The sequence below is a fragment of the Musca domestica genome, unplaced genomic scaffold (assembly GCF_030504385.1).
Source record: "Musca domestica strain aabys unplaced genomic scaffold, Musca_domestica.polishedcontigs.V.1.1 22, whole genome shotgun sequence".
Lineage (NCBI taxonomy): Eukaryota > Metazoa > Arthropoda > Insecta > Diptera > Muscidae > Musca > Musca domestica.
The window spans coordinates 11,970,686-12,032,673 of record NW_026712262.1 but is presented as its reverse complement, the minus strand read 5'-3'; the positions used below and the strand labels follow the sequence as shown (position 1 = coordinate 12,032,673).

Here is a 61,988-nt window from a genome sequence, read left to right as displayed (position 1 = left end):
CCTCCCTATATTCGGTATTTTGATGATTTTAGCTAAATTTTTTACAGATTTGTTTTGTTTTTCAAGTTTCGAATTTGAATATTTTTTATATGTTACTCGATATTGACATCACTTTTTATTTTATCTGCCAGATTGCCCTTTTTTAACTAACACTCAATTCCATATTCTTTTGTTATTATTCATAGTTTACTCTTTACATCACAATCTTTCTTAATGAAATAAACTGAATTACATTAAACTGAGTATACAATATTGGTGTCAAAAGTGGACAGGCACGATGACCAGGAGCAGTTCAATGCAGTTTTTTCTTCCTTGGCAAATGCAATTCGTACGGCTGCGACGGAGGCTGTTCAAAAATCGCGGCCACGATGAAATATGAAGAATCAAACAACATTGATAAATCATTTCGACGAGAGGAGAATCATTTATGCGGAAAGTTTCAGATTCGACAGATACACCAAGATGTAGGGGAATAGTTGGCAAATTTTTTTACTGGATAATGCTGATTGAGCAGATGATATTTGGAGTGAAATCCCGCAATATTTGTGACGGGATTATTGCTAAGCAACCAGAAAGTTTTGCGGAGGCATATGAGTGTGCCACGGCAAAGCAGTTAAACTCAATTAATCAACGGGGTAGTAAATACAGGTGAGAATATTACTACAAAACCAACATGCAAGTGGGATTTACACCTGTCAAGATGAAAAATGGTGTGTAGCAGAAGTCGGCAGTGGATCGACAACGTACGGGCAAGGTAGGCCACATAAGTAAGTGTGCAAGTCAAATATAAAGCAGATAGAGTAGTCGTTGTTGTCAGAATGAGGGCGAGGAGGCACATACGTCTCAGATTGCAACAGTCAGAACAAAAGGGCCATTCGATCGGAAAATGGTCACAATGAAGATAGACGGCCAGAAGGGGATATGGAACTAGAAACTGGTTTGCTCCTGACAGTATTATTAGCTTGGATAATTTAAAGGACATAAAGCAGTCACCAGTGTTAAAGAAAGCGGACCGGCGATTTTCAAGTTTTACGGGACACAAGATTACGTGCATAGAAGTACCGTGCCTAATGTGTCTTTGGGCAGAACCAGTCGGAGGCTGAACTTATACGCAGTTATGGCCAGACACATAATGTGGCCGTGAGCGGATCGCACATTTTGCTCGAGAAGTAAATTTTGCCAAATTGTTCCAAGACCCAATAGAAGCATCAACGGGGACGGAGTTATCAGCAGCGACAGGAGAGAAGAAAGCATCTATAGCAGTAAAAAACACGTACTTTCTGAACATCAACGGCAACGACTACAGCTGCTATTAGCCAAACATAAAGATATATTCAGTGATATAGCGGGTAAGTTCAAAGGTCCTCCTATTAAAGTGCAATTGATGCAAGATGCTACGCGAAAATTTTCCGGCCGATTTCGGAAGCATAGTTGGTTGCTACCGGACGCGTCCACAGATTGCGGATAGTGGAACGCCCAATAGATATATTGGGCAGCTGCGAATAAATAATCAGTCGCGGACAACTCAGCGGTACCGGGGGGAGAGTCTCGGAACAAATATCCGAGTGCCCATGATTATTCCTTCTGGCTTTGGAGATGACTCACCACTTTCGGATGAGGAACTTGACATCACGGTCATTTCCTCGTCTCAAAGTGGTAAGTCATTTCAAAAAGCCACCAAGAACACTTCCAGCGAGACTTGCGCTGTAATGTCTGGTCTACAAGTTTTTTTTTATTTTTATATTGTTTCTTCGGTTTGCCGTTATTTGATTTATTTATTATTCAGTTTTTACTATGATCTACACTTTTTCATATCATCCATCTTGGAAAGGAGGATATTCAGGATCAGCATAAAATTCTAAGTCGATTTAACGATGTCCTTCTCAATGAAATCACGATACAGCTCACATTATTTGATTTGATCTGCCCTCTGATGCAGAATCACATACGCCATCGTCAGAATTACATTTAATGCATGTATTTGATAAATCCACATGTCCGAACAATTTTACAGAAATTCTCGAAAATGTCGATATCCCGAAAATGTTGATTGTCCGTAAAAATAGAACTAATGAGTTTATAGCAGAATGAATGATGCAGAATCTCATAGGCCATCGAACGACACTTAATGCATTTATTTGATAATTCCACGCGTCTGAACAATTTTACAAAAATTCTTGAAAATGTCGATATCCCTAAAAATTTGACTATCCATAAGAAAATGAAACCAATAAGTTTATAGCAGAATGAATGATGCAGAATCGCTTACACGATCGCCAGAACGACATTTTATGCATTTATTTTAAAACTTTATATTCGGACCAATTTTTCAGGAATCCTTGAAAATGTCGACATCCACACGTCTGAACAATTTTACAGAAATTCTTGAAATGAAAATATCGATTTAAGAAAATAGATCACAATAGAACCAATAAGTTTATAGCAGAAAGAATGATGCAGAATCGCCTACACCATCGTCAGCAACAATATTTAATGCATTTATTTGATCACTCCACATGTCTGAGCAATTTTACAGAAATTCTTGATAGTGACGATTATCCCAAAAATATTACATATTATCTGATGAGTTGTGATATATATATATATATATATATATATATATATATCTATATATATATATATATATATATATATATTATATATATATATATATATATATATTATATATATATATATATATATATATATATATATATATATATATATATATATATGTATATATATATATATAACATTTATAACATTTCCACAAATCTCGATTCTCGATTCGATTATAGTATATAAGCATAAGTATTGCTTACTACTCACTTTTGGACTTCTGATTCATCTCTCCTATTCACCATGAAATGGAACGGCGCTTCTTAACAAGGGTAAGAAGTGATCCCCGCAAATACATTAATTTATTTTTCCTTTATTCTTTGATTAATAAAACAAGTATGCAAACAATTTGTTTTAAAGAATTAAACTGAACAGTAAAATTATACATTAATTACATTGCTTTTTGCCTCCTTTTTTAAAGTTTTAAGTATATTTGCACATTCCACTTGTAGAGCTAAAATTAGAATTTCAAAATTTTTATAATACCACGAAAAGTTGTATAAAACATGTAACTTTCTGTTTTTGTCCAAAAAAAATTTATAGAATTCACTCATCTTATCTGCTGAAATATCTTGAATTCCGGCAAGGTTGTGTGCTTGAATGAAATCTTGTTTTTCCTAAAATAAAAAAGAAAAATAGGTATTTGAATGCAAATATTTAACACAATATATCTAATTTACCAAAAACGATTACTTGTTAGTGCAGAAAAAAATACAATATTTAAAAAAGCAGAAAATAATATGGTTTATAAAATAGCTAATCGAATAACATTCATAAGACATATACTCAACATACTCAAAAATACTGTAAAAATGTATAAAAAGGTTTAGTAAAATCCAGCAAGACAAAATCTTTTTCATAAAATGTATTGTTCGATTCTCGATAATTTATAAAAATTGTTACTGCTTCTTGTTTACCCAAAAATCCAGTAAGTGAGAGCGAAAGCACTTGAAAGTACTAAATTGCAAACTGAGCTGATGAAGAAAGAGGAAAATAATACATGTAAAAGCAATTTGTGAACCATTATTTTCATAAGCTTCATAAGTTTTTATGTTAGTTGGTGGTTACTTTTAGTAATTTTTCGTCTTGAGACAGAAAAAATCGAATTATGTTGCAAACTATGATGCTACATAGTACATGTTACTGGAAAAGTAAACGAAAGGAGCAAATGTTGAATGAATATTACAGGGGGCACAAAAATTCGCTGGCGAACGATTAAAATACGATCTTCTCATTTAAGCTTATTTTGCGATTGTATTTTAACGCGATAAATTCTTTACCAGACGAACGTTTATCAAACGAATGTTCGCACACACATTACAAACGAGCGCGAGCACACAACAGCGAACGTTCATTAAGTTGGCATTGAAATCATTTTTGACAATCGATCTCAAATGACAATAAATGCGATCGCTCATTTTGCCGGTTGTGCGTTAGCGAAGTTAATAATTGTGTTTACTCTATAGTGATACATGTAACTACTGGAAAAAACTGTCATCTAAAGAAAGAGTTCGATCAGATGTTCGTAGAAAGAGCATTAAGTGCAATAATGTACCTTAAATGCAATGTCTGGTCTACAAGTTTTTTTAATTTTTTTATATTTGTTTCTTCGGTTTGCCGTTATTTGATTTATTTATTATTCAGTTTTTACTATGATCTACACTTTTTATATGGTTCATCTTGGAAAGGAGGATATTCATGATCCGCATAAAATTCTAAGTCGATTTAACGATGTCCTTCTCATTGAAATCACGATACAGCTCACATTATTTGATTTAGCCACATATTTCCACCAATTTGTCTAAAAATTGGTATTGTAGCTCGTTATAGCTATAGCCCCCATATGAAGGTACATCCCGACATTCGGTATTTTAATGGTTTTAGCCACACTTTCCATTGGATTTGTCTAAAAAGTGATATATGTAGGTTGTTGTGTGGGTTGTAGCTCCGATGGAGGAGCATTGTACATATAGCAGCACGTTTTCGTATAGCCCCGTATAACGGTACCCCCCAATATTCGTCATTTTGATGGTTTTAAACCGCATTTTTCTACGCGTTTGTCTAAAAATTATGTTATTAAAGGCTCGCTATAGATTACAATCGTTGTATAAAATTGTCTATATAGGCTCCCGTCTTAGCATGGCCCCCATATAACAGCTCCAACCATTCTCCTACCGATTTTACTGGAGTTTGTAGTTTAAAGTGGTACTCGTTTGAATCCAGGTACTTTTGCATAAAAGTGTTTTCTTTACACAATGGTGTATATTTTTCATAAAATGTAAATAGGCATGTAAAGTGTTCAGTGTTTATTTTTTCTTACTGCCCGGTGTGTTTCATTGGACTTGGGCGTTTGGAAAAGAAATGGTTATTGCATGTTAGCAGGGACCATAATTATGTCCCATCTAAAAAGCAATAGGATACAGGATGAATAAGCAGTAAAAACAGCAACATTGTAAACACCATCATAAAACGTTCTACCTGTTCACAAAAAAATGTAAATGTGTGCTCACCAGAGAGCTGCAATTAGTACGATTGAGCAGGCTTGACCACAGTTAGTGGAAATACAATCAAACTCAAACATTCGGTCAGATGTAACGTGCTTATTCGAGTTGCTCATGCGAAACAAAAAAGTTGTAGGAGAACATGAATTGATCGAAGCTTTGTGTTCGAAACGCGATTGAAAGAAAAAAATCACAGTTGTGATTGCTCACTTCAATTCATGTGTTCGATCAATTCATGTAGCTGAACTCATCATACGCTCTAGAACACTCATGTTTGATTGTAAGCGAAGTGATTCAAACTGAGCGTTCAATTCGATCCGATGCGATGCGAAAAAGATTATTTCATTCAGATTAAATCAAACGACTGAATCAACAAAAATCATGTAAGAAACCGAGTATGATTGCATTTTTTCATACTCGTTGCAGCCCTCTGATGCAGAATCACATACTCCATCGTCAGAATTGTATTTAATGCATTTATTTGATAAATCCACATATCTGAACATTTTTACAGAAATTCTCAAAAATGTCGATATCCCAAAAATGTTGATTGTCCATAAAAAATAGAACTAATGAGTTTATAGCAGAATGAATGATGCAGAATCGCATAGGCCATCGTTGAAAATGTCGATATCCTTAAAAATTTGACTGTCCATAAGAAAATAGAACTAATAAGTTTATAGCAGAATGAATGATGCAGAATCGCATACACCATCGTCAGAACAATATTTAATGCATTTATTGATCACTCCACACGTCTGAGCAATTTTACGGAAATTCTTGATAATGTCGATATCCAAAAAATATTACATATTAGAAATAGAACTAATGAGTTTATAGGAGAATGAATGATGCAGAATCTCATAGGCCATCGAACGACACTTAAAACACTTTGCGTTTTTAGTTGATAATTCCGCGTGTCTGAACAATTTTACAAATATTCTTGAAAATTTCGATATCCTTAAAAATTTGACTATCCATAAGAAAATGAAACCAATAAGTTTATAGCAGAATGAATGATGCAGAATCGCATACACCATCGTCAGAACGACATTTAATGCATTTATTTTAAAATTTTACATTCGGACCAATTTTTCAGAAATCCTTCAAAATGTCGACATCCTCACGTCTGAACAATTTTCAGAAATTCTTGAAAATATAGATGTAAGAAAATATATCATAATAGAACCATTAAGTTTATAGCAGAAAGAATGATGCAAAATTGTCTACACCATCGTCAGAACAATATTAAATGTCTGAGCAATATTAAAGAAATTCTTGAAAATGTCGATATACCAAAAATATTGATTGTCCATAAAAATCAGAACCAATAAGTCTATAGCAGAATGAATGATGCAGAATTGCATACGCCAACATCAGAATGACATTTAAAGCATTTATTTGATACTTTCAGATATAGAGAATAGAACCAATAAATTTATAGCAGAATGAATGATGAATAATCGCATACGCCATCGTCAGAAAGACATTTAATGTATTTATCTGATAATTTCACATATCTGACCAATTTTACAGAAACTCTTAAAAATTTCGATATCATAAAAATGTTGAGTGTCCATAAAAAATAGAACCAATAAGTTTACAGAAGAATGAATTGTGCAGAATCGCACAATTTTACAGAAATTCTTCAAAATGTCGACCATGTCGAACCAAATCCCCCAACAAACACCAATGACACTATTGCTTCTGAGGAAGCAACGACCAAGGACCGGCTACAGGACTAGATTTTTAACTCGGGAGGAGACGACTCAATACTTAATTACAGTGACGTCATGCATGACAGTATTCACAAACACAGTGAAGAATTGTCCGCTCTCCTGGAAAAGACAAAAACGCTGAGGCTCAGTCAGGAAAGTGTTCCTTCTGGCTTTGGAAATGACTCACCACTTTCGGATGAGGAAGCCACTAAGAACACTCCCAACGGCACTTGTGCAAAGACACAACTCCAGGAGGGATCATCGTCAGTCACCTCTGATGTTACAAGCCTCGATAGGCAAAGCGCCATCAACGTAGGTGCTGTCAGTACCCCGCGCAGAGAACGGAGAGAGATAGGATTCTGATTAAGATGAACCTCAAAGTAATTGCAAAGTTCGAAAAGAATCACCCGCATTTACCAAGCTGTTCTCTTAATCAGGTTCTTCTAGCTCTCTTACCATCAGCTATCAACAACTCCGGTAGATGTTCACGCGGAGGTGGTTAGTGCTGACACTGCTGAGTCAAACCCACCTGCCAAGAAGCGCAGAAACAGGAAGGTCAAGAAACCAGAGCTCGTGATAGCCGCAGCCTTGGCAGCTCCAAAGGAAGCTGACAACTCTTCACGCTCAGCGTTGAAGAGAGGTCGGTCTACGGAGGAAACACGCCCTGAGGCCATGAAGGCATCTACGGCCCCGGCTTCTCAGCCTACACCTACAACTTCCACTCCGTCCGTCAGCAAGTCGGCCGTGACCAAACCGCCCCTTCAAGCTTTAAGGTCCACAAGGCGGAGGTCAAGTCACAACCGGCAAGCCAAACAGGGCGGAAAAGGAAGTGTTCTCAAACCATATACCCGGTCAATTTTCGAGTAGCAATCATCGACAAGGCAGAACCGGAAGGTAAAATCAGCTGCAGCCGATGGCTGCTATTCGAAGATCGACTGAGGGAGCTTGTCTTTAGTGGAGAGGGTGACCTTAAAGGACATCCCCTCCCGTAAGGTATTGACAGCTTGGGTGCCACCACCATCTGTGGATCACGCATCCTGACAATACTGGGCGAGCAAAACCCTAACCTCAGAACAGACAACTGGCGTCTTGTTAGTTCAAGCACTGAAGGAGGGTGCCTGGTCATCAAAGTATCTATGGATACGGATGGCCAGGAGTACCTTCAAGCTCGTGGGGGAAAATTGCATTTCGGCGCCGACTGGATCCGTTTTCGGATAACGCCGTTGCATTAGGAGAAAGAAAACAGCAGCTACTTAGCATCATGCAGATTTATCTGCATCACTGCAAAGCAACTGCTGCCGAACTCCTCCTATCCCTCACGAAAGCTGAAGTAGACATAGCACTGGTTCAGGAACCCTGTATATACAATAATAGGGTAATTGGACTAGGGAGTGGCAGTACGTCTCTTACCCGGTCTCCAATGGTGATAAGATAAGGATGTGTATTGTTGCCAAAAGTAGTTTAAATCTTATCTCCTTAGCAACTACAGTGGAGGAGACGTTACGGTGGCGAGAATGGAATCTAAATCCGAGAGGGTTCTCATTTTCATTTCTCTCTACCTACCGTATGAGCGACCTGACCCACCTGGCCACGAAGTAGAGGAGCTCCTTAAAGATGTCTTAGAAACAATAAGTTTATAAAAGAATGAATGATGCAGAATCGCATACACTATCGTCAAAACGACATTTAGTGAATTTATTTGATGATTCCATATATCTGACCAACTTTACAGAAATGCTTGTAAATGTCGTATCCAAAAAATTTTGATTGTCCACAAAAATTAGAACCAATAACTTTTAGCAGAATGAATGATGCGGATTCGCTAACGCCATCAACAGAACGTCATTTATTGCATTTATTTGATATTTCCACAAGTCTGAATAATTTTACAGAAATTCTTGAAAATGTCGATATCCCAAAAATGTTGATTGTCCATAAAAAATAGAACCAACAAATTTATAGCAGAATGAATGATGCATACGCATAATGCATAGAATGCCTTTATTTGATAATTCCACAGTTCTGATCAATTTTACAGAAATTTTTAAAAAATCGATATTCCAAAAATTTCGACAGTTCATAAAAAATAAAACCATTAAGTTTATAGCAGAATGAATGATGCATAATCGCATACGTTGGTTGTTGTAGTAGCAGTAGTACATGTAAGTGTTTCGGCATTCATTTTGTAACTGCTAATAGCATCCGCGACTGCATCGGATAGGCTTCTTGATCTAAAGGTTCTCTCTTATAGCGTTTGACCTCCCTCTCTAGATCGTGTATGTCCTTAATGCCACGCCTGCGTGGGGAAGTTGTATCCACCATATGATGGTTGGGATGACTCTCATGGTAACAGCCAAGCAGGTACTGCAACGAAAGCATAAGGGAAGGACTTTCGCCTCCTCATGTAGAAGGCACCCTTTCGCAGTTCTCAGGGCAGCGTTCTGGCATGTCCGGATGTGCTTCCACTGCTTAGCACTAAAGTTCGCGGGCCACGCTGGAGCCGCAAAGCTGACCACAGGCCGACCTATCGCGTTATAAGAGGTCAACAAGGTTTCCTTGTCCGCACCCCAAGTGCTGCCGGCTAGCGCTTTGAGGATCTTGTTCCTGCTGATGGTTGGCAACTGGATAGCTTCCTCTAATGCTGGGGTGGAGTAAAGCCTCAAGAGTCTTAGCTACTGGCGACAAAAGCGAAATCGGCCTGTACGATTCGCCTTTACTGGCATCCTTACCTGGCTTCGGTAGCGGGACTACCCGGCCCATTTTCCAGGTTCGGGCACTATGTGGGCGACATATTGAGAACTTTCGTTAGGTACTCGACTCCCGGCGTATCCAGCTGTTTCAACATTACCATTGAAATTCCGTCTGGGCCCCGGATGACATTTGCAACATCAACCATCGTAAACTGTGGTGGTTCCTCCTCGATGGGAAGAGATCTGATACGACTTAGTACTCTTCGCTTCGCCCTGTCGCTCTCGGGGTGCTTGACATATTGTCCGTTGGAATACTCCGCGCACCTCTTCGGATCAGTCACCATTACTTCTTCGAAAGTGACAGAGGTCCTATCATCACTGTAGTCTCGCAAACATGTACATACTGGGTCGTAGAACCCGCTGCCGTGGGATTGCATTCGTTGGTGGACGTTGGCATCGGATCCAACGATGAGATTGCCCCTTTCTTTCCCAGCGCCGTGAACAGATTCTCTACTCCCTCCAGTCTTTCGTATTTTCTACTGAAAACTCTGAAGAGACTAATAGATATTGAGATCATATTTACCTTTGACCTCGATAAGCACAGCTCAACATACCTACATGAAAGGCAAATCTGTTGAAACAGCGCAGCATGAGCGAAAAATCTGAATGAATTTTGATTCACGTTGGAAGCCTTTCTTGACATAGAGGGGACATTCAAAAATCTCACGCAATTCATGGTTCCCTTACAAAACTTAGTATACCACCATCTACCCGGTCAATCTTCGAGTAGCAATCATCGACAAGGCTGAACCGGAAGGTAAAATCAGCTACAGCCGATGGCTGCTATTCGAAGATGGACTGAAGGAGCTTGTCTTTACTGTTTTACTATTACTATTTTCTATTGAAAATACTGAAGAGACTAATAGATGTTGAAATAATATCTACCTTTGACCTCGATAAGCACTGCTCAACATGCCTACACGAAAGGCAAATCTGTTAAAACAGCGCAGCATGACATCGTGAGTTTTGTGGAGTAGAATCTGAATGAATTTTGATTCACTTTGGCAGCCTTTCTTGACATAGAAGGGGCATTCAAAAATGTCACACTTGAGGCAATTCATGGTTCCCTTACAAAACTTGGTATACCACCACTCCTAATTGAGTGGATTGATGTTATGCTCAGTAGCAGAATCATCAACACAAGAATCGGGGTGTTCTCTATTAGAAAATCGGTTATTTGGGGTACCCCACAGGGAGGTGTTCAGCCACCGTTACTCTGGCTTCAGGTGATAAACGACATACTAAAAGATCTGGAACATGACAGAACAGAAGTCGTGACAGGGAGCTCGTTATAAACATTCTAGATGGGAACGAACGGTGTGAACCAATTCAAAACTGTGCTTGCACTTTTTACAAGGAAACCGGAAATCCCAGATTTTTCGTTACTTTTGCTGGATAGAGTTAGGTTAAGCTTTTCAATGGAAGTATCGGTAACGTCCTTGACAAAAAATTAAATTGAAAAAGGAATATTGAGGAGCGGGCGATGATAGGGCTTAATCGCACTTTATTCTTACAAAAAATCCATATGGAAGAGCTGGGGACTTATGCCGCATATAATCAAATTGCTATATGAATCAATCAATTAATTATGAAGAGGTAGCAATCTTTAGCCAAAAATACCTTTAGCAAAAGTATTTATAAAGTCCAAAGAGTAGAATCGTTACTAATTACAGGTGCGTTAAGGAGCACACCCCAATCTGCATTCGACATCCCAATCATCGACTCAACTTAAAACCCTTTTTGTAGAGGAACATGCTGTCAGCTAGGCCAATGGCGGATGCAGTCCCTGCAGAGTGCCCTGTCATTCTTAAGAATGTGGAGAACATAGAAGGTCGGAATATAACCAGTGATTATATATCACCTAGGCATAGTTTCGAATCACTGGATATCCATATACCCAAAAGGGACATCTGGAACCGTGACACCCCACCTTTTAACGGTATAGCCGTCTATTCCGATGTTTCAACCTATACAAGCAGGGCGATTATTTCAGCAACTTACTTTTTTATCATTGCCCTTTCTAATTTATAATTGAATTGCCAGTACGAGCCATTTTTTTCCATTCTCCTTACCCCTCTCTCCTATAAACAAAGAATTGACGCAAAAAATTTGCCTAACATAAATTTGGATATAATGTAATGTAAAAAAATAAGTCTTCAAATAAACTCTCGTCCCTTGGAAAAAATGACAAGCAAAAGTAAGATCCATCAACAAACGAGCACTCCTAAATATTAAGTAAATCAAATTTTATGTGGTCTATAGAGAGGAAATTTCCAAGAGACAAATATACAATCTTATACTGAGTCTCATTATATGGACGTATTAGCTCAATAGGTCAGAGGATGTCCTAGTCGTTACTCAGAATCCTCCGATTGGGTTTCCAGAAAAGCGAAACAAATATAAACCCTCTTGGGAAGAGTCAAAACTCTTGCTTTATTAAGTTTTATAATGTATATGTGTATGTACTATGTATGCATAAAAGGAAAAAGTATTTGTGTGATAATGATAAAGCAAAAAACATGAAAGGACGTACTAAATTACGAATCTAATGGAAATAGCGATCAATTGACATCGACAATAAATGCGAAAACTACATGTTGCTATTGTTAATGTGATAAGTCAGGAAGATGTCATTGCTGTTACAATGTTCGATTTTTTAACCTCCACCACAGTATGGAGGGTATATTAAGTATGCCATTCCGTTTGTAACACCCCGAAACATACATTTTTGATGATTTTAGCGACATTATTCACCGGAATTGTTTCAAATTTGGTGTGTGAAGTTCGTAATGGATACTACAGCCTATGACAGAAAATTGTCTGTGCCGGTCCACGTTTTGGTATGGCCGTCATATAATGGTACCCCAATATATTCGGTATTTTGATGATTTTAGCTACATTTTTTACAGATTTATCTTTTTTTTAAGTTTCGAATTTGAATATTATTATATATGTAAACTCGATATTGATATCACTTTTATTTTATCTGCCAGGTGGCAACCCTATTTTCACTAACATTCTCCATTACATATTCTTTAGTTATTAGTTCATAGTTTACTCTTGTAACTTGAACATCACAATCTTTCTTAATGAAATAAACTGAATTACATTAAAACTGAGTATACAATATTGGTGTCAAAAGTAGACAGGCACGATGAACCAGGAGCAGTTCAATGCAGTTTTTTCTTCCTTGGCAAATGCAATTCGTACGGCTGCGACGGAGGCTGTTCAAAAATCGCGGCCACGATGAAATATGAAGAAATCAAAACAACATTGATAAATCATTTCGACGAGAGGAGAATCATTTATGCGGAAAGTTTCAGATTTCGACAGATACACCAAGATGTAGGGGAATAGTTGGCAAATTTTTTTACTGGATAGGATGCTGATTGAGCAGATGATATTTGGAGTGAAATCTCGCAATATTTGTGACGGGATTATTGCTAAGCAACCAAAAAGTTTTGCGGAGGCATATGAGTGTGCCACGGCAAAGAAGTTAACTCAGTTATCAACGGGTGTAGTAAATACAGGTGAGAATATTACTACAAAACCAACATGCAAGTTGGGATTTACACCTGTCAAGACGAAAAATGGTGTGTAGCAGAAGTCGGCGGTGATCGACACGTACGGAAGGATTGTCAATTCACGAACGCAAAGTGTTTTTCATGCGGCAAGGTAGGCCACATAAGTAAAGTGTGCAAGTTAAATATAAAGCAGATAGAGTAGTCGTTGTTGTCAGATGAGGACTAGGAGGCACATACGTCTCAGATTGCAACAGTCAGAACATAAGGGCCATTCGATCGGAAAATGGTCACAATGAAGATAGACGGCCAGAAGGTGGATATGGAACTAGATACGGGTGCAACTTGCAGTATTATTAGCTTGGATAATTTAAAGAACATAAAGCAGTCACCAGTGTTAAAGAAAGCGGACCGTCGATACGTGCATAGACGTACCGTGCTGAATGTATCTTTAGGCAGAACCAGTCGTAGGCAGAATTTATACGCAGTTGATGGCCATTTTGACACATAATGTGGCCGTGTGTGGATCGCACATTTTGCTCGAGAAGTAAATTTTCCCAAATTGTTCCAAGACCCAATAGAAGCATCAAGGGGACGGAGTTATCAGCAGCGACAAGAGAGAAGATAGCATCTATAGCAGTAAAAAACCCATACTTTCTGAACGACTACAGCTGCTATCAGCTGCTCAATCCCACGGCGGCCGGTTCTATGTACCGGATTGACTCGGAGGCACATATCTCCGACCAGGGGCCGCCAACCCAGCAAATACATGTTCGTGTTCGTCCATTTTTCTGATGTGGGAGCAACATTAGCAACGGAGCAATGTTTGCTCCGTATTCTCTTGGTCCGAGCCGGGATCGAGACCAACCCCGGACCATGGTTCTGCTCCGTTTGTCGTAATCGCATCCACCACAGATCGGTTTCGGTGAGATGCAACGGATGCATGGAGTGGGTGCATTTCCGGAATTGTTCCGGCCTAAACCGGATACAGGAGTATAGCGATAGGGACTACATTGCTTCCTGCTGCGTCAATGTAGACCCCAGTGAGTCTTCATCTTCGGCGTCCTCATCGTCGTCGCAATATGAGGCTCCCCCGCAATCTCCCCAACAGCAACCTACGCAGCAGTTGACGCCACACATTGCTGTTCAGGTTCCGGATAATGCATCATTTCTCCAATTTAATTGTGATGGTCTCAGAGGTAAGATTAACGAAATTGTAAGCTTTATGAGTCGGAAGAACATCAAGGTCGCAGCGATCCAGGAGACGAAGCTGAGTACCACCTGCAGGCTTCAAAGTTGTGATGGATACAACGTACTGAGGAAGGATCGCTCCAGAGGTGGAGGTGGAGGATTAGCGTTCCTCTCTCTGTCCAGTACAGACCTATCTCGCCTGAGCTTGACTCTAGTGACCCGTACATGGAATGTATGGGGGTAGCGGTCAAGTGTGGAACCGCCGAGGTAGAGGTGCTCAACGTGTACATTCCGCCGTTAAATAGCTGTGCCCCGCGTTATATGCCTAATATCAGTTCACTACTGGTAGGCAATAACCGTCTGGTGCTAGGGGATTTCAATGCCCATCATGAATTATGGCATTCCGTCCTAGGTAATGACCAGAGAGGCATGGCGCTGGCTGAGCAAATCGATAGCTCCACGTTTTGCACAGTGAATGAGGACGCGCCCACCAGAATAAGGGGAGACTGCCACAGTTCAACGGACATATCCATCGTGTCCCCAGGTCTGACGAATGACGTAACTTGGCAATCAGTCATTTCACTAGGCTCAGACCACCTCCCCATTATTATCGCCATCAATAGACCACCCGACTTCATCGACTCTGAACGCCGCACTTTCCTTAACCACGGGAAAGCCAATTGGCAAGAATTCAGAGAGTATACCAATCGCCGCTTCAGAGAACTGCCCAACCCATCTGATGTTCAGGTAGCAGATAGGTGTTTCCGGGACATCATCAAAGCTGCAGCCGCTCGCTATATACCTGCTGGTCGAATACCTGAAATAAGACCAAATTTCCCAGCAGAGGCAGCGGGATTAGCAAACGAGCGAGATGAGCTTCGCCGTACTAACCCTAATAACCCCAGAGTCTGGAGGTAAACAGGTTAGTAGGTGAGCATAAGCGGAAAAAATGGTTAGAACATCTGAAGCATTGCAACATCGGTACCGGAACGAGTAAATTGTGGGCAACGGTTAAGTCGCTTTCGAACCCTGGAAAAAAGGACGATCGGACATCTGTCTCATTTAACGGCGTAAAAGTGACAGATCCGAAGAGGTGCGCGTGTTATTTTAACCGGCAGTTTGTAGAGCACCCCGAGAGTGACAGGGCGAAGAGAAGGATACTACGCCGTGTACGATCCCTTCCAGCCGAGGAGGTACCACCACAATTTACGTTGGCAGATGTTGCACAGGTCATCAGAAGCGCAAAGTCATCCAAAGCGCTTGGTCCTGACGGAATCTCAATGGTGATGTTGAAGCAACTGGATGAACCAGGAGTTGAGTATCTGACAAAGCTTCTCAATCTGTCGTTAGCCACCCTAGTAGTTCCCGATGCCTGGAAAATGGGCAGGGTGGTCCCGCTACTGAAGCCAGGCAAGGATGCCAGCAAAAGTGATTCATACAGGCCGATATCACTTTTGTCACCAGTAGCAAAGACGCTTGAGGCTTTACTCCTCCCCAGCATAAGAGAGTGTTTCTCAGTAGCCGATCATCAACATGGATTCCGGAAATTGCATAGCACAACAACAGCTTTACACGCCATTTCCACACATGCCAGTAGAGGTCTCAACCAGAGCAGGCCGTGCGATAGAACAGTTATGGTGGCACTTGATTTATCAAAAGCCTTTGATAAAGTCAATCATGCCACACTGTTCGAGTACATTGAACGCACCACCCTCCGGCCAAGTTTGAAACGTTGGATAGTAAACTACATGTGTGGACGCCAGTCGTACGTGGAATTCAGAAACAAGAAGTCGAGCATCCGTAGAGTTAAACAGGGAGTTCCCCAAGGTGGGGTGATATCTCCGGAACTGTTTAACCTCTACCTTTCTGAAATTCCACGCCCTCCAGACGGCATAGAGATTGTTACGTACGCAGATGATTGTACGCTCGTGGCGTCCGGACCCATTATTGATGACATTTGCGATCGGTTGAACGCTTACCTTGTTGATCTTACCGCCTTTTTCACTGCGAGGAATATGAAGATATCCGCCACTAAGTCGACGGCCACACTTTTCACCACATAGACTGCGGAGATGGGGCTATCCTTGAATGTGCAGGTCGATGGTGCTATTATTCCGACCACCAACTACCCCAAGGTACTAGGGGTCACATTCGATAGCCTCTTTAAGTCGTCCGCGCATACCACAGCTATCTGCGACAAGATTAGAAGTAGGAACAAGGTCCTCAAGTCTCTGGCCGGCAGTACTTGGGGAGCTGATAAGGAAACCTTGTTGACCTCTTACAACGCGATAGGCCGGTCTGTGGTAAACTATGCGGATCCGGTGTGGTCCGCTAACGTCAGTGCTACGCAGTGGAAAAATGTTCAGTCCTGCCAGAATGCCGCCCTTAGAACCGCAACAGGGTGCCTTCTCATGACACCTGTCGATCACCTACATGAGGAGGCGAAGGTCTTACCGGTGCGACAGCATAACAAAATGCTGTCAATGCAATACCTGCTTGGGTGTTATAGACAAAGCCATCCAAATCACCATCTTGTGGATAGGCAACCTCCGCCCAGGCACGTTAGGAAAGACCTTCATGATCTAGAGAGAGAGGTACAGAGGTATAAGAGAGAGCCTCTAGATCAACAGGCCTATCAAGCGGGACTGAATAGTATTCACTCTAATGCGGTCTCAGAAGCCATTGAAGGATATAGAGTGAATACTGTGCTAGGAGACCATCCCCCTCCCGTCGCAGCTGAAGAACGAGAGCTGCCCCGACAAACCCGAGTAGTCTTGGCTCAATTACGATCCGGATGGTGCAGCCGCCTAAATTCCTACTGGGCCCGGATCAACGGCGACGTGCAGAACATCTGCCCAGCATGTGGCACAGGCCCACATGACACGCTGCACTTATTTCGTTGCCCAGCCAAGCCTACTCACCTAACTCCAGTCTCGTTATGGACACAACCCATACAGGTTGCATCCTTTTTGAGACTGGACTTAGAGGCAGAACCCGATTGAACGGAGTCAGAAAATGGAAACCAAACGTACACAGATGTATGAGCTGCTACAACAACAACAACAGCTGCTATTAGCCAAACATAAAGATATATTCAGTGATATAGCGGGTAAGTTCAAAGGTCCTCCTATTAAAGTGCAATTGATGCAAGATGCTACGCGAAAATTTTCCGGCCGAGTATCGGAAGCATAGCTGGTTGCTACCGGACGCGTCCACAGGTTGCGGATAGTGGAACGCCCAATAGATATATTGGGCAGCTGCGAATAAATAAGCAGTCGCGGACAACTCAACGGTACCGGGGGGAGAGTCTCGGAACAAATATCCGAGTGCCCATGATCCCTGGTTCGACGAGGCGAACAACTGACGCCTCAAACTATCCAGTGATCGGTGTTGGTCTACCGAAGAATAAGACCCCCTAACGCTGGGGTGTTACGTAAACCGTGCCCATCAGTGTTCTTCGGCTTGCAGTCAGGGTACCGACTGTATTCGTACGGTTGCCTTACTGATACCTGGGCGCCTCAGTGGGTAACAGGCTTAGTTGCCCAGTCCTTGCCATTGTAGGGAGGCTATGCCATGGTGGACTTCGTTTCCTCCAAGTTCGACTTTTTAATATGGAGAAGAATAATTACTTAAATAAAAACAAACCCCCAACTACCACCACTGACACTATTGCTTCCAAGGAAGCAACGACCAAGGACCGGCCACAGGACACGATTTCCAACTCGGGAGGGGACGACTCTATACTGAATTACAGTGACGTCATCCATGACAATATTCAGCGACATAGCAAACAATTGTTTCTATACTCTATACTGAATTACAGTGACGTCATCCCCGACAATATTCAGCGACATAGCGAACAATTGTCCGCCCTCCTGGAAAAGACAAAAACGCTAAGGCTCAGTCAGGAAAGTATTCATTCTGGCTTTGGAGATGACTCACCACTTTTGGATGTGGAACTTGACATCACGGTAATTTCCTCGTCTGAAAGTGGTAAGTCATTTCAAAAAGCCACCAAGAACACTCCCAGCGAGACTTGCGCAGAGTCCCAAATCCAGGAGGGATCATCGTCGGTCACTTCCGATGTTACCAACCTCGATCGGCAAGACGCCATCAATGTAGGTACTGGCGGGGATCCTACCAGAAACCCTACCTCTCATGATGGCGCCGACCCAAAGGAGGCGAAAGCAAAGCGGGGCTATAAAAGGTCGGTAAACTATTGTAAAAAATTATCGGCCAAGACCCCGCGCAGATAACGGAGAGAGAGAAGATTCTGATTAAGATGAACCTCAAGGTAATTGCAAAGTTCGAAAAGAACCACCCGCATTTACCAAGCTGTTCTCTTAATCAGACTCCTCTTCGGGTAGCAATCATCGACAAGGCTGAACCGGAAGGTAAAATCAGCGACAGTCGATGGCTGCTATTCGAAGATCGACTGAGGGAGCTTGTCTTCACGGGAGAGGGTGACCCACGAAGTATGCAATTCGGCAGTGCAACCCTTTACAGAGGCGTGAAAGTCATGTGCTGTGAAAACCAGGAATCTAAGGATTACCTGGTCAATGCAATATCTGGCTTTCGCGACCTCTGGCAGGGATGTGATCTGGCGGCTGTATCCTTAAAGGACATCCCCTGTCGTAAGACCACCTCCTCATTATTATCGCCATCAATAGACCACCCGACTTCATCGACTCTGAACGCCGCACTTTCCTTAACCACGGGAAAGCCAATTGGCAAGAATTCAGAGAGTATACCAATCGCCGCTTCAGAGAACTGCCCAACCCATCTGATGTTCAGGTAGCAGATAGGTGTTTCCGGGACATCATCAAAGCTGCAGCCGCTCGCTATATACCTGCTGGTCGAATACCTGAAATAAGACCAAATTTCCCAGCAGAGGCAGCGGGATTAGCAAACGAGCGAGATGAGCTTCGCCGTACTAACCCTAATAACCCCAGAGTCTGGAGGTAAACAGGTTAGTAGGTGAGCATAAGCGGAAAAAGTGGTTAGAACATCTGAAGCATTGCAACATCGGTGCCGGAACGAGTAAATTGTGGGCAACGGTTAAGTCGCTTTCGAACCCTGGAAAAAAGGACGATCGGACATCTGTCTCATTTAACGGCGTAGAAGTGACAGATCCGAAGAGGTGCGCGTGTTATTTTAACCGGCAGTTTGTAGAGCACCCCGAGAGTGACAGGGCGAAGAGAAGGATACTACGCCGTGTACGATCCCTTCCAGCCGAGGAGGTACCACCACAATTTACGTTGGCAGATGTTGCACAGGTCATCAGAAGCGCAAAGTCATCCAAAGCGCTTGGTCCTGACGGAATCTCAATGGTGATGTTGAAGCAACTGGATGAACCAGGAGTTGAGTATCTGACAAAGCTTCTCAATCTGTCGTTAGCCACCCTAGTAGTTCCCGATGCCTGGAAAATGGGCAGGGTGGTCCCGCTACTGAAGCCAGGCAAGGATGCCAGCAAAAGTGATTCATACAGGCCGATATCACTTTTGTCACCAGTAGCAAAGACGCTTGAGGCTTTACTCCTCCCCAGCATAAGAGAGTGTTTCCCAGTAGCCGATCATCAACATGGATTCCGGAAATTGCATAGCACAACAACAGCTTTACACGCCATTTCCACACATGCCAGTAGAGGTCTCAACCAGAGCAGGCCGTGCGATAGAACAGTTATGGTGGCACTTGATTTATCAAAAGCCTTTGATAAAGTCAATCATGCCACACTGTTCGAGTACATTGAACGCACCACCCTCCGGCCAAGTTTGAAACGTTGGATAGTAAACTACATGTGTGGACGCCAGTCGTACGTGGAATTCAGAAACAAGAAGTCGAGCATCCGTAGAGTTAAACAGGGAGTTCCCCAAGGTGGGGTGATATCTCCGGAACTGTTTAACCTCTACCTTTCTGAAATTCCACGCCCTCCAGACGGCATAGAGATTGTTACGTACGCAGATGATTGTACGCTCGTGGCGTCCGGACCCATTATTGATGACATTTGCGATCGGTTGAACGCTTACCTTGTTGATCTTACCGCCTTTTTCACTGCGAGGAATATGAAGATATCCGCCACTAAGTCGACGGCCACACTTTTCACCACATGGACTGCGGAGATGGGGCTATCCTTGAATGTGCAGGTCGATGGTGCTATTATTCCGACCACCAACTACCCCAAGGTACTAGGGGTCACATTCGATAGCCTCTTTAAGTCGTCCGCGCATACCACAGCTATCTGCGACAAGATTAGAAGTAGGAACAAGGTCCTCAAGTCTCTGGCCGGCAGTACTTGGGGAGCTGATAAGGAAACCTTGTTGATCTCTTACAACGCGATAGGCCGGTCTGTGGTAAACTATGCGGATCCGGTGTGGTCCGCTAACGTCAGTGCTACGCAGTGGAAAAATGTTCAGTCCTGCCAGAATGCCGCCCTTAGAACCGCAACAGGGTGCCTTCTCATGACACCTGTCGATCACCTACATGAGGAGGCGAAGGTCTTACCGGTGCGACAGCATAACAAAATGCTGTCAATGCAATACCTGCTTGGGTGTTATAGACAAAGCCATCCAAATCACCATCTTGTGGATAGGCAACCTCCGCCCAGGCACGTTAGGAAAGACCTTCATGATCTAGAGAGAGAGGTACAGAGGTATAAGAGAGAGCCTCTAGATCAACAGGCCTATCAAGCGGGACTGAATAGTATTCACTCTAATGCGGTCTCAGAAGCCATTGAAGGATATAGAGTGAATACTGTGCTAGGAGACCATCCCCCTCCCGTCGCAGCTGAAGAACGAGAGCTGCCCCGACAAACCCGAGTAGTCTTGGCTCAATTACGATCCGGATGGTGCAGCCGCCTAAATTCCTACTGGACCCGGATCAACGGCGACGTGCAGAACATCTGCCCAGCATGTGGCACAGGCCCACATGACACGCTGCACTTATTTCGTTGCCCAGCCAAGCCTACTCACCTAACTCCAGTCTCGTTATGGACACAACCCATACAGGTTGCATCCTTTTTGAGACTGGACTTAGAGGCAGAACCCGATTGAACTGAGTCAGAAAATGGAAACCAAACGTACACAGATGTATGAGCTGCTACAACAACAACAACAGCTGCTATTAGCCAAACATAAAGATATATTCAGTGATATAGCGGGTAAGTTCAAAGGTCCTCCTATTAAAGTGCAATTGATGCAAGATGCTACGCGAAAATTTTCCGGCCGAGTATCGGAAGCATAGCTGGTTGCTACCGGACGCGTCCACAGGTTGCGGATAGTGGAACGCCCAATAGATATATTGGGCAGCTGCGAATAAATAAGCAGTCGCGGACAACTCAACGGTACCGGGGGGAGAGTCTCGGAACAAATATCCGAGTGCCCATGATCCCTGGTTCGACGAGGCGAACAACTGACGCCTCAAACTATCCAGTGATCGGTGTTGGTCTACCGAAGAATAAGACCCCCTAACGCTGGGGTGTTACGTAAACCGTGCCCATCAGTGTTCTTCGGCTTGCAGTCAGGGTACCGACTGTATTCGTACGGTTGCCTTACTGATACCTGGGCGCCTCAGTGGGTAACAGGCTTAGTTGCCCAGTCCTTGCCATTGTAGGGAGGCTATGCCATGGTGGACTTCGTTTCCTCCAAGTTCGACTTTTTAATATGGAGAAGAATAATTACTTAAATAAAAACAAACACCCAACTACCACCACTGACACTATTGCATCCAAGGAAGCAACGACCAAGGACCGGCCACAGGACACGATTTCCAACTCGGGAGGGGACGACTCTATACTGAATTACAGTGACGTCATCCATGACAATATTCAGCGACATAGCAAACAATTGTTTCTATACTCTATACTGAATTACAGTGACGTCATCCCTGACAATATTCAGCGACATAGCGAACAATTGTCCGCCCTCCTGGAAAAGACAAAAACGCTAAGGCTCAGTCAGGAAAGTATTCATTCTGGCTTTGGAGATGACTCACCACTTTTGGATGTGGAACTTGACATCACGGTAATTTCCTCGTCTGAAAGTGGTAAGTCATTTCAAAAAGCCACCAAGAACACTCCCAGCGAGACTTGCGCAGAGTCCCAAATCCAGGAGGGATCATCGTCGGTCACTTCCGATGTTACCAGCCTCGATCGGCAAGACGCCATCAATGTAGGTACTGGCGGGGATCCTACCAGAAACCCTACCTCTCATGATGGCGCCGACCCAAAGGAGGCGAAAGCAAAGCGGGGCTATAAAAGGTCGGTAAACTATTGTAAAAAATTATCGGCCAAGACCCCGCGCAGATAACGGAGAGAGAGAAGATTCTGATTAAGATGAACCTCAAGGTAATTGCAAAGTTCGAAAAGAACCACCCGCATTTACCAAGCTGTTCTCTTAATCAGACTCCTCTTCGGGTAGCAATCATCGACAAGGCTGAACCGGAAGGTAAAATCAGCGACAGTCGATGGCTGCTATTCGAAGATCGACTGAGGGAGCTTGTCTTCACGGGAGAGGGTGACCCACGAAGTATGCAATTCGGCAGTGCAACCCTTTACAGAGGCGTGAAAGTCATGTGCTGTGAAAACCAGGAATCTAAGGATTACCTGGTCACTGCAATATCTGGCTTTCGCGACCTCTGGCAGGGATGTGATCTGGCGGTTGTATCCTTAAAGGACATCCCCTGTCGTAAGGTATTGACAGCTTGGGTGCCACCACCATCCGTTGATCCGGCACGCATCCTGACAATACTGGGCAAGCAGAACCCCAACCTCAAAACAGACAACTGGCGTCTTGTCAGTTCAAACACTGATGAGGGGGCCTGGTCATCAAAGTATCTATGGATACGGATGGCCAGGAATACCTTCAAGCTCGTGGGGGAAAATTGCATTTCGGCGCTGGATGGATCCATTTCCGTCTAACGCCGTTGCATTAGGTGGAAGAAAACATCGGCTACTTAGCATCATGCAGAATAATCTGCATCACTGCAAAGCAGCTGCTGCCGAACTCCTCCTATCCCTCTCGAAAGCTGAAGTAGATATAGCTCTGGTTCAGGAACCCTATATATACAATAATAGGGTAACTGGACTAGTGAGTGGGCAGTACGTCTCTTATGCGGTATCCAATGGTGATAATGTAAGACGTGTATTGTTGCCAAAAAGAGTTTAAATCTTATCCTCCTTAGCAACTACAGTGGAGGAGACGTTACTTTAGCGAGACTTGAGTCTAAATCCGGGAGGGTTCACATTTTCATCTCTCTCTACCCACCGTACGAGCGACCTGACCCACCTGGCCACGAAGTAGAGGAGCTGCTCAAAGATCTGGCTGACAAACGCACACCACTTCCAATGGGGCAGCAATGATACCAACGTCAGAGGTGAGTCCATTTTTGATTTTATCTAAAAAAATATAATCTCAAAATATGTAATAGGGGCAACGATGCAACATTTCAAACCAAAGATTGGGCTGAGGTCATTGACATCACCCTAACTAACAAGGATGAATCTCTTATACAAGATTGGAAAGTTTCTCCTGAGTGCTCGTGTTCAGACCACCGGAAGATAGTTTTCAAAATCTTAGTAGATGGTATTCATCAAAAACCACTTAGAAATCTAAGAAAGGCACATTGGGACAAATTTACGGAACTGGCTATACCCAGGCTTTACTGTTTCGACAACATGGTCTTAACCTCTACCCTCTATATAGATTGCTATGAAAAAGTCTGTCCGCAAACCTACCCAGGGAAAAAATGTCAACCAGTTTGGTGGTCAAAACATTTAGCCAATTTAGTAGGCGACTGTATAATAGGGCCATTGGGGTATGCTTCACGGAGTCTATAGAAAGTGTCAACGATGCCTCCAGACTTCGTAAAGTCTTTTCGAAGGATCCTAAATCCTCTGGACTAGAGACTCTTAACCTGCTAGCCAACACACACTTCCCTGGCTGTATCGACACGGCAAGCAATCGGCAAACCGATCAAGTGCATCGTGATCATACGGCTAGAGACCAAAACCTGGCCGACAGAATAGTAAGCTTACCCAAAATTAAGTGGGACCAGACGGTATTATTCCCGCTATGATCCAGCGTGTCTCAGCGTCAATATCCCCAATACTGGGGGAGATTTTCAAAGCTTGTCTGCGTCTATCCTACATTCCGGAATCATGGAGAGAAGTCACAGTCACTTATATCCCCAAAGCGGGGAAACCGAGTCACTCACTTCCTAAGGACTATAGACCGATAAGTCTCTCATCCTTCTTATTGAAAACTTTGGAAAGGCTGATAGACATAGAGATCTATTCCCCATAGAGATCTATTACCCAAGACCGTCATTAGCACTGCTCAGCATGCCTATATGAAAGGTATAGAGAAGAACATGAATGGTTCCTTATTCACCTTGGCTGCCTTCCTCGATATTGAGGGAGCCTTCAACAACGTCACGCTAGAATCCATTCATGATTCACTATCAAAACTTAAGGTACCCCAACTCCTCATAGACTGGGTTGATACCATGCTTAGCAGCAGAATCATCACCTCTAGCATTGGGGGAAACATCCGTCAGGAAATCGGTCACTAGGGGCACTCCGCAAGGGGGTGTCCTATCACCATTACTTTGGCTTTTGGTCATTAACAATATAATTATAGATCTAGAGGTAACAGGGACGAAAGTAGTCGCATACGCTGATGACGTCGTCCTACTAATTCCGGGAAATTCCTGCAAACAATCTCGGACCTAATGCAAGGAGCTCTAGTCATCTTATCACGGTGGGCGCGTCGCAATGGACTAGGCGTGAAAGCTCGTCCTTTTCACTAAAAGACGTAAATATCCTTCATTTACACCACCGAGACTAGATGGAGTCAGTTTAAACCTCTCGCTAGAAGCTAAATATCTTGGCACTATCCTTGACCGCCGATTAAGTTGGAAGAGGCACTCTATTCCTGTAAGAATTCCATAGGCAAAACCTGGTGCCTCAAACCACACATCATTAAACGGATGTATAAGTCAATCGTTCGCCCCATTCTAACCTATGGATCTCTAGTATGGTGGCATTCTTTGAAGAAGCCAACACATTAACAAAGTTCAAAGGGTCGCATCCCTACTGATAACGGGTGTCTTCAGGAGCACGCCTCAAGCAGCACTGGATACTCTACTGGGCCTAAGCCCGCTAAATATATATGTGGAGGAACAAGCATTCAGGAGTGCTCTTCGACTCAGAGAACTAAGTGAATGGCGCAGTCAACCCTTTGGACATTCTGCGATTCTAAGGCGTGTAAGGAATGTGGGAAAGATAGCCTATGCAAGTGACTATATTTCACCACGATTAAGCTTCTACCCACCTGACAAACACATACCTGATAGAGACGCCTGGGCTCATAACAACCCACCTTTCCGCGGCATAGCTGTTTATACCGTCGGTTCAAAGATGGAGTGTGGTACGGGAGCTGGTGTCTTCTGTGATACCCTTAATGTCCGTGAATCCTATAAGCTTGGAAACAACTGTAGCGTATTTCAGGCGGAAATCGTTGTGGTCAAAATGGCCATTGACGTGCTGGTCACTAGGAGCATTGAGGTCAGCGGTCCGGTGACAATATATGTCGATAGTCAAGCGGCACTGAAGGCCTTGAGTTCCTTTACTATCAAGTCTAGGGCTGTTTTAAACTGCAGGGAAGCCTTGGAAAACACTGGGTTATCCATCAAGCTCTGTTGGGTTCCTGGCCATTATAACATCTCAGGTAACGAGACTGCAGACGAATTGGCCAGACTAGGATCCGAATCAACTACAATTGAAGTAGACAACTCACTTAAACCACCACTGTGCCATTTCCTACAGGTTATTCACAGACATTACTCTGAGAAAATCCAACAAAAATGGCTGGACGAAATGGGATGCACCATCCCCAAACGAATCTGGCCCACACTCTCGGAGAAGAGAACAAGGTCGCTGATGTCATTGTCAAAACCTGATTTAAAACTTGTGGTGGGTATCATCACAGGTCACTGTAAGGTGAGGGCTATGACCTCGAAATGGGATAGCGACGGCTTTGACTACTGTAGGATCTGTCAAGATGAAGAAGAAATCGAGACAGTCGAACACTTGCTCCGCCACTGCCCAGCACTCATTAATATGAGACACAGGTTAGTGGGAGAACTAGTGTCACATGACCTGTCGTCTTTTTCTAACACTAACCCTATAGTAATCCTTTAATTAGCCAGAAGATTCAAGTGGCTAAAGACGACACGGCAAACTCCTCAGCCGTAGATCACACTCTACAACTTTACCTTTTATCTTCACCTTTTCTACCAATCACCTTTTCCTCTTTTTCTTAACATTCTTTTCTAGGATGAACACAATGGACCTATAGGTCTCCGAGTGGAGCGGTTGCCATATGGTAACCGCGCGTCCTTTAACCTACCTATCCTAACCTACGCCAAAATTTGCAAGACCCCGAAAAATCCCATTCGCATTACGGGATGTGAATGCCAGGGAAATAGGCTAACATTGCGGCGGGATCTTACGAAAGAGTAGAGTATTCTACTACACATGTAGTGACGAAGGGGAATGGAGGTATACTTATTACGGGTAACTACAAACCAACCGTAAATCCGCAAATTGTAATAGACGAACACCCAATTCCGAAAGCGGAGGATATTTTCAATAGGATGAAGGGCTCAACGGTGTTTGCCCATTTGGATATTACTGACGCGTATTCACACTTGATAGTTGATGAGGAATTTGCCCATGTCCTGACGCTGAATACTCCAACACATGGACTGATACGTCCAACTCGAGCAGTTTATGGAGCCGCCAACATTCCGGCCATTTAGCAAAGAACGGTGGAAATGACTATACATGGCATTTCTAATATTCTTAATTTTTTCGACGAGATTCTGGTGTTTGCAACAGATGTTGATGATCTGTTGAAAGTTCTTGAGACTGCATTATGTAAGTTAAAGGAATTTGGATTTAAGTTAAACAAAAAGAAGTGCCTGTTTGTGACGTCATCGATTGAATTTCTAGGTCACAAAATCGACGCCAAAGGAATTCATAAACCCAACAAACACATTGAAGCGATTATACATGCGACAAAACCAAGAACGTTGGAGGAGTTACAATTATTTTTGGGAAAGGCGTCGTATTAATCGAATTTCATATTAAACCTGTCTACACTTGAGAGTCCACTTCGGGACGTTTTGAAAAAAGGAACTTTCTATTGGAATAAAAATACAGATGCGGCATACACCAAAATTAAGCAACTGTTGATAGCTCCGCAAGTGCTGATCCCGTACAATCCAGCATTGCCTATTCTAATTGCAACGGACGCCAGTAAAACGGGACAGAGAGCTGTTCTGTCGCATCATCTTTCTAATGGACAGGAACGTCCAATTGCTTATGCGAGCCGCACCATGAACGCGACGGAGTAACGATATTCACAAATCGATAAAGAGGCGCTGACCATAGTGTGGGCCGTCCTAAAGTTTTTCACGTACCTGTATGCCCGTCATTGGACTCTGATTACTGACCACAAACCGCTGGTACAAATCCTACAACCGAGTAAGACGCTGCATATTTTATGCATATCCCGTATGGCAAACTACGCCGATTTCCTTTATAATTTCAATTTTGAAGTGGTCCACAAAACCTCGAAAGAAAACAGCAATGCCGATTTTTTGTCTCGAGTAACTCCAGTAAACAGAGTGAACAAGCTCAGTTTTGATAAGGCCATATGTAATGACCTTGAAGAATTCGACAGTTTCGTGATTCGCCAAATTAATCAATTACCGGAAACTTCTGAACGAATTGCGCTGGAAACCAGAAAGGATCCACATCTTCGTAAGATTACAAAGTTATTGGAAAGTGGACAGTGTTTGTCAAAAGCTGGTTACAAAGCACCAGAAATGAACTACAAAGAGTCGTCAGGGTGTTTAATGTTTGAACACCAAATTGTGATCCCTCCTAGATTTCGGGACGATTTATTGAAAGATTTGCATGGCGCCCATATAGGGATGGTTAAGATGACGATTACATTGCTGTATGAAGTGTTTGCTACATACGGAGTACCATTAATAGTAGTTTCCGATAATGGAACGAATTTTTCTTCGGCTGAATTCAAGAATTTTATACAAAGAATTGGCGTTAAGTACCACAAATTTACTGTCCCCTACCACCCAGCAACTAACGGCCAACAGAGCGAAATGTCCGAACGGTGAAGAATGCATTAAAGGCTATGCGTACAACGAAAATGACATTGAAAGAGAATCTTAACGAATTCCTGAGACAGTACAGAAATGCACCTCATTCGACTACGGGTCAGTCCCCAGCACAGTTGTTCCTAGGACAACAGTTACGAACACGTTTAAATCTAGTGTTCCCACAAGAAACTAGTAGTAAAGTAACAGCCAAATAGTTCATGAAGAGCAGTTGTAAATACAAGGAATTGGAAAAGGATCAAAACCAAAGTGACCAAACGTTTGGGAGATGTCCACTATCGAATTCTGTTCCAGGGGAAGTATTATAGAAGTCATATTGATCAACTTCGTGGTACAGATCAAAATGATATTGACACATGGAGTCGTCGCACACCAGTCAACAGTAAGGAAAACTCTGTGAATCGTCCGAATAACTACGGAGCTGGTTCGAGCATCGTCACCGACGAACAACAAGAATCGGTAATCGAACAACTAACTCAGAGATTAAGCTAGAACATACCGAACAATTTTCAACTCCACCCGTCTCAACACATGGGTATGAGGACACCCAAACTTCTTCGACATCTACTCCAGTGCTAGGATTCCCGGAATCATCCGCATCGTCATTTGCTACAAATGTCTACGAACGGGGACAAGGATTGCGGCGATCAACAAGGGTTCGAAGAACCAGGGCCCTATTCTCTCCTTAGAGGGGAAAGATGTTGTATATGTAAACTCGATATTGACATCACTTTTATTTTATCTGCCAGATGGCAACCCTATTTTCACTAACAATCTCCATTCCATATTCTTTATTTATTAGTTCATAGTTTACTCTTGTAACTTGTACATCACAACCTTTCTTAATGAAATAAACTGAATTAAATTAAAACTCCAGACTTTGAGTATACAATGAATATTATAAAGCCTTATGACAAATGATGCCTTTGCAGGACCACGTCGTCGAATACATACGACTACATTCAGTATTTTTAAGATTTGAACGGAATTTTAAACGTTTTTTTTTTAATTGCCAAATACGTTCCAAATGATAGAGGGAATTCAAAGTTCGTCCCGGCCGAATTAACAGCTTTTTTACTTTTTTTTAGAATCACTTTTTAAGCTGTCGTATAGAATCCACCTTCTTTATTTTTCTCACGAACAGTTCACACTGAACGACAAATGGTATGGTGGTAATAGTCTCCATTTAAGCACAGCTTCAATGCAAATGAGTGTCGTAAATTCTTCGAATGTAAAATTCCTGTTTGTCATACTGTTCACGCCTGCCTCCCATAGGCTACCATGCGGGGTGCATAAGGAGGAATGTGAATTTTTTTACGTTCTTTTTTTTAAATAATTCTTTCTTTGGCCAAAGCCCATATTATTTGTTTATCATCTACAATTTCCGTAGTCGGCGTTGACGTAATTAAAAAAACAGAATGATTTGCACTATAGCTCTGAATGTTGTATTGAATGATGTAAACCGTTTGAAAATATCTTCCCCTCTAAAAAGAAGAGTGAAGGTTGATGTCATTTTCGTTTCAATAGTTGGTGAATCGAAAGTTCTTGGTTTTTGGTCATTCTTTTGTCAAAACCTTTAGTGTGTTACTTTTGTTTTCACTACCAGCAAGTGGTTGGTGTGCTCTCCAATGGTGACTCTACTCGTATGTAGACTATCGCACAGTATGTCTTCTCGGGGGCGCCCTTATCCACCCAGATATTTTAATCTCAGCAATGTTTGACAAATTTTGGAGGATTTTTTCCAGCATACTATACTACTGGGGCGAACTGCTTCATTCCAATCAACTTTTTCCTGCTAAAGATTTTACTATAAGTAGCTTCGCCTCTACTATGATTGGACCTAACAAGCCAAGTGGTATATAATCTCGCAATAACCGACAGAATTCCCTTTTATTGTCCACCATATTGTCATTCTTCGAATTTCCTGGTAAAGTTTACTAAAAGCCGTTGTAGTTAGGTACTTCTTCAGGAGGAAAACGGTACCTCTTAATATTCAGTATTTTGATGATTTTAGCGACATATAGACCGTAGTTGTTTACAATTTCGTGTTGGAAGATCTTAATGGGCACTACAATCTATGACCAAAAGTTTCTTATTCGTATAGCCACTATATAAAGATACCTCCCAATATCCAGTACTTTTATGGTATTAGAGACATAATAGACTGGAATTGTTTAATCTTTTGTATAGTTCGTAATGGGTACTACAACTTATGACAAAAAATTGTGTATGCATGTTCACGTTTTTATATAGTCAGAATATAACGATATCTCCATATATTTGGTGTTTTGATTATTTCAGCAACGTTATTCACCGAAATTGTTTCAAATTCGTATTTAAAGTTCGTAATGGATACTTCAACCGATGACAGAAAATTGTATACATATTTCACAGAGCAATGTCGATGTATGAAGATCGTTTTTGTTGTAATTCAGTCTTTACCGCTTCAAAAACTACATTGTCCAACGATGTAAAAAAGCAAAGTATTTTCGAGGAATTTGTCCAAAAATCTGAGTTTGGTTTCCTTCAAGGGGATAGCTTTGCCGGCACTTGAATTTTATTTATTATTTTGAAACAACTCTAGTTTAGTAATTTTTTTCAAGAGGTAGGTATCCTGTTTCGGGAAACTGTTTTTCTTTTTCTTGGGAACGGACCCAGGACCCCAAATTTTTGACCCGAATCCACTTACCCGATATCGACCATTTGATATATACAATATAGTTATCGTTTGAAAGCTTATGAAAACGCCTATCCAACAGAAGGTCACACAATTATTTAAAGTTATAGTCAAATCATAGATTTTTGGACCGGATTTTTTATAAAACCCCCAAAAAGTCGAAAAGAACCCATTATGGGGGTCAACAAAATTATTGATTGATTACAGCTAACACTCTCACCTTTCCAAATGCTATATTTGTTCTAATAACTTTTTCGGATACAAAAATATTAGTTGTATAACGAAAACTTGATTTTTATAAGATTTATTGTACAACAACTGTCACGAACTACGCGAACAAAAGTTTTTCTAAATATAACAGTTGTTGTATAGCAAAGCTGACACTCTTACCTTTCAAATATTCTGCAATTTGCGCTAATGTGCTAATAACTTTTTCGGATACAGAGATATAGTTGTATAACGAAAACTTGATTTTTATAAAATTTATTGTACAACAACTGTCACGAACAACGCGCACTAAAGTTTTTTTTAAATTTAAAAGTTGTCGTTAGTAGCCGGCCTTTGGCCGGGGTTTGAGATTTTCTCTTTTGAGTATGTCCTACACCGGCTAACGCGAACCAAAGTGAATCGACCATGCAAATCACACACACTTGACTGTGCAGAAACTATTGGCGCGTCAACTGTTAGCAATCGATCTTTAAAGCTCTCGTCGGCTATATATTCATAAGTCTATAATTTCAAAGAAATGGGAGGACATGAAAGTTTAACACACTTTCAAGAGTAATTCCCTCTGTTTGCATAGCAAATTGAATAAAATCCCAAACCAAAAAATAGATAAAAATAAAAAAACACGATTTTTTTTAGGAAAATGTTCCAATAGAAATATTGGCAATTTATTAAATAATATTGTTGCAAACAATATTTACCTTTTTTTTAAAAATACGACGCTAGATGCGGCGCATAAGCCAAAATCGTTACTCGTTAGAATTTGACAGCACATCTTTGTAATGAATATTACAAAGTTGCACAAAATAGTATGAATCGAATTCTAACTAGCAAAAAAACTTAAATTAATTAACGAAAATAATTTACTTTAAACAATGTCCACCAATGTGAACTGTATTCTTGTCCGTAACAAATGAATTGGTAAAAATATATGTCAAATAAAAAATTTTAAAAATATTTTTTTCAATATATCCATATTCCATTATTTTGTCTTAATTAATATTCAACATAAGACAAATTAACACAAAAAATACTATGTGAGGATATTGCAAAAACATATTACCACAAGAAACCCAGGAAAAAATTTCAATAATATTAAGATTGATATGACCATATAAGTTACGCTTATGCATTTTGAAGGAGAAAAAAAAAATAATAATTGCAATGCAGTAATCCTAACAATTCCCTAAAGTCGGGAAGAAGAACAATACAATTGTTGCCACTCACACGAGTAGCAAAGTCTCCACCCCCACAACCCATCGACCATTCGAAATCTCGTGTCAGAAAAAAAGGTCAAACCACCTTCCCCTAGGCTTCGAGACAAATAAATAGAAACTAATACACTCAAATTAAACGAAGAGTGACATCAATCCCACGGCAGCGGGTTCTATGATACCGGATTGACCCGAAACAACAAGATCCCAGTTTCGGCCAGCGGCTGCCAACCCAGTATGTATATGTATATGTTTGTGTTTGTTTTTTTTTCTGCATTGGGAGCAGCATATTCCGGAATGCTTGCTCCGGATTTTATTGGTCCGTGCCGGGAACGTCATCCACCACAGATCTGTTTCGATGCGATGTAATGGATGTAGAGAATGGGTGCACTTTAAGAACTGTTCCGGACTAAGGCGTTTGCGAGACTACAGCGAAAGGGATTATGTTACGACTTGTTGTAGTAACGTAGTCCCAGCGAGTCCACTTCTTCGTCAGAGACGTCGTCGGAGAATGGCACTCCACCGCAGTCTCCAGAAAAGCAACCAACACCGCAGCACCTAACGCCACATGTTGCTGTTCCAACTCCGGATTGTGCATCATTCTTGCAATTCAATTGCAGCGGACTCCAAGGCAAAATAGATGAGATAGTGTAATTCATGAGTCGGAGGAATATTAAGATCGCAGCGGTGCAGAAAACAAAGCTGAATGAAAATTGCAGCAGAAAATTGCAAATTGTTATGGTTACAACGTACTAAGGAAGGATCGCACCAGAAGAGGAGGCTGGGGATTAGCGTTCCTGTTATGCCATTCTGTTCAGTACAGACCTATCTCGCTTGAACTAGTCTCTAGTGACCCATGAAATGTATGGGGGCAGCAGTCAAGTGTGGAACTGCCAAGGTAGAGGTGCTTAATGTGTATATCCCGCCGATTAATAGCTGTGAACCGCGTTATTTGCCTGATATTAGCCCATTGTTGGTAGGCAATAACCGCCTGGTACTAGGGGATTTTAATGCCCACCATGAGTTGTGGCAATCCGTCCTAGGTAATAACCAGAGGGGATCAGCGTTGGCAGAGCAGATTGGCTGCTCCACATTCTGCACAGTTAACGAGGATGCCCCCACCCGAATAAGAGGATAGTGTCACAGTTCGCCAGAATTAACCATAGTGTCACCCGGTCTAATAAATGACGTGACTTGGCAACCCGTCATTTCTCTTGGATCAGATCATCTCCCGATAATCGTCTCCATAAGCAAGCAGGTCGCCCGATTTCATAACCACTGAACGCCGCACTTTCCTTAACCATGGGAAAGCTGTCTGGCCAGCAGAAAGGATTTTCCGAAACATCATCAAAGCTGCAGCAGCTCGCTACATACCTGCTGGTCGAATACCCGAGATGAGACCAAACTTCCCAGCAGAGGCAGCGGGACTAGCAAACGAGCGTGATGATCTACGTCGTACCAACCCTACTGATTCTAGAATCAGTGATTTGACAGTGGAAGTCAACCGGTTGGTACAGGAGCTTAAGAGGAAAAAGTGGCTATATCATCTGAAGTGTTGCAACATTGGAACCGATATAAGTAAGCTGTGGGTAAAGGTTAAGTCGCTCTCGAACCCTAGAAAAAAGGATGATAGGACCTCAGTCACTTTTAACGACGTAACGGTGACTGATCCGAAGAGGTGCGCGGAGTATTTTAACCGACAATTTGTCGAGCACCGCCGAGGAGGAACCACCACAGTTTACGATGGGTGATGTTGCAAATGTCATCCGTAACGCTAAGTCATCCAAAGCGTTGGGCCCGGACGGAATCTCAATGGTAATGTAGAAGCAGCTGGATACGCCGGGAGTCGAGTACTTAACGAAAGTTCTTAATTTGTCGCTAGCCGCCCACATAGTGCCCGAAACCTGGAATATGGGTGGGTGGTCCCCCTACCGAAGCCAGGTAGGGATGCCAGTAAAGGCGAATCGTACAGGCCGATTTCGCTTTTGTCGCCAGTAGCTAAGAGTCTTGAATCTTTACTCCTCCCCAGCATTCGAGGAAGCTATACAGTTGCCAACCACCAGCACGGATTCCGTCCACAACATAGTACCACAACAGCATTACACGCCATTTCCACACATATTAGTAGAGGACTGAACCAGAACAGGCTGTGTGACAGAACAGTGTTGGTAGCCCTTGACCTATCAAAGGCATTTGATACGGTAAATCATGCCATACTGTTTGAGGACGTGCAGAGAACTACCCTCCGGCCAAGTTTGAGTGAAACAGGGAGTTCCCTAACGTGGGGTGATATCTCCGGAACTGTTTAACATCTAGTGTCATCTAGTGAGTGTGTTAGTGTCTATCTGGCTTTCCTTTCCTTTTCACTGCACTCATCTCGAAAGAGAAACAAACACATAAATCATAAACATATGATCTTCGCCTTAACAAGGCAAAACTCAAAAATCATTAATATACACACGGAATCTATGATAGGGTTGGAAAGACTACAAACCCATGTAGATTTTCTTTACAAAATGGGGAATATCCGTAAATGCAAGCACTATACATTTGCTCTAAGATACGAATATTGTCGACAATAAAAACCTTCAATGTACAAGTTCCACAAACTATGCCGTAAAATAAGTCGGAATGGACCTAACTTACATGGAAACAACATATCGCGCCAATAAAACCAGAAAAAAAACCTAAATGAATTGGTTATTTGTTGTTACACGTTCTTTTATTATATTAGAATAGAAAGTTCTTTCGTATAAGATTGCTATCAAGATGGTGTAAAATATTATTTTTTTTCGAATATATGTAATTGCCTTCAATTTTTATACATATTTTAGATATTTTGTCGAATTTCGAAAAAATCGTCATAATTGAACAGAAACATGACAATTCAGCACAACTTTCCTTTCATCGAAATTCGAAAATTGCAACTCCAACGGACACCACATTCAAGAAATTACCTATTACGGCTTTTAAACAATTGTTATCCATATTTAACATGGAAATAGTTATGACTCCGAAGCCGAAGATCCAACGGAGGTCAAATTATATAAACCAATCAGTGTTCTATCTATGCTCTCAAAGTTGTTCGAAATAAAATTACTAATAATGTTAGCCCCTATATCTAGTAACATTATACCCGTCCACCAACTCGCATTTAGACAGTGCCACGCATAGCCACAAAAATTAGAATGACATTTGAAAGGAATTCATATTGTTATTTATAGACATTTCCTTTGACAGAGTTTGGCATCTTGGAATTCTATAAAAAAAAAATGTGAAACTCTACCAAAAGAAAGCACATAACCTATAACATAACCGATAACCTCTTTTGTAGCTATTTATCGAAATGTACATTTGTTATTAAATCGAAAGACTTTCTTTCAAGTTCGAAAAAAAATAATGGCTGGAGTTGAACAGGGTAGCATTTTATATCCAATTCTCTACGTAATATTTACTACAGATATGCTCGCAACAAATGAAAATCACATTTCAACACTTTCTGATGTTATGCCATTCATTAATATATACAAGGATCCTGTTCATAAATTTACGCAATTTTGCCCAACACTGTTGGTTGGGTATTTACCGGCGGCTGCATAGATTACATCAAAACAAAATGATGTAAATAATATATGCACCTACACACATACATTGATGCAGCCACCGGTAAATTCCAATGCTGAATTCCAATAACTAAGCATCGTCAACAGCCAAAACAGGTTTGATGTGACGATGCAAATTAGACAATAGTTAGTTCTCACCGAATTTTCTCAAGTCTCAAGTTTTCCCCCCGAGTGATAAGTGCAAGTGTGAGTGAAAAAAAGTCAAAATAATAATATTAATTCGAATAAAAAACAGAAACATCAAACAGTGAATTTACAACATAAACAAGAACATTTTACATACATAATTTCAAAGAACAAATATTGCTATTACAAATATACAAATACAACAAAGAACGAATAAAATTGTACAAAACACACATATTAAAAACAACAATATAAAAAAATTAAACTCTAGTGAAATGAAATTTAACTGCTAATTTACCTAATTAAAAACTTATGAACTACTGAATTAAAACTTAGGAATTATTAAATAAAAACTACTTAAAATAAACTATGTAAAACTAAATCTATATTTAAAAGCTACATTGCACTAAAACCACCATAAAGCTAAAGAAAAAGAATTTTAAATAAAATCACGAAATAAAAGAAAAACCAAAAATTGTTATAATTAAAAAAAGGTTAAAAGGCAAAAAAGGTAAGCCTAAGAACATTTGGTCGTCCAGAGCCGGATCAAAAAGTGAAAGTTTTTTAAATTATTAAAAACAAAGTAAGAACAATTTGTGAGTGGGCAGACAAACACAAGAACAGTGATTAAAAGAACAAAATAACAGCGGGTGTAAAAAATAAGTGCAAAGAAAAAAATTAAATTTTTAAAAAAGAAAATTGGAAAAAAATAAATAATTAACAAAAAATAGACTTTGCACAGCAACAAAAGTGAAGCTACACAGTGCTACAAAAAATTAAAGTTTTTAAAATTGTAGAAAAATTAATTTTTTCTTCAATTTAAAATAAATATACAATTTACAAAAAAATTTACAACAAAAAGTGACATTAATTTTTTTAAAGAATAAGAGACTATACACAATGATACACAAAAGACAATATACAGTGACACAAAGAGCAACAAGCCGAAATTTGTGGAAACAGCAGCAAAGGAGAAGCGGACGGACACACGCAGCACAACAACAACAACCAAGGTACAACAAACGAGACCCAAAACCCAACATCAAAGTGCGTACTCGTTGAAATTTCTTTTTTGACACAAAAGGGCATTTCGGGAGCAGGCAAATCTTCAATATTTGCATTGACCCGCATGTTCCCATAATTTGCAATAACACTTTGACCCATATTCAAAGCTGCTAGTTGCCCACTCAGAAACTGTGAAGGAAAATTTTCCATTTGGAGCCATTTTTTGGAAACAAAGCGTCAATATATTATCGCAATATTTTTTTTTGGAAAAATTTGGCGTCACCCGAATACAAAAACGAGTAAATAAAACCCGTTTAAAAAAATAGCGTCTGGTGGACAGACGAAAAATAACCTAAAATTTTTGATAAAAATTTGGAAATCAAGCAAGCGTCTGGTGGACAGACATAAATGTGATACAAAACATACAATTTTTTTGAAATTTTTGGAAAAAAAGTTGGCAAACAAGCAAGCGACTGGTGGACAGACATACATTTGAAACATAAACTACAAATTTATTTGAAATTTTGGAGAACAAATTTTATATCGGAGTCTGGTGGACAGATCGATCCCATATATTTACATTTTTTTATTTTTATTCTAATTTTAACCGTTTTTCCCATTTAGCACAATATCTATTGCTCTACGGAGCTTAAAAATCTTTCTGTGACCCAAAATTAATTTCTTACATTTTTCGCAGAAATATTTTGCTGGTATACCTTTTGGGAAAATTTTATTCATAGACATTTTTTGCACTTTCGTGAATTCTTTGCTAAAAATATTTGGATTTTGACCCAAATTATGTTCTTTTGAAATATTGTGCTGGGACATAAAATTTTCCGCTGAAATATTTGGACCTTGACCCAAATCAAATTTTTTGGAAATTTCTGCTCAAGTTTTTGGATTTTTGACCCAAATTATTTGTTTGAAATATTTTTGCTGAAATATTTGGATTTATACATACATAATTTTCTCTAACTCTCGCTGCGAATTTTATCGAAAAATTTGGCGAATTTAGAAAATTTGTTGAATCAGACAAATTTTCACAGCAATAATCAAAGTTATTGGCTTTTATAAAATAAAATCCTCCTGTCATAGGATATTAAGCGATTTTAAGTAAAAATTTTGAAACTTTTGTTCGACAACCCACACATTTTTTTTTTGGATTTTCTGAAACTTTTTGGAACATTAAACTTTTCTTTGACTATCAAACTAGACTCTCTTGATTTTTTGAAAGAAAAAAAATCGTTTATTGCAGCAATACATCTCTGGTAGTTTCTGTTTTTGCAATTCTCGTTTACGCGCTTGTTTTAAAAACTTTTGTATTATTCGTCGATTCGCAAAAATAAAATCCTCCTGTTAGTGGACTTTAAGAGATTTTATTTTCCTTTTTGCTCATTTTGGCTAAAAGTTGACTCCCAACAAACATTTTTAATCAAATCATTCCGGCGTCAAATACAAAGAAAATTTTTCAAAAATTTTGAAGTTCTCGAATGGAAACGAAATATAATTTGACTCAAACCAATAAGATAAGATCGTTTTCGTCGACAAGTTAGTCTTTTTCATTGGGCAACTTTTCTTTTTTGTAAACCAACAAAATTTTCAAAATGGATAAAACTTTAAGCGATAAATTCACAAATTGCGTCAACGATCTTTTGGATTATATTTCAATTTTTTCATTGCAAACAACAAGGATGGAGTTGGACTCTGTATGGGACCAGGTCAAAAGAGCATACATAGACTGCCGGGATTATGTTCCAGAAGAGGAAGCCGATCGATAAAAATAAACTGAAGAAGCACTATATGGATACCATGGGATCGTACAAAAAAGGTGGTTATAGGGAATGGCCTACCTTCAGAGATCTATTTTCAGCAATTTACATAAACAACTCAAAATTAAGCAATGTCGAAAAATTATTCCATTTAACGCAAAAGACAGCAGGAGAAGCTAGAGAAATTATTTCACATGTCCCACTAACTAATGAGGGATTTACATTAGCATGGAAAAATCTCACAGATCGTTACGAGAATAAAAGAATGCAAATTAATGAAGAAATCAAGACACTTTTTAATCTACCTGGAGTTTCTACTGAATCAAGTCACTCTATTCAAAAACTACAACGCACTGTTAATAGCAGCTTTCAGACACTGGGGATGCTTGATGTCGATGTTAAAGGATGGGAACCGATTTTAATATACATTTGTTCAACAAGATTACCTAGAGGCTTTTTAGAACGAGAATTCATTAAGCGATTGTAAACAAATTCCAAAATGGGAACAGTTTGACGCTTTCTTAACAAACAAATTCAAAACTTTGGAATCAGTTGGTAACATAAAGCCCTCTACATCGAAATTTGCTCAACAAAAACCAACTAACAATCACACGCCTAGATTTTTGAAAACATTTCAAACAAATGTCTCAAAAAATACAAACAACTTTGGAGGAAGCCCTACTAATGTAATATTTCCTCAACAAAATAAACAGAAAAATATTCAAACATGTCAAGTCTGCAAATCAAATCATTTCATCAGAGATTGCAGCGAATTTTTAAAAAAGAGTGTGAATGACAGAATTCGCATCGTGAAAACATCACACTTATGCTACAATTGCTTGTAATCAAATCACGGAGTAAAGGATTGCAAAGGTCGCTTTGGCTGCCGTATTTGTACTATGAAACACAACACTTTGTTACACAAGGGAACGGAAACCCAAACAACTAACTCATACCTAGCTCGAGTGGAAGCACGACCTAGTACTAGTGCTGCCGCTCTTACAAATCAAATACAGTCCACTACAAACCTAGAACCAACTACTATTACTACTTTGACCCTCCAAGATAAGCAAATTTGTGAGCGACAATCTGCAATAGTACAAATTGAAACTAAAGGACGACTTTACGATGCCCGAGCTCTAATAGACTCAGGATCACAATCCACATTTATTTCGGAAAAGATGAAAAACTTTTTGAAATTACCTACACGGAACAACTTAGTTAACGTCACTGGCTTAAGTCAATTTATTTCTGAGACTTCAACGAAATCTTGCTTGTTCACTATGAGATCCAAATACGACCCTAGCTTTACACTGGAAGTCTGGCCTCCAGTTTTAAAGAACTTACCTTCAAATCTACCACCACAAAACTTAGATGAGTCACAACTTCGAGATGTAACAGCATTAGAACTGACTGACCCGAAATTTTACGTCAATCAACCAATCGATTTACTTATTGGAATGGACATAGGACCATTAATATTCACAACTGGAACTCCAATGAAAACATTTGGATCAATTTTAACACAAAAAACCAAATTTGGATGGATATTTGGAGGACCCATACCAGGAAGCATCCTTCAACGAAAACAAATATCACTTCTAAATACAACTTCAATAGAGAAAGTACTTACACGTTTTTGGGAGGTGAAAGAGACCCCTAAAAAAGTTTTAGGGTCAGAAGAAGACCAATTTTGTGAACAAAACTTCATTGAAACAACAATACGAAACAATGATGGAAGATATGTGGTGACTCTCCCATTCAAAAAATGCGAAGAATTGGGGACTTCCCGAAACATTGCTCTAGCTCAATTCTACAGAATGGAGAAAAAACTTATGTAAACACCAGAGATCAAAGAACAATATGATGCCTCAATACTTGAATACTTAGAACTTGGTCATATGAGGAAAATCAATCCGAATGAAATAGATAAAATGTCAAATTATTATCTACCACATCACGCAGTGATAAAACCAGATCGACTCACAACGAAGTTAAGAGTCGCATTTAACGCTTCTTGTCCTTCATCAAACAAAACAAGTCTCAATGACATGCTATATCCTGGACCCAATCTCCAACAGGATTTAGTATTGCAAATTTAAAAATGGCCATCAATATGCCATCAATGCAGATATAACAAAGATGTATCGCCAAATACTTTTGGATTCAAAGCAAACAAAATATCAAAGAATTCTATTTAGAACGTCTCCGGAAAACCCAGTAGAGGATTATGAGCTGCCAACAGTTACATTTGGTGTTAACTGCGCACCATATTTAGCATTGAGAACTCTTCTTAAACTAGCAGAAGATGTAAAAGAATCATATCCTAGAGCAGCAAATATAATTTTGAATAATTTATATGTTGACGATGTATTAGCTGGCGGCCACACTGAAGACGAATCGATCAAAGCCCGAAAGGATTTAACTGCCGCTTTAAACTCTGCTGGTTTTACACTAATGAAATGGGCGTCAAATGATCACGAAATGGTACAAAATATCTCAGGCGATTATTTTTCGTTTACACCACCTTCAATGGAAAATAAAAATATTTCTTCAAAAAGAGAAGTTTTATCAACTATAGCTAAATTGTTTGACCCATGTGGATGGCTGGCACCGGTGGTCGTCGTAGCCAATTTAATAATGCAACAAGACAACTAGACAAAATTGACTGGGATGATAAATTGAAGCCAATAACTCAGATGAACTGGAACAATTTCGTTAAAAATAGCAAAAATATTGAATATCTCAGAGTTCCTCCATGGATTCAATACACGCTAGATGGTTCTGTAGAGATTCATGGATTTTGTGACGCGTCTGAAAGCGCGTATGGAGCCACTTTATATATTAGGTCGTGTCGCTCCTATTAAAAAACTATCAATACCCAGACTCGAGTTATGCGGGGCAGTATTACTCTCCAAGTTAGTTAAATCCATTGTAAATAGCCTAAAAATATCAAAATATTCGACACAATTTTGGACCGATTCTACCATCGTCTTAGCATGGTTAAAGAAGCCTCCTTGTCATTGGAGCACATTTGTTGGAAATAGAGTCTCGGAAATTGCCGATAATGTTGGACAAGAAAATTGGAGACATGTTGATTCGGAAAATAATCCAGCGGATATTGCGAGCCGTGGGTGTTCTCCCGCAGAGCTAAAGAATAGTGATCTCTGGTGGCAGGGACCCCAATGGCTCAGAATGCCAAAAGACCGTTGGTCATCGTATGAAATCCCAAATGACACAAATTTGGAAGCCAAAACGGCAAAAGTCATGACTCTTTTCGCGGAAAGAGATGACCCTTTAAAAAAATTCTCCTCTTTATCTAAAGTTTATCGATCATACGCATATGCCCTAAGACTCTGGAAAAATACTGGAGCAAATAGGCAACACCTTCGCACCTCATCAAAAGACCTTACTTCAGATGAAATCCAAGATGGAAAACGATCTTGCATAATTCGTACCCAGAAATTCGTGTTTGCAGACGAATACAACTCACTTATGAAAAAGACTCAAATTTCTCCTTCAAGTCCTCTGTTGACACTCAACCCGTTTATAGACTCAAAGGTTATTGTTAGAGCAAATGGACGATTGGTACAATCGCCAGCCCTTACCTATAGCGAACGTCACCCAATATTAATACCACATGGCGCAAACTTAGCAAATTATTAGTCGAATTCACTCATAAGGTTACTTTACACGGGGGTAATCAATTAATGACCCGAGTATTAAAGTCCGAATTCTGGATATTTGGACTCAAGTCGCTTATAAAACAAAAGGCGAGGTTGTCCGGCTTGTATATTTTCGGACAACGGAACTAATTTTGTGGGAGCGGTTGATCTATTAAAGCGAGATAGATTTGCTTTCATGAAGAATATTCAAAATAGCACAATTCAAAATAATTTCACTCAAAATCTTACATGGATATTCCTCCTGGTGCTCCGCACATGGGCGGCTTATGGGAAGCTGGCGTCAAATCATTTAAAATTCATTTGCGAAAAAGTATCCCAAAAATGAATTTTACCTTTGAAGAATTTACAACAATTTTATCAAGAATTGAAGGCTGTCTCAACTCACGACCCTTAAGTCCTGCTAGCGACGACCCAAACCACCTTTCCCCTTTGACACCTGGTCATTTCTTAATAGGAACACCTATTCTTATCCCAGCTGAACCAGACATTTCAGATACAGTTCTATGCTTAGTCAATCGTTGGAAAAGCCTTAAAGTTATTTCGCAATATTTTTGTAACAGATGGAAGTTAGAATATCTTCACGAACTTCACAGAAGAACTAAGTGGAAATATGAAAAGGAGAACATCAAAGAAGGAGATCTAGTTGTCGTAAAAAATTGGCTTCGCATGAATGGAAGTTAGGTCGTATCGAAAAAAACGTATCCAGGCAGTGATCAAAATACCAGGTTTGTAGACATACGGACGGCAAGTGGCAACATTAGCAGACCCATAACAAAAATTGTCAAATTGTTTTCCGACTGACTAGTCGGATTCTCACTCAAAAAAGAGTTTAGTACTCGCCTTAATTTCTTTTCAGATATGGCCGCTTACTTGCCTAACCAGGACTGCCGTCTGGACGATCGCAACCGTAACCAAGACTCACCTGCCCGTCCCACAGCAAGAAGCGCCAATCGACCCATATGGCCAATCCATCGTCCCAGTTCCACATCCCCTGAAAGACGTCAGCGAAGCCGATCCGACGCCAGACCCCGCCAACGCCATGAGAGACCAAGTTATTGGCCAATACTGAAAGACCCCACTAGATGCTTCACGAGCTACGCCTTAGCTGACCCTGATCCCAGAGGAAATAGTCCGATCGATGTGGAACTGGGAGCGGACACGTACTCCGCCATAAGGAAAGATGGGTGTACAGCAGCAGGAATTGGCGATGTCCTGACCTACAATACTCAACTGGGCTACGTGTTTGCTGGGCCAATCAAGAATATGCCGAGGAACTGAAGAACGAGGATTTTTTATGGTATATTACAAATGATGTCGTTCGGGGCCCAGAAAATGTTCATAAATTTACGCTATTTTGCACATTTACTATTACGCTATTTTGCACATTTACCGGCGGCTGCATAGATTACATCAAAACAAAATGATGTAAATAACATATGCACCTACACACATACATTGATGCAGCCACCGGTAAATTCCAATGCTTAATTCCAATAACTAAGCATCGTCAACAGCCAAAACAGGTTTGATGTGACGATGTAAATTGGACAATAGTTAGTTCTCACCGAATTTCACACGCGACCGCAAGTCTCAAGTTTTCCCCCCGAGTGATAAGTGCAAGTGTGAGTAAAAAAAATCAAAATAATAATATTAATTCTAATAAAAAACAGAAACATCAGACAGTGAATTTACAACATAAACAAGAACATTTTACATACATAATTTCAAAGAACAAATATTGCTATTACAAATATACAAATACAACAAAGAACGAATAGAAGTGTACAAAACACATATATAACAAACTTAAACTCTAGTGAAATGAAATTTAAGTGCTAATTTAACTGAATTAAAACTTAAGAATTATTAAAAAAACTACTTAAAATAAACTATGTAAATTAAATCTATACTAAAAAGCTACATTGCACTAAAACCCCCATAAAGCAAAAGAAAAAGAATTTTAAATAAAATCTCGAAAAAAAAGAAAAACAAAAAAATTTTTATAAGCCTAAGAACAGATCCTATGATAGCGTTGGAAAGACTACAAACCCACGTAGATTTTCTTTACAAAATGGAGAATGTCCGTAAGTGCAAGCACTATACATTTCCTCTAAGTTACGAACATTGTCCACAATAAAAACCTTCAATGTACAAGTTTCACAAGATATGCCGTAAAATAACTGGTCAGGTCCAGACTTACGCGGAAACAACACACCGCGCCATGAAACCAGAAAAAAACTAAATGAATTGGTTATTTGTTCTTACACGTTCTTTTGTAATATTAGAATAGAAAGTTCTTTCGTATAAGATTGCAATCAAGATGGTATACAGCTATTGAGCACAGCTAGTGCCTCTAATGTTAATAAATTACAAAGAAACAGTCGAGTTAAATGTGTAGTGAAGAAATCTATAACTAACCAATCTAATCATTGTATCCGTAAGTCCGTGAATTACTCAAATATAAGTATATCTAAACGAAACTGAATTACTCATTAAATTAATTTATTTATTTAATTATTTTTATTAATTTAAATGAAAGAGAAAAAAATTAAACATTAAAAATATAAGGTAATTGTATTTGCATCCCTCTATTAAAAAATTATATTATTAAGATATGAAAACTCATGGTTCTTTTCATTAAAATATCCTATTAAAGATTTAATAAACAAAAAATGTGTTAAAAACAATATTCATATATAAGTCAAGGAACAACCCAAAGCAAGCCGTGTAATAGAACAGTGTTGGTAGTCCTTTGAATTATCGAAGGCATTTGATGCAGTCAACCGCATCACATTGCTGGAGGATGTCGCGACAACTACCCTCCGGTCAAGTTTGAAATGTTGGGTATTCGACTGTATGTGTGGATGCCAGTTGTACGCCGAATTACGGAAGAAGAAAGCCAAACACCGTATAGTGAAAAATGGCTTTTCCCAAAGTGAATTGATATCTCCGGAACTTTGAAACTATACTTTCCTATTTCCTCGCACTCTAGACGGAATAATGTCATAACGTATGCGAACGTATCTAGATCCAGAAGCCTATCAAGCAGGTCTGAGTAGCATTTCCTTATGTTGACTTCAGGGGCTAGGCTCAGATTCCTTTGAAATATTTATCACTGGTAGGTATTTTAAACATGATTGCGCAAAGTAATTTTTTTGTGGCGGCAATAAATGGTTGCTAACTGATTACCCATTTATTCGACCCGAAAGTTAGCGTACCAAATCCGATGTTTATCTGTTTATATGGGTATCGCTAAATAACAAACATATAATGAGGTTATTTGTGGGTAATTTTGCTCGAATTCAATTAGAAAATGAAAAATCACTCGAGTTTGAGCGGAAGTACTGCTGCATACAAGTAAAACAGAAAAACCATACTTAAACAGTGATTCTTCAACTAAACATGTTTCAATAATTTCCAAAAGTGTGAAGTTTTCGTGAAATAAGTGATTTTTACTGTTTTTACTAAATTTAATATTGTGCGCATAATCATTGATGTTTACATTATTTTCTGTTTTTGGTGCGGTTTTCAAATACTTCTGGTACGCAAATATGGACTTTCTGATATTGCTCAGAACAATATGTCCATTAGTTGGATAGGTATATATGATTTAATTTGCCTTAATAATTAAATAATTAAAAAAAACACGTAAAAAATGGATTTCACCTTTCAACCCATTTACTTTGTAGATGGAACAAACATTCATATTTGTTGTATTATTTTTTTTTTTCAATTTTCATCACACAAAAAAATAAATTTTTCAATTGTCAATGTTGAAATTGTTAACTTTGAAATTTCGCACTTCCGACGTATTCGTGTAACTGTATATAACTACATGTGTTTTTTCCTTTGTGACGTGACAAAAGTCCACTAAAAACATTGAGTTGCTTTGGGTTTTTATAAATATTTTGGAAGCTCTCGTCCATTCTCGACAAGCTTTGATATGTCAGTGTTTCCATAACTATCATTTTTTATTTTTTTAAATTAATTTCATTAGGAGTTGTGCTGGTAGTGACAAACCCAATAAATTCAAGATTTATCAAAATTTGTAAAATAAAAATGGAAAAATATCGAGAAAACATTTGAAGAATATGGAAGATCAAGACGCGCCAGCAAAATCTTGATGTATTAAAATGGTTCATATCTTAACTACTTATTATACGCATACAATTTTTGCGTGATTCCGTAACAAAGGGCCAATTTCTGTTCAAAACAAAGGTATTTTTTCGTTACAAAATTAGAAGAGGGGTTGTCAATGTCAGAAAAAACATGCACAAAAAACATATATATATATATATATATATATATATATATATATATATATATATATATATATATATATATATATATATATATATATATACTTTCGCCAACATTCCAAACGAATGAAAAAATACTGTTAAAAAAACAGCCTGATATTACCATTAAGAGCTATTCTAAAGATATTTCATATGTTACCCGTACTGTAAATATCGGTTCGTTAGAACCTCAAATATCTGAATAAACGGTATTTCCCCCTACGGGAAAAATCGCAGTCAGGGAAAAATGCCGATTGCAACGGCAAATATTCAAAATTATAATTAGCTAATTTCTTCCCTTCACTACTACCGAAACATGTATGAATATATCGACTTACTTCATAAAACCTTTTATTGTGTCTCGCCCAAAACGAATGGTTCCATTCTTCGACCTCAATACGCTTCAGTCTTAATTTTTTTTCTGTGTATGTTTCGTTAGGATGAACACATCGAACAAACGGGCGTATGTTTGAGTCTTTATCTGGGGGACCAATATAGTCGTGTTGGATCACATGTGGATCTGGTTTCACATTGTATCGGTTTGATTTCCTGGTTGTAGAGTACCGCCTCCTAATCTAAAATATGATATAAATTTAATTTCAAAATATTTTAAAGCACACTCACGTTAAATAAATATTTTCGAAAATACATCCCCAATCTATATACGTGATATAACACAATAATATTGTTTTCTTAAAACCCAGACCAAACTCTTTGTAAACTTCAATGCCGTGTACATTTTCAAATATCGGCGATATATTTAAAGTGTCGCTCATGGTAGAAGAATATAGTTAGACGCATCGACACAGCTGCTGGGACAATGACCTGTCAAACCAATTTTGGAATTGAAAATGTTGAATGAAATATTATTTAAATTTGCAAAAATTGTTAAAATACTCGAATTATAATAACCTCCTAATGACGTCATATAAGAAAACATTTAAAAATCTACTCATATTTGAAAAAAACATTTACAATTTTTTGACATATCAATGCTCCCAAGCGTTGATGCATCTACCTACCTATCTACCCAATACAGTTGCTCTGTTCCAAAACCCACAAGAATATAAAAAGTGTACTACGATAACTGATTTTTCCTTTATAATATCGAAAAAAAAGAAGCTAGGATACATGGTACAATGATATCGAGGTAGGGCTATGATACCATAATATTTCAATTTTTTTATTTTCTTGGCTTAATATGTCATCTTTATTTGTTTATGTATGTGTTTTCTTTTCAATAACAAAAAAATTGTTCAGAAAACATTCAAATTCGGATGTTTTCAAAATGTTTATTTTATCGTATGTATCGACAAAATCTAGAGTTTTTGTAGCGAAATAATCCTTTAGAGATATATAGAACCTGGTTTTGAAAAGAAGTGTTGACTTTTCATTCAGTTTTCGCGGTTTTCAATTATTTATTCAAAGTAAATGCAACAAGTTGTTTGATTTTTTTATTGTTTTGATAGTAATTCTGACATTTCAAGCCAAACAGGTAGACCTCTATACTTGCAATTTTTTCAAAGTTGATCTACCTTCCCTTCATTGTACCATGCTAGGAAAGATTAATTATAGCTCTGTTCCAGAACTGCAAGAACGTAAAAGTTTTTATAACCGAATTTTAATTCTTGCATCGAAATAAATTGAAAACTTGTAGATTATTGCCATGGTAAACTTAAGAAGGTAAAGTCATTTCAAATAAGCATTTTCTGTCAAATTACATGGCATAGAAAGCAGGTTCCCATCTCTATTTGTGTGTATACAATGGATTTATCAATATAAATTTTGGCAATGAAATGTGGGCAAATGAATAATTTTGAAAAAAAAAATGTAAATAAATGATCGCATGATTTTACCATGATTATTGCAGGTTCTGTAACAAAACACATGCATGAAGTAGTTTCAAATTAGGGACAAAGATTTATTTAGATGATGTGCAAGAACAACGATTTACTCAAATGTTGGAGAGGTTCATTCATCTTCAGAAGTGGAAATTTAAAATCATCGTGATTGTCCTTAGAAAGTAAGCTTCAGTTGACACCGAAATTGAAATTTGGATCTGATACAAGTTTATTTATTTATTTAATTTTTTTTTTGTTTTAGAATTGGTCAAATTGGGTGAATTTTTAATAAGAATTAAAACTGATTTCGTATGAAGGAACTGCATTTGCTGTTATACTTAAAAATTATTCAGTTGACAACACATCATTGTCAAATGTATATTTATAGACCCGTTCTATACAGGTAGATTCATTAGCACTTGTAAACATTGATATTCCAAAAATATTATAACATTCTGGCCAAATAAAAAAATAATAGTTACGATATATGGCTTTCAACAACTTTAAATATTTTTTCATTCAAAAATTGAATTCCAGAAATGTTTTGACAGTTCATTGTACCACCATGTATTCATATATCACAGACGGGAGTCTGTTTTCTATACAGTGTAATCTGTAATATTAATTGCTTCGTATTTCAAATAACTTTAGCTTATTTATTCCACCATTTCCCATTAAAATTTAATGTGAGGGAGTGCATTTCCCATTACACCTTGCAACTTATTTACATTTTATTAATTGATTCACGCAAAAATATGTGTGCTACCTTGTGTACATGGATTAAACTGTGGTGGTGGCAAATGTCGAAAGCGAAAGTTGGTTACATAAAAATTATCAAAACGTGCATTGTGGGGCGCGTATTGAAGATATTTACCTGTTTTGCGATGGATTCGAAAGATCTTTAACGCTATTTAACTCATTTTAAAAATAAAAGATGTCGAGAACATATAATTTTGAATAATTCTAACAGAGATCGCGCATAGTCTCGGGCCGCAAAAAATGCAACAAGTTGTTTGATTTTTTTATTGTTTTGATAGTAATTCTGACATTACAAGCCAAACAGGTAGACCTCTACACTTGCAATTTTTTCAAAGTTGACCTACCTTCTCTTCATTGTACCATGCCTACCTTTATATCATTGTACCATGGGATAACCGATTTTCTCTTTATGATTTCGAAAAAAAAATTAAAAAGTGGATTCTTGCAGGTTTTAGAACAGACCACATATTATCATTGCACTGTTCCAGAACCTGCAAGATTCTACTTGTTTTACAATTTTTTCGATATCATAAAAGGAAACTCGGTTATCGTAGTAACAATTTACGCATTCTTGCAGTTGTTGAACAGACCAAAAGGTGTATTTATAAGGTGTATGCATCAGCTACAACAAATAACATTTTACAAGAACAACATTGTTGTCATACAAACTAAAACGCCATTCTAACAATTAATTTAAAATGAAAAACATAAACAAAAAATATAAAAAAAAATAGTTTTTAACTTAAAGTTAGACACAAATGCTGAACATTTACTTCTACTTCAAATGCATTCATTTGAAATGCCCACACATCTGGAGCCATTGCAATTGCAGAGGCGAGTAAGCAATAAAAACTTTGAAACTCTGGGAATACCTGATTTGGTACTTTAATCGGGCTTGGTGTCTATATATTTCGACTTTTGTTACCTACCCCACATTTGTTACCTACCCCACATGAGTTCAAAAAATTCATAAACTTCCAATCCGATGAAATTCCAATCTCCAAAAATAGACAATATTCGCGGACATCCGGCCAACGCCTACAACTGTTACAATACTCAGCCACCATCTTAATTTTTTAACCACTTTTATTAAATTTAAGACATAAATTGTATTGCAATGTGTATAATAAACTCAACTTATAATCTTAACCAATCATCATCGTTATTATCATCCTATGACGGTGAATCTTTCGAAGCTTCTTCTTAATCTATTGATTCTTTTCCAACCAGTTGGGGTGGTTCTATTCTAATTTTATATTATAGGAATGAAGGGTTTCGGAACCTTCTTCAAAGACCTAAAATGGTAAAGACTGGACAAAATGCATAATGGAAAAATAGTTAATGTGAAAAATATATAGAGGCGCTGCTCACAACAGTGACATGTTAGCATAAATATTATCTTTACAGAGCAATTTTAAGAATAAAATTTTCTGTAAACCAAAAATTTGAACTAAAAATTGCATTTCACTGACGTTTGAATATTGCATTTGCTGTTAAAACAACTTAACATTGGTGATTATGTTGTTATGATATCGTAACAACAGAGGTATTTACACCTGGTGACAATACTTTGACTCTGTCTTGTCCCATCATTATACTTCTATGTCTTTGCCTTCTTCTCATTTCCCCCTGTATTTGACATAGAATGCATGGTAGAAAAATACAGGTAAATGCATCAACGCTTGGGAACATTGATATGTCAAAATATTTTAAATGTCTTTTCAAATATAATTAGATTTTTATATGTTTTCTCATACGACGTCATTCGGAGGTTATTATAATACGCGTTTTCAACAATTTTTACAAATTGAATAATTTTTCATTCAACATTTTCAATTCCAAAATTGGTTTGACAGTTTATTGTCCCAGCAGCTGAGTCGATGCGTCTACCTATATTATTCTACCATGATTGAATGCATGCGTTAACATTAGTTGTGTTCCAGTACTTTTTTAGTAGTAAAACTAGCAGAAGAGAGAACAGTTCGAAATGTCATTCTCATTTAGGTTTGCTCAAAAAATAAGGGAACGGAAAATTAGCAGAAATGCGATAAAATGTCAAAATTCAAAATTCCCAAAGTAAACAGCCTAAATCGGACTGTTGAAACCTTACTGAAAAGAGCGCCAACATTTAAAAAATGAGTATTGAAGACGATAAGTTAAAATTAATAATTTATAATAATAATTAATAATCTGATTCCTCATTCAGCCAGTCCTCTTCACTGCTGGAATCATCCAAAAGTGAATACATCAGTTGCTCCATATTTTCTCTTTTTGTTTTTTGCACGACAAATATTAGTTTTTCCTTTAGTTTTCAAGTTGATCATTTTCTTTATTGAAATGTATCAATACATTTGTTAGCCCTGCCAATTAAATGTCAAATTTACAATATGCACATTTCTGCTCGGCCAAATTCATGTAGCTAAAACAAGCAAAAATGTGCACCACTCAGCGCCATTTTTTTCTCGAGAGAGCTGCAAGTTTTGCTAGTTTTTGGAGTACGGGAACGCGTTGTAGCAGAATTAGTACTAATTAGTACTAATTTGCAGGTTCTGGAACACAACTATTGATAAAGCGTTTTATGTCCGAAATCCTTTTCTATCACTTGTAAATTCTAGATCCTACGACGCCTACACAAAATTCTTTAAACATTTTTATATTCGGTATTTTGATGATTTTACCCACATTTTTCAACGGAATTGTCTGAAAATTCACACAAGGAGTTCCTTGTGGGTACTTTATACCTCGGCAGAGAATTGTCCATATAGGTCCACGATATCGTATAGCCCCCATGTAACGGTACCCCCCGATATTCGCTATTTTGATGATTTTACCCACATTTTTCAACGGAATTGTCTGAAAATCCACACAAGGAGTTCCTTGTGGGTACTTTATACCTCGGCAGAGAATTATCTATATAGGTCCACAATATCGTATAGCCCCCATATAACGGTACCCCCCGATATTCGGTATTTTGATGATTTTACCCACATTTTTCAACGGAATTGTCTAAAAATCCACACAAGGAGTTCCTTGTGGGTACTTTATACCTCGGCAGAGAATTGTCCATATAGGTCCACGATATCGTATAGCCCCCATGTAACGGTACCCCCCGATATTCGGTATTTTGATGATTTTACCCACATTTTTCAACGGAATTGTCTGAAAATCCACACAAGGAGTTCCTTGTGGGTACTTTATACCTCGGCAGAGAATTGTCTATATAGGTTCACGATATCGTATAGCCCCCATGTAACGGTACCCCCCGATATTCGGTATTTTGATGATTTTACCCACATTTTTCAACGGAATTGTCTGAAAATCTACACAAAGAGTTCCTTGTGGGTACTTTATACCTCGGCAGAGAATTATCTATATAGGTCCACGATATCGTATATCCCCCATATAACGGTACCCCCCGATATTCGGTATTTTGATGATTTTACCCACATTTTTCAACGGAATTGTCTGAAAATCCACACAAGGAGTTCCTTGTGGGTACTTTATACCTCGGCAGAGAATTGTCTATATAGGTTCACGATATCGTATAGCCCCCATGTAACGGTACCCCCCGATATTCGGTATTTTGATGATTTTACCCACATTTTTCAACGGAATTGTCTGAAAATCTACACAAAGAGTTCCTTGTGGGTACTTTATACCTCGGCAGAGAATTATCTATATAGGTCCACGATATCGTATATCCCCCATATAACTGTAACCTCCGATATTCGGTATTTTGATGATGTTAGCCACGCTTTTCAATGGAATTGTCTTAAAATCAACACAAGTAGTTCCTTGTGAGTACTTCACCCCCTGAGAGAGAATTGTCTATACAGGTCCACGATATCGTATATCCCCCATATAACGGTACCTCCCGATATTCGGTATTTTATGATTTGACCCACATTTTTCATCGGAATTGTCTGAAAATCCACACAAGGAGTTCCTTGTGGGTACTTTATACCTCGGCAGAGAATTATCTATATAGATCCACGATATTGTATAGCCCTCATATAACGGTGCCCCCGATATTCGGTATTTTGATGTTTTTAGCCATATTTTTCAACGGAATGGTCACAAGGGGTTCTTTGTACACAAGGGGTTCTTTGTGAGCACTTTACCCACCGACAGAGAATTCTCTATATAGGTTAACGATAACGTATAGCTCTCATATAACGGTACCCCGCGATATTCGGTATTTTGATGATTTTAGCCACATTTTCCAATCGTATTGTCTGAAAATCCACACACGGAGTTCCTTGTGAGTACTTTACACGCAGACATAGATTTGTCTTCATAGGTCCACAATATCGTATATCCCCCCATATATCGGCACCTTCCTATATTAGATATTTTAAAGATTTTAAAAGAATTTTTATTGGATTTTATTATTTTTAAAATTTTCTAATTCGTTCCAAATGGTGTAGGGTATTCAAAGTTCGGCCCGGCCGAACTTACTGCTTTTTTACTTGTTATATATTCTTATTCACCTTGAAAAGGAGGGTATATTAACATTGTCATTCCGTTCGTAACGTCCTTAAATATTCGTCGAAGTCTCCATTAAGTATATATACTTATAATCAGCATAAAAATCCAAATCACGATAAAATTTCAGTTGATATCACGATACAGCCCACATCATTAGACGAAAAGTAAGTACATAAGAAGCTTGAAGTCATCACTAAGCATATTTTGTTGACATTTTATAAAGGAATTACAGAGCCGCACTAAAATCATGACGTCGTTTTCCATTATAATTTGATATCAATATGCCTATCCATGACTTCAAGCTTTTTATGTACTTGCACCTTTACAATTTTGGCACAACAAATTGTTTTGTGTCTAGGATGTTTGGTTAATAATCAGATATATCCTCTCACGTTTTGGTATAGCCCCCATATAACGGTACCTACCGATATTCGGTCAATCCCACGCCAGCGGGTTCTACGATACCGGATTGACCCGAAACAACAAGATCCCAGTTTCGGCCAGCGGTTGCCAACCCAGTATGTACATGTTTGTGTTTGTTTATTTTTCTGCATTGGGAGCAGCATATCCCGGAATGCTTGCTCCGGATTTTATTGGTCCGTGCCGGGATTGAGGAAAACCCCGGACTTTGGTTCTGCTCGGTTTGTCAGAACGTCATCCACCACAGATCTGTTCCAGTGCGATGTAATGGATGCAGAGAATGGGTGCACTTTAAGAACTGTTCCGGACTAAGGCGTTTGCGAGACTACAGCGAAAGGGATTATGTTGCGACTTGCTGTAGTAACGTAGTCCCCAGCGAGTCCAATTCTTCGTCGTCCTCATCAGAGACGTCGTCGGAGTATGGCATTCCACCGCAGTCTCCAGAACAGCAACTAACACCGTAGCACCTAAAGCCACATATTTCTGTTCCAACGCCCGATTGTGCATCATTCTTGCAATTCAATTGCAACGGACTTCGAGGCAAAATAGATGAGATAGTAAAATTTATGAGTCGGAGGAATATTAAGATCGCAGCGGTGCAGGAAACCAAACTGAATGAAAATTGCAGCCTACCACGTTGTTTTGGTTACAACGTACTAAGGAAGGATCGCACCATAAGTGGATGTGGGGGATTAGCGTTCCTATTACACCATTCTGTTCAGTACAGACCTATCTCGCTTTAGCTAGTCTCTAGTGACCCATGCATGGAATATATGGGGGTAGCAGTCAAGTGTGGAACTGCCGAGGTAGAGGTGCTTAATGTGTATATCCCGCCGATTAATAGCCGTGAACCGCGTTATTTGCCTGATATTAGCCCATTATTGGTAGGCAATAACCGCCTGGTACTAGGGGATTTTAATGCCCATTATGAGTTGTGGCACTCCGTCCTAGGTAATGACCAGAGGGGATCAGCGCTGGCAGAGCAGATTGACTGCTCCACATTCTGCACGGTTAACGAGGATGCCCCCACCCGAATAAGAGGAGAGTTTCACAGTTCGCCAGACTTAACCATGGTGTGACCCGGTCTGATAAATGACGTGACTTGGCAACCCGTCATTTCTCTTGGCTCAGACCATCTCCCGATAATCGTCTCCATAAGCAGGTCGTCCAATTTCATAACCTCTGAACGCCGCACTTTCCTTAACCATGGGAAAGCTAACTGGCCAGAGTTCAGAGAATTCATCAACCGCCGCTTCAGAGAACTGCCCAACCCTTCTGATGTTCGGGTAGCAGAAAGGATTTTCCGAAACATCATCAAAGCTGCAGCCGCTCGCTATATACCTGCTGGTCGAATACCCGAGATAAGACCAAACTTCCCAGCAGTGGCAGCGGGATTAGGAAACGAGGGTGATGATCTCCGTCGTACCAACCTTACTGATCCTAGAATCAGTGATTTGACAGTGGAAGTCAACCGGTTGGTACAGGAGCATAAGAGGAAAAAGTGGCTAGACCATCTGAAGGGCTGCAACATTGGAACCGATATGAGTAAGCTGTGGGTAACGGTTAAGTCGCTCTCGAACCCTGGAAAAAAGGATGATAGGACCTGACTGACTGATCCGAAGAGGTGCGCGGAATATTTTAACCGACAATTTGTCGAGCACCCCGAGAGCGATAGGCGAAGCGAAGAGTACTACGTCGTATCAGATTATGTTGTTATGATATCGTAACAACAGGGGTTGTTATGATATCGTAACAACAGAGGTATTTACACCTGGTGACAATACTTTGACTCTGTCTTGTCCCATCATTATACTTCTATGTCTTTGCCTTCTTCTCATTTCCCCCTGTATTTGACATAGAATGCATGGTAGAAAAATACAGGTAAATGCATCAACGCTTGGGAACATTGATATGTCAAAATATTTTAAATGTCTTTTCAAATATAATTAGATTTTTATATGTTTTCTCATACGACGTCATTCGGAGGTTATTATAATACGCGTTTTCAACCATTTTTACAAATTGAAATAATTTTTCATTCAACATTTTCAATTCCAAAATTGGTTTGACAGTTTATTGTCCCAGCAGCTGAGTCGATGCGTCTACCTATATTATTCTACCATGATTGAATGCATGCGTTAACATTGATAAAGCGTTTTATGTCCGAAATCCTTTTCTATCACTTGTAAATTCTAGATCCTACGACGCCTACAGAAAATTCTTTAAACATTTTTATATTCGGTATTTTGATGATTTTACCCACATTTTTCAACGGAATTGTCTGAAAATTCACACAAGGAGTTCCTTGTGGGTACTTTATACCTCGGCAGAGAATTGTCCATATAGGTCCACGATATCGTATAGCCCCCATATAACGGTACCCCCCGATATTCGGTATTTTGATGATTTTACCCACATTTTTCAACGGAATTGTCTAAAAATCCACACAAGGAGTTCCTTGTGGGTACTTTATACCTCGGCAGAGAATTGTCCATATAGGTCCACGATATCGTATAGCCCCCATGTAACGGTACCCCCCGATATTCGGTATTTTGATGATTTTACCCACACTTTTCAACGGAATTGTCTGAAAATCCACACAAGGAGTTCCTTGTGGGTACTTTATACCTCGGCAGAGAATTGTCTATATAGGTTCACGATATCGTATAGCCCCCATGTAACGGTACCCCCCGATATTCGGTATTTTGATGATTTTACCCACATTTTTCAACGGAATTGTCTGAAAATCCACACAAAGAGTTCCTTGTGGGTACTTTATACCTCGGCAGAGAATTATCTATATAGGTCCACGATATCGTATATCCCCCATATAACTGTAACCTCCGATATTCGGTATTTTGATGATGTTAGCCACGCTTTTCAATGGAATTGTCTTAAAATCAACACAAGTAGTTCCTTGTGAGTACTTCACCCCCTGAGAGAGAATTGTCTATACAGGTCCACGATATCGTATATCCCCCATATAACGGAACCTCCCGATATTCGGTATTTTATGATTTGACCCACATTTTTCATCGGAATTGTCTGAAAATCCACACAAGGAGTTCCTTGTGGGTACTTTATACCTCGGCAGAGAATTATCTATATAGATCCACGATATTGTATAGCCCTCATATAACGGTACCCCCGATATTCGGTATTTTGATGTTTTTAGCCATATTTTTCAACGGAATGGTCACAAGGGGTTCTTTGTACACAAGGGGTTCTTTGTGAGCACTTTACTCACCGACAGAGAATTCTCTATATAGGTTCACGATATATAACGGTACCCCTCATATAACGGTACCCCGCGATATTCGGTATTTTGATGATTTTAGCCACATTTTCCAATCGTATTGTCTGAAAATCCACACACGGAGTTCCTTGTGAGTACTTTACACGCAGACATAGATTTGTCTTTATAGGTCCACAATATCGTATATCCCCCCATATATCGGCACCTTCCTATATTAGATATTTTAAAGATTTTAAAAGAATTTTTATTGGATTTTATTATTTTTAAAATTTTCTAATTCGTTCCAAATGGTGTAGGGTATTCAAAGTTCGGCCCGGCCGAACTTACTGCTTTTTTACTTGTTATATATTCTTATTCACCTTGAAAAGGAGGGTATATTAACATTGTCATTCCGTTCGTAACGTCCTTAAATATTCGTCGAAGTCTCCATTAAGTATATATACTTATAATCAGCATAAAAATCCAAATCACGATAAAATTTCAGTTGATATCACGATACAGCCCACATCATTAGACGAAAAGTAAGTACATAAGAAGCTTGAAGTCATCACTAAGCATATTTTGTTGACATTTTATAAAGGAATTACAGAGCCGCACTAAAATCATGACGTCGTTTTCCATTATAATTTGATATCAATATGCCTATCCATGACTTCAAGCTTTTTATGTACTTGCACCTTTACAATTTTGGCACAACAAATTGTTTTGTGTCTAGGATGTTTGGTTAATAATCAGATATATCCTCTCACGTTTTGGTATAGCCCCCATATAACGGTACCTACCGATATTCGGTCAATCCCACGCCAGCGGGTTCTACGATACCGGATTGACCCGAAACAACAAGATCCCAGTTTCGGCCAGCGGTTGCCAACCCAGTATGTACATGTTTGTGTTTGTTTATTTTTCTGCATTGGGAGCAGCATGCTTGCTGCCGGAATGCTTGCTCCGGATTTTATTGGTCCGTGCCGGGATTGAGGAAAACCCCGGACTTTGGTTCTGCTCGGTTTGTCAGAACGTCATCCACCACAGATCTGTTCCAGTGCGATGTAATGGATGCAGAGAATGGGTGCACTTTAAGAACTGTTCCGGACTAAGGCGTTTGCGAGACTACAGCGAAAGGGATTATGTTGCGACTTGCTGCAGTAACGTAGTCCCCAGCGAGTCCAATTCTTCGTCGTCCTCATCAGAGACGTCGTCGGAGTATGGCATTCCACCGCAGTCTCCAGAACAGCAACCAACACCGCAGCACCTAAAGCCACATATTTCTGTTCCAACGCCCGATTGTGCATCATTCTTGCAATTCAATTGCAACGGACTTCGAGGCAAAATAGATGAGATAGTAAAATTTATGAGTCGGAGGAATATTAAGATCGCAGCGGTGCAGGAAACCAAACTGAATGAAAATTGCAGCCTACCACGTTGTTATGGTTACAACGTACTAAGGAAGGATCGCACCAGAAGTGGAGGTGGGGGATTAGCGTTCCTATTACACCATTCTGTTCAGTACAGACCTATCTCGCTTTAGCTAGTCTCTAGTGACCCATACATGGAATATATGGGGGTAGCAGTCAAGTGTGGAACTGCCGAGGTAGAGGTGCTTAATGTGTATATCCCGCCGATTAATAGCCGTGAACCGCGTTATTTGCCTGATATTAGCCCATTATTGGTAGGCAATAACCGCCTGGTACTAGGGGATTTTAATGCCCATTATGAGTTGTGGCACTCCGTCCTAGGTAATGACCAGAGGGGATCAGCGCTGGCAGAGCAGATTGACTGCTCCACATTCTGCACGGTTAACGAGGATGCCCCCACCCGAATAAGAGGAGAGTTTCACAGTTCGCCAGACTTAACCATGGTGTGACCCGGTCTGATAAATGACGTGACTTGGCAACCCGTCATTTCACTTGGCTCAGACCATCTCCCGATAATCGTCTCCATAAGCAGGTCGTCCAATTTCATAACCTCTGAACGCCGCACTTTCCTTAACCATGGGAAAGCTAACTGGCCAGAGTTCAGAGAATTCATCAACCGCCGCTTCAGAGAACTGCTCAACCCTTCTGATGTTCGGGTAGCAGAAAGGATTTTCCGAAACATCATCAAAGCTGCAGCCGCTCGCTATATACCTGCTGGTCGAATACCCGAGATAAGACCAAACTTCCCAGCAGAGGCAGCGGGATTAGGAAACGAGGGTGATGATCTCCGTCGTACCAACCTTACTGATCCTAGAATCAGTGATTTGACAGTGGAAGTCAACCGGTTGGTACAGGAGCATAAGAGGAAAAAGTGGCTAGACCATCTGAAGGGCTGCAACATTGGAACCGATATGAGTAAGCTGTGGGTAACGGTTAAGTCGCTCTCGAACCCTGGAAAAAAGGATGATAGGACCTGACTGACTGATCCGAAGAGGTGCGCGGAATATTTTAACCGACAATTTGTCGAGCACCCCGAGAGCAATAGGGCGAAGCGAAGAGTATCTTCGTATCAGATCTCTTCCCGCCGAGGAGGAACCACCACGATGGGTGATGTTGCAAATGTCATCCAAAGCGTTGAGCCCGGACGGAATCTCAATGGTAATGTTGAAGCAGCTGGATACGCCGGGAGTCGAGTACTTAACGAAAGTTCTCAATCTTTCGCTAGTCACCCAGGTAGTGCCCGAAACCTGGAAAATGGGCCGGGTGGTCCCGCTACTGAAGCCAGGCAAGGATGCCAGTAAATGCGAATCGTACAGGCCGATTTCGCTTTTGTCGCCAGTAGCAAAGACTCGTGAAGCTTTACTCCTCCCCAGCATTAGAGTAAGCTATACAGTTGCCAACCACCAGCACGGATTCCGTCCACAACATAGTACCACAACAGCATTACACGCCATTTCCACACATATTAGTAGAGGACTGAACCAGAACAGGCTGTGTGACAGAACAGTGTTGGTAGCCCTTGACCTACCAAAGGCATTTGATACTTTCAATCATGCCACACTGTTTGAGGATGCGCAGAGAACTACCCTCCGGCCAAGTTTGAAACGTTGGATAATCAACTATATGTGTGGACGCCAGTCGTACGTGGAATTCCGGAACAAGAAGTCCAAAGCCCGTAAAGTGAAACAGGGAGTTCCCCAAGGTGGGGTGATATCTCCGGAACTGTTTAACCTCTACCTTTCCGGAATTCCTTGCCCTCCAAACGGCATTGAGATCGTAACGTATGCGGTTGATTGTACGATCATGGCGTCGGGCCCAGTGGTCAATGACATATGCGAAAGGTTGAACCCCTATCTCACTGAGCTTGCCGCATATTTCCCCGCGAGGAATATGAAAATATCCGACACGAAATCAACGGCCACACTCTTTACCACATGGTCTGCGGAGATGAGAACACAGCTGAATGTTCAGGTCGAAGGAAATCTAATACCGACCACGAACTACTACAAGATTCTTGGAGTCACGTTCGACATCATGTTCAAGTCGTCCGCGCAAAGAAACCTTGTTGACCTCTTATAACGCGATAGGTCGGTCCGTGGTCGGCTATGCGGCTCCAGTGTGGTCTGCGAATACTAGTGCTACGCAGTGGAAGGTTCGCCCATTGAATAATTCGTGCGGTGAAAATCAGTATATAATAATTGGTAGTATCTACTAGATCTAAACGGAACTTTAATTCTAATAGAGGAGATTAGGAAATCTGAATCTTTTTAGTACAAACATGGAGTTCAACATAATACGTCTGCTTTTAAGTGTAGGCAATCTAATTAATTTTAGCCTGCTAGCATAAGAAGGCAAAACAAAATCACTATTCCAATGTAAACCTCGTAAGGCAAATTGCGGAAATTGTTTTTGCACGGATTCTATTTTTTCTGAGCATATTGAGGATCCCATACAACAGAACCATATTCCAATATAGGTCTAACAAGAGACTGTTTTGTTATATATGGATCAGAAAATTCTTTGGCCCACCGTTTAACAAAACCTAAAACACCATTTGCTTTATTTACCATTGTTATTACATGGCTATTAAAATTTAATTTTGGATCCATCAGGAGGCCTAGATCGACAAATGAATCTACATTTGATAATGAATGACCATCAATATTATATTGTAATATAAGAGAAGATCT

The 61,988-nt window shown here is 39.7% G+C and overlaps 3 protein-coding genes across 5 annotated transcripts; 2 read left to right on the top strand and 1 right to left on the bottom strand.

The window, feature by feature from the left end:
• Positions 1-2,912: 2,912 nt before the first annotated feature.
• LOC131802646 (COA8 family protein CG14806, mitochondrial-like) lies at positions 2,913-47,913 on the bottom strand. Its single transcript, XM_059123033.1, has 4 exons — positions 47,747-47,913; positions 47,461-47,692; positions 3,133-3,236; positions 2,913-3,073 (listed from the first exon to the last, which is right to left on the bottom strand). Exons 1-4 carry the CDS (start codon positions 47,896-47,898, stop codon positions 3,043-3,045), a joined length of 519 nt encoding a protein of 172 aa, XP_058979016.1. The 5' UTR covers positions 47,899-47,913; the 3' UTR covers positions 2,913-3,042.
• On the top strand, positions 20,049-29,866 carry LOC131802645 (uncharacterized). Of its 2 annotated transcripts, XM_059123032.1 has the most exons (3): positions 20,049-23,669; positions 26,632-27,234; positions 27,310-29,866. In XM_059123032.1, exon 1 carries the CDS (start codon positions 20,096-20,098, stop codon positions 21,347-21,349), a length of 1,254 nt encoding a protein of 417 aa, XP_058979015.1. In that variant the 5' UTR covers positions 20,049-20,095; the 3' UTR covers positions 21,350-23,669; positions 26,632-27,234; positions 27,310-29,866. The 2 variants fall into 2 exon arrangements, with proteins under 2 accessions (XP_058979015.1, XP_058979014.1); XM_059123031.1 differs by having other exon boundaries at positions 26,632-29,866.
• On the top strand, positions 35,842-45,407 carry LOC131802647 (uncharacterized). 2 transcript variants are annotated; one of them, XR_009342314.1, is made up of 2 exons: positions 35,842-37,377; positions 43,681-45,407. XR_009342314.1 is itself a non-coding variant. In XM_059123034.1 (2 exons), exons 1-2 carry the CDS (start codon positions 43,495-43,497, stop codon positions 44,100-44,102), a joined length of 477 nt encoding a protein of 158 aa, XP_058979017.1. In that variant the 5' UTR covers positions 43,421-43,494; the 3' UTR covers positions 44,103-45,407. The 2 variants fall into 2 exon arrangements, 1 of the variants encoding a protein (XP_058979017.1); XM_059123034.1 differs by lacking the exon at positions 35,842-37,377 and adding an exon at positions 43,421-43,549.
• Positions 47,914-61,988: the final 14,075 nt, after the last annotated feature.

Coding starts and splice junctions, on each gene's coding strand:
- LOC131802645 (XM_059123032.1), top strand. CDS start 20,096: ATGTGTGGACGCCAGTCGTACGTGGAATTCAGAAACAAGAAGTCGAGC.
- LOC131802647 (XM_059123034.1), top strand. CDS start 43,495: ATGGAAGTTAGGTCGTATCGAAAAAAACGTATCCAGGCAGTGATCAAA. Junction 43,550..43,680: donor GGCAGTGATCAAAATACCAG/GTTTGTAGACAT, acceptor ATTTCTTTTCAG/ATATGGCCGCTTACTTGCCT.
- LOC131802646 (XM_059123033.1), bottom strand. CDS start 47,898: ATGAGCGACACTTTAAATATATCGCCGATATTTGAAAATGTACACGGC. Junction 47,693..47,746: donor TTCGAAAATATTTATTTAAC/GTGAGTGTGCTT, acceptor ATTTTAGATTAG/GAGGCGGTACTCTACAACCA. Junction 3,237..47,460: donor ACAATAAAAGGTTTTATGAA/GTAAGTCGATAT, acceptor TTTTTATTTTAG/GAAAAACAAGATTTCATTCA.